This window comes from Canis lupus, chromosome 1 (genome assembly GCF_048164855.1).
Source record: "Canis lupus baileyi chromosome 1, mCanLup2.hap1, whole genome shotgun sequence".
Classification (NCBI taxonomy): Eukaryota; Metazoa; Chordata; class Mammalia; order Carnivora; family Canidae; genus Canis; species Canis lupus.
In genome coordinates, this window is record NC_132838.1 from 76,091,894 (window position 1) to 76,163,982 (window position 72,089).

The following is a 72,089-nucleotide window of genomic DNA, read 5'->3' on the forward strand; positions in this document are numbered from 1 at the left end:
TTTATGGTAGGGACAGAATGGCATAGAATCAAAGTCAGGATGAAGCAGGACCCCCCCCCTTTTTCTGCAGTGGAAGGGGGCACATATCACCAGCGGTTGGCATCCCAGTCAGTGAGGAGGACACACATCCATCAAAGATAGCCCTGGTTTCTATCCTTCATTCTCTTCTATCAAACATAGCAGTTCCAGGTATCAAACTCAGGAGAATTCCACACACCAACACCCACAAGCTGTGACCAGGTTATTTCTTCCAACGCTTGCGGTTTGACAAGACACATGTTTACTCAGCAAAATCATTAACTTCCCCCCTTATTTAAGACCACTGCTGGAAAGGGATACCAAGGCAAGAAGGGATAAGACACTATTCTTGCCCTCCAGAAGCAAAGCAGACGGAAACTAATTCATGATTATAACAAGATGTAAAAGAAAAACAAACAAACAAAAAAAAGACAATGCCAAAAGTTGGCACAGGGTACATTGTACATACAGATGCAGGGGAGCTGGGCTGACCAGGGAGCCTCTCAGGGCTAAAAAGAGGGGCAGGGATTTCCCAGTTGAACAGGGAGGGGTGTCAGCAGAGCACTGCAAGCAAACAGAACTTCCCGAAAGAGGGTATGTGCTCGGGATAGAGAAGATGAGGAGCAAGGGCTGGAGAGTAGGCAGTTGGCCCCAGATCACATGACCTCCATGAATGCTAAACATTGGGGAGAAATCGACCAGAATTTACACTATCCAATTGTTAAAGTACTCTCGACTAGCCCTGTCGAGGGTGGACAAAATGGAAAGAGATTTGTGTGTGGTTGTGATGCCACTTAGAAGGGTAGCATGATAATCATGGTGCAAACCAGCACAGGGCAGAAGTACCAATACTGGTTGGAGGCCCTCTCAGCGTGGAACTAGCGTTGAGTCAGGGTGAGGTAAGAGTTGCTCTGGCTGTGAATATTCCCGTTCTCTCCTCTGAAAGGTAGGATAATGATAGTATATCTTGGGGTTGAGAGAATTAAATGAATTAATATATGTTAGGGGGAGAAAGTATTTGTTTTTAAAAACTGTGCTGTCTTAGTTTGTTCAGGCTGCTGTAAACTCCATGAACTGGGTGGCTTATAAGTAAAAATTTATTTCCCATAGTTCTGCTGCCTGAAACTGTAAGACTGTGGCACTAAAAGACCTGGTGTCTGGTGAAGACACACTTCCTCATGGACAGCCATCTACATATTGTGTCCTCAAGGGCAGAAGGTGCAAGGGGCTCTCTGGAGTCTCTTTTATAAGGGCACTGATCCCGTTCCTGAGGGCTCTGCCCTCATAGCTTAATCACCTCAAAGTCCCCACCACCTAATACTGTCACATTGGACATTAGATTTCCCAAACAGGAATTTTTGTGGGGTTAGTGGGGACACCTTAAGACCCTAGCAAGTGCCTAGCATGCAGTGTGAACATAATAGTAGTAGCTCATGGTGCTAGGTGAGGGGGTTAAAGAGAGTGACTAGTCAACATATCTAGCTTGACAGCTCAACCTAGAAGTGATTCCCTTTATAGAGACAGGAAGTTCAGAACTAGAGTTAGAGCAAGGAAGACCATGAGTTCATTTTGAGGCCCATTGGATGAAATTAGGGTGATTCTCCACCCCTAGATGAAGATGGGGAGGAAGCTCCAGGCATGCGTGCATCTGGAGGCTAGAAGGGGCCATCGTGCATTTGGGGGCTGTTAGCACAGTGATGAGCCAGTCAGCGGCATGAATGAGACCAGCTTATAAGAGAAACCTAGGAAGCCCCAGTGTTTATGGAGCTGGGAGGTTGGAGCAATCAGAGGATCTTCATCCTCAGGGAGAGAATGAGGAGCAGCACCAGGAGAGGGGAGAGTCTGGGGAAGCCAAGGGAAAAGAGAACTACATCAGCAGCAGCAAAGACAAATTCACTGGATTTGCCAACCAAGAAGTCACCGGTGACCGGGAGTGGGGATGGGAGGCAGGTGGTGTTATGAGTGGGAGCTTAGAAGGGGAGCAAATGAGGGAAGAGTGGACGTTCCTTCCCCTGGCAGAGAGCAGAGCGGGGAGGAGAGACAGGCTCAGGGGAAGCAAGATTAGACAGGGAGATTTTTTTATTAAAAAAATTTTTTTAAAGATTTTATTTATTTATTCACGAGAGACACACAGAGAGACAGAGGCATTGGCAGTGAGAGAAGCAGGTTCCCTGTGGGGAGTCCGATCCAGGATTCAATCCCAGGACCCCGGGATCATGCTGGTGAGCCAAAGGCAGCTGCTCAACCACTGAGCCCCCCAGGCATCCCCCAAAAAGATTTCATTGTAAAATATAACATGTAGAAAAACACACAAAATCAGATAGACAACGTATTATAAAGTGCCGTCCACATCAAGAAACAGGACATTGCCATCCCTCAGCTCAGATGCCCCAATCCCACACATCTGTCACAACTGCCCCTCTCCCTTGGGGGGACGATGATTCTAACTTTATAGGAATTACTCCCCTGCTTTGCTTTATGTCTAAACTCATAATTATGAATCCACAAGCACTGCTTTTGCCTGTTTTTAAACTTTATATAAACAAAATTACAAGAAAATTTTGCTTATTTTAAAACATTTATATGGAATTGGGCAAGATGAATCATTTTGTGTCTGACTTCTTTTGCTCATTTTAGTATTTCTGAGACTTAGCCATGGTGTTTTGTGTAACTAGAGCTCATCCCATTTCATTGATATACAGTATTCTCCATAAACATTACACAATTTATCTCTTTTACTCTTGGTGGACATTTATGTCATTAAGCTTGGAGCTTTTAGGAGCTTCTACAAACAAACGCAGCTCTAAACACTCTCAGACATGTCCCCTGATGTGTATGTAACAGACTTGTTTAGCATTATATTTAGGAGTAGAATTGCTAGGTCATTGGGAATGAGTATATATAGTGTTAATCAACCTGGTTTCCTAAGTAGTTTTTACCAATTTACACTTCCATCCACAGAGTGTGAGTTCTTTTTACTCCAGAGCCTCACTAATATTTATCTGGCTTTTTAATTCCAATGATTCTGGTAGATGTATACTAAGTAGTGTAACACTGAGGTTTCATTTTACTTTTCCTTTGTTATTGGCCACTAGATACCAACTTTATGGAATGCTTGCTCAAGTCTCTCACCTGTTTTCTCTACTGGATTTTGTCTTTTTTTCTACTGATTTGAAAGAGTTCTTTTTATGTTCCAAAGACAAGCGCTTTTTCAGTTATATGGTTTCCAAATGACTTCTATACTTCTTAAGTTGTCTTTCACCCTTCAATATTTGGATGCACAAAAGTTAATTACATTGTGGTCCCAATTATTTATTAAGTGTTTCTGTTTTATATATCCTGTTTAAGACAACTTTTTCTGTCTTGCAAGATCATAAAGATGCCCTTCCATATTTTTCCAAAAACTTGTTGTTGACTTCCACATTGAGGACTCTGGTTGTCCTGAAATTAGATCTTATTTATAACATAAGGTAGGAATCAAGTTTTCATTTTTCTACACAGGCATCCAATTATTTCAGCATCACTTAAAAAACAATCTTTTCCCCACGTGACAAATACCACATTTATCAAGCGTCCATATTTACAGTATGTCTTTTTAGAATAGGGCAACTAAAAGATTTTTCCAAACTCAAAGATGGGCAAAGGATCCAGAGGAGAGACAGAGTGGAAAATTGACAGCAAGAGAGATCAGATAAAGCTCAGACTTTCTAACGGTGAAAATCGAGGCAATTTTTAAAGAATACTCTTACTAAAGGGTGTTCTTTAGATACATTGCTGAGGTTTCGTCCTGCCTATGAGTCAGCATGATTTTAGGACCTGTGGCCTTCAGAGTCACAGAGCCCATGTTCACTCTGAAGTTAGCTGGGTAGTACCCACTTACAAGAGTCTCAACACAGAATTGGATGGGAAATGTGCGTCTACTCTGCACACACACACACACACACACACACACACACACACACAAATTGACCTACTCCTTGAATAGCCTGGTGAGCCTGTCCAGTTTGAAGAACTTGTTAAATGGAGAGGAAAATTTGGGAGGTCATCTAAGTAGAAGAATGTTTGACACAGATAATTTGAATAGAGAAGTTCTGAGGTTGGAAGTAATTATGCAAAGTAAAGAGGAAGAGCACTGTTTCTCTCTTAACCTCTGAGGGAGGTCCACATGAATCACACCAGGTGATTAAGTAGGTTTCCACTAACTCAGGACAAGCTTGGCCAGAACTATTGAGGTGCTTTTTTCCCCTGCAAGTGAATTAAAACACAGAAAACACATGACAATAATTGCCTTTGTGAAGGAAGTTTAAAAAACCTCTCTCTCCCTTCCTCAAATCAGATGATATCTGACTTGTTTCTAACAACCTAGATGGCTAGAACCCAAGGCACTTCCATGATGCCTCAGTGGGGAAGGATTTAGGGATCTAGTTTTGTCCTTTATTCCACAGTCCCTTACTTTCCTTATCTTTTTTTACAGTCTCTTAAATTTTAAATGAAGTGAATTTTAAATGAAGACATTTTAAATGTCTCATTTCATCCAGACATTGTTGATATTGATGAGAAGCCGGCCCTGGATGCTAGCTGAACTGTCATTTGTCAAATTGGAAAAAATCAGAAGTGGGACTATTTGGAATTTTACATAGAACAGATTATTGTGAGTAGGAGCCCTGAGTCTCTATCATGCTACAGAAGTTTGGAATTTTGTCTTCACATGGCAGGTTTAGGCAGAGTACAGGATGATTTTCGCTCACAGCCAGGATCTGGATTTGGAGGCATCTAATTCTACTCCACATGTGAGCTAAAAGTATTTGACCCAGAAGCTGCTCATAGCCTTGGCATGCCTTATTGTTCTTTCTTTTTCCTGGAAAGGAAAAAAAGAGTTAAAAAAGAAAATTTAAAAGATGGTATGCATGAGTTGTGTCTTCTTGAAGTAAATAAAGATGAAGGTTTCTTAAGAAAAAGCTATGCGTCACACAATTAAAGAGCCTCCTGTGGCCGGGATCCCTGGGTGGCGCAGCGGTTTGCCGCCTGCCTTTGGCCCAGGGCGCGATCCTGGAGACCCGGGATCGAATCCCACATCAGGCTCCCGGTGCATGGAGCCTGCTTCTCCCTCTGCCTATGTCTCTGCCTCTCTCTCTTTCTCTCTCTGTGACTATCATAAATAAATAAAAATTAAAAAAAATAAAAATAAAAAAAATAAAAAAAAAAGAGCCTCCTGTGGGTATTTAGGAGCAAAGTAGATGATGACCACTGGGAATCAGGGAAATGTACCTGAAGACTTCTCAATGTTCCTTTCAATCTCCTTGTTCTGTAAATTAAAAGCTTTGTTTGCTTTATCCTCCAAGAACCAAAAACTCTTTGACATAAAGCATGACATTTATTGATTCAACAAAAATTTATTGGCAGTGCCAGGCATTATGCAAAAAGCCATAAACAGCTACCATTTGGTTAAAATTAGTTAACAGTGGCAAATCAGCACAACATAGTTTGTAAAAAGCGCTATTCATGACATGAGAAAGTGGTCTCACTAGATTGGGAGAGATGGGGAATATTTCCCAAATGTTCCCAAAGAACACTTACAGAATTTCTTTCATTCATTCATTCAACATTATACATATATATATAAATATTTATTTATTTATCTGTGAGAGGGCACATGTGCAGGGAGGGAGAGGTAGGGGAGGGGAAAGAGAAACTCAAACAGACTCTCTGCTGAGTGTGGATTCCGGCTCAAACTCACAACCCTGAAATCATGACCTGAGCCAAAATCAAGAGTCAGACACCTAACTGACTGAGCCATCCAGGAGCCCCTCCACAAATATATATTGAGCACCTACTCAGTGGATGCTAGGAAGAAGGAAATACCCAGTAGGACACAAATAATTCCCTAAGCTATATGTCAGAAAAACATTTTTTTTTCCATGTTACTCTTTGTCAAAAAGTCAAGGCCCTGATTGGTAAGGTATGAGATGCATGTGCAGGGAGACAGAAAAAGTGGTAGAGAGCCAGACAGGAATAGAGGCCAGTTCTAATTCAACTCAGGGGTCTTCACTGGTTTCAAAACCTTGATCCCAAAAATCTAAGATCAATGATAAGTTTAGGTTTAAAACTGTTTCTATACTCTGAAGACTGAGGAACATTCTAGAATAAACTATCCGGCCATATTCCAAGAAGTTGTAAGCAAAGTAATGGTATAAACTCCTCCATGAAACATGGTCAGAAAACAACTCCTTAATGTGAGGCAAGGCTTTTTGCACCACGAGAACATGTCATAGTTAAAAAGCATCCATGACAGGCATCTAGTTATGGACTATCTAGTTGCCTTATTCCCTCCACCTGCTCAACTTTGGGAGCGTAGCTGTTCCCCAATGGGTCCTACTTCCCTGTCAGTGTCCCTCCCTTTGAATTATATCACTTCTTACAATTTTTCTAGCTTTTAAAGAATTTTTATTTTTCTAATTCAAATTACTGTATCCGGGTTTCTTCTCCACATGAGACCATTGGTTTAGAAACATTTGCAAGGAGGAAGTGGGTTAAAGAGGTCAAATTTGGGCAGTCAGGAAGGTTTGAAACAGAAATAACTGAAGACCAGAGTCATACAGATAGAGCAGATGAGAGCAAAGGTATGGGTACATGGTCTATTGGATCCAGCAAGGAAGGGAAAGAGAGACAAAGACACACACAAAACCAACAAGTGACATTTCCAGGAGCCAGCAAAATTAAGCTTCCCGTTGATCCACATGGCTACTTCTTCATTCCCCTGCAAAGCATGAGGTCTTGAGGTTAGAGAAGTGGGAAGAAAGAAGTAGGCAGGGAAGAATTTAAAAAGCACAGCTGAAAAAAGAGGTGGTCTGTAATGGTCCAAGAACTGACTGTACTGTATGTGATTTTGACTTTGGCTAGAGACAACAAGGAGCCCCTTCTTATGGGGAAAATGGAGAGGGGAGAAAGGGATGAGCTTTTGAGAAAAACCACACTGGAGTGGGGTGGGGGGGATAACCACAGATGCTAAGGTTAAAAGTGACATACTGAATCACAATGAGGAGGACAAAACATAGGTTCCTCATAGGGTGAAGAGTTGAGGCTTCAGAGCCAGACTGCCAGGTCTACCATTAAGGCAGGTTACCTAACTCCCATATCTATTTCCTTATCCAAAAAATATGTCCTAATACCCTACCTCTCCTGTGGGGAGATTAGTGGAAAACTCTAGCACCTAGCCAATGTTCAAGTATCGGCAACTATCAATCAAACCATTTAGTTGGGGATGCTATTTTGGTGCAGAGGCCAAACTACTCTTTGAAATCCAAGTGTGAAGTCTGTGAATCTACTGATAGGAAACTATTAAAGACGCCAAGAGGCAACTTGGAATTGTTTCAATGTCAGCCAAAAGTAAACCTCAAGTCCCTTGGGTCCCTACCAGACCTAGAGACCTTGGCTCCCAGCATCTGTGTCTCTTCAAAAGGACTTTATAAAGTTCTTTGGTTTATTCTGATTGATTTCTTATTTAGTCAAATGCATCTCTTAAAAATTTTTTCTAGACTCTAAGTTCATTCCATGTGTTTCTAATTAATTTACATTCAGTCAGTGCTCTTTGGAAAGATGTGCTTGATAACCAAAGTGATTTTGGGAATCGCCAAAAAAGCAACATTTTTCCAAATGTACATAAACTCGGATGCCAGGGATCCCTGGGTGTCTCAGTGGTTTGGCACCTGCTTTCAGCCCAGGGCGTGATCCTGGAGTCCCAGGATCGAGTCCCACATCAGGCTCCTTGCATGGAACCTGCTTCTCCCTCTGCCTGTGTATCTGCCTCTCTCTCTGTCTCTCTGTGTCTCTCATGAATAAATGAATAAAATATTTTCTAAAAAAAAATTTCAAATGCCTACGGCACGCTGATGTATTCTCTTTAATGCCTCACTATACTGTTCTGGCATGAGACAGTCTGATTCAAGGTAAGACTAATACTTAGGAAGTGACCATGATTTCCCAAAATAGCATGAGAGTAAGGCAGGCCCAAGAAACCAAGACTTCATCCTGGAGGTGATTCAGACTTAGGCATCAAATGCATTTTCATAAAAAAAGAGATCTATTATCATTTTGATCCCTTTAGACAGACTGGAGATTTGCCTACTAAAAACAAATCAGAGAAGGAAATGAGAATAAGAAGAATTTTAGTTTTAATTAATAGATTCAAAGGGATTTTATCCTTGTTTACTTTTTCCTCAACTGTGGGAAGATGTTGCTATTAAGAAGATTTCTGTTTCGATCTTAAAAATGTATTATGAACAACTATATGCCAACAAATTAGACAATCTGGAAGAAATGGATACATCCCTGGAAACCTACAAATTACCAAAACTGAAACAGGAAGAAATAGAAAACCTGTTCAGGCCAATAATCTTGGAGGAAATTGAAGCAGTCATCACAAACCTCCCAAGACACAAAAGTCCAGGGCCAGATGGCTTCCCAGGGGAATTCTATCAAACGTTTATAGAAGAAACCATACCTATTCTACTAAAGCTGTTTCAAAGGATAGAAAGGGAGGGAATACTTCCAAACTCGTTTTATGAGGCCAGAAATACCTTGATCCCAAAACAAGACAAAGATCCCCCAAAAAGGAGAATTACAGACCAATATCCCTGATGAACATGGATGCAAAAATTCTCACCAAGATACTAGCTAATAGGATCCAACAGTACATTAAGAGGATTATTCACCATGCCAAGTGGGATTCATGCCTGGGATACAAGGCTGATTCAACATTTGTAAAACAATCAACCTGTTACATCACATCAATAAAAGAAAAGACAAAAACCATATGATCCTCTCAATAGATGCAGAGAAATCATTTGACAAAATACAGCATCCATTCCTGTTTAAAACTCTTCGAAGTATAGGGATAGAGGAAACATTCTTCAATATCATAAGCGGCATTTATGAAAAGTCCATAGTGAACATCATTATCAATGGGGAAAAATGAGACCCTTTCCCCTAAGATCAGGAACACGACAAGGATGTCCTCTCTCACCATTGCTATTCAACATAGTACTAGAAGTCCTAGTCTCAGCAATCAGACAACAAAAAGAAATAAAAGGCATTCACATCAGCAAAGAAGTCAAACTCTCCCTCTTTGCAGATGACATGATACTGCATATAGAAAACTCAAAGACTCTACCCCAAGATTGCTAGAACTCATACAGCAAGTCAGCAACGTGGTAGGATACAAAATCAATACACAGAAATCAGTTGTATTTCTGTACACTAACAATGAGACTTAAGAAAGAGAAACTAAGGAATCAATCCCATTTATAATTGCACCCAAAACTAAAAGATACCTAGGAATAAACACAACCAAAGAGGTAAAGAATAGGAGAAGATATTTGCAAATGACATATCATATAAAAGGCTAGTATCCAAAATCTATAAAGGACTTATCAAATTCAACACCCAAGAAACAAAAATTTCAGTCATGAAATGAGCAGAAGACACGAACAGACACTTCCCCAAAGAAGACCTACACATGGCCAACAAGCACATGAGAAAATGCTCCACATCACTTGCCATCCGGAAATACAAATCAAAACCACAGTGAGATACAACCTCTTACCAATGAGAATGGCAAAAATTAACAAGAGAGGAAACAACAAATGTTGGAGAGGATGTGCAGAAGGGGGAACTCTCTTACACTGTTGGTGGGAATACAAACTGGTACAGCCACTCTGGAAAACAGTGTGGAGGTTCCTCAAGAAGTTAAAAAATAGAGCTACCCTACGACCCAGGAATTGCACTATTGGGCATTTACCCCAAAGATACAGATGTAGTGAAATGCCAGGATACCTGCACCTCAATGTTCATAGCAGCAATGTCCACAATAGCCAAACTGTGGAAGGAGCCACAATATCCTTTGACAGATGAATGGATAAAGAAGATGTGGTTTATATATACAATGGAATATTACTCAGTCATCAGAAAGGATGAATACCTACCATTTACATAGACGTGAGTGGAACTGGAGGGTACTATGCTGAGTGAAATAAGTCAATCGGAGAAACAATTATCATACAGTTTCACTCATATGTGGAAATTAAGAAATAGTGAAAGGGACCATAAGAGAAAGAAGGGAAACTAAGTGGGAAAAATTAGAGAGGGAGACAAACCATGAGAGATTCCTAACTCTGGGAAACAAGCAAAGCATTGCAGAAGGGGAGGAGGGGTAGGCGATGAGGTAACTGGGTGATGGGCACTAAAGAGGGCACTTGATGGGATGAGCACCAGGTGTCATACTACATGTTGGCAAATTGAACTTAAATAAGATATATTTTTTTAAAAGTATATTTCTGTTTCCCCATGACTAAAGGGATTGCATCTTTGGAATTTCAGACATGGCTAAGTTAATTCTAATTAATCTGTAAAAGCATTACAAAGTGTAGGAGTTGAACTTTTTAAGTCTTTATCATGACTATAGTAAAATAATTAATTGTGTAACTTACGGTTGACAGGTTCTCTTCTAAACTCCCTGAGAGCAGGGATAATATATGCAGTTAAAGCGACCAGCATTACCTAGCCCATAGTAGCTTGACCAAAAAATATTTGTTAGAGGACTGAATGAGAATGCCTAAGACCCAAGAAACTGTATGTCACATTAACGGTTGAGAAGAAAGGCTGATATGGAACTGGAAAGGGAGAAGTCTGGGTGGTAGGAGGAAATTAGCAACATGTGATATCATAGAAGCCAGGGACAAGAGTTGTTTTAAGGGTGAAGTGGCCCATTGTGTATGATGAAAACTGGATGGAAGGACATCATCAATGGCTCCACCCTCATGACTTAAGCACCTCCCGAAGGCCCCATCTCCTAATACCATCGTCTTTGGGGGTTAGAATTTCAAGATGATGAATTATAGGGGCACACATACATTGACCATAGCAACCCATGAGTTCAGACAAAAGACTGATTTTTAACAGGAGGAAAAATGATGCTTATCCATTAATGCTTGGTTTCATGGCAATAAAAAAATGATAAATATGCAAATATCAGAGAAGCAAAGGAAGGAAGTATTGAGTATGGTTGTGGGGAGAAGGGAGTGCAGAGTCCTGTGTCTGGCCCAGGAAGTAAGGAGTCCAGGTATTGTCATATTATTGCTCTAAGGATAGCTTGTCCAGCTGAAATCAGACATTATCAAATACAAATTATCAATATAAATATCAAAAGCTAAAAATAAGAGTGAAAGGCAAACCAGCAGGAGAAGGTCAGTGATATCTTGGAGTGCAAAATTCTACATTTATGTGACTTTTAGTTAGCTCCAGGCTCAGGAAACTCTGGACGTGAAAAAAAATTAAAAATATGCATAAGTGCATTTGCAGACATTTAACTCCACTCTTCTGGTGATGACTTGGTTAGGATGGAGGAGAACACCCCACCACTACCAAGGCATGTTTCCCTGTTTGTATTAGTAAGCTATCTGTAGAGGTGATATTCAAGGCTATGTGAATATCCAGTTGCCCAACACATTTCACCCAATGGTGTTAGCTTCCCTTCCTTGAATCAGTTATCACCTAGGGAGCTGCAAAATGAGGGTTTTCATTGCTTCATTGTTCCTACCCTGACATTCTTCTGAAAAGAATACACCTCCTATTTTTTTTTTAAGAATACACTTACCTTTTTGATCATCTTTCTCTCTCTGGACTAACATTCTCTTTCTTTTATTACATATTTTATAATCAATTCCCAACATTTTTTTATTTCTTGCAACATTTTATGATGAGGATTTTTAAACATAAAAGGAAATTGAAAGACTTGCATAGCAAACACCTCTATATCCACCATCTGTGCTTCATAATTAATGTTTTACCATACTCAAGTTTCTCACATATTTGTTCATCTACACTCCCCTCTACACACCCATCAGTCCGGCTCATTGTTTGATACAAATAAGTTGCAGGCATTATTCATGCTTTTGGCTTTTTAGTGCTCAACTTGTCCCAAACTTGGCCAGTGATCTCAGAATGCTTTTTGACAAGGACTGAATTTACTTATTAGATGCAACTATCCTAAACAATATATGAAGTAGACATTTATGGTATATAAAATTGAGGCCGTGTTTTAGCAAATTGATCCTTTTTTTTTTAAAGATTTTATTTATGTATTCATGAGAGACACAGAGACAAAGAGAGAGAGGCAGAGACACAAGCAGGCTCCATGGAGGGAGCTTGACGTGGGACTCAATCCCGGGTCTCCAGGATCAGGCGCTGAGCTGAAGGCGGCGCTAAGCCAGGGAGCCACCCAGGCTGCCCCATATTAATGCTTTTAACCACAGCCAGAATCAGAAGTGGGGCCACACCTTGGCCTTCAAGGCACCTATATTTAGTGTTAGTGGACTGGCGTCACCAAGTGAACATTTCAAGCAGCAGCCATTAGTGTCTGGCCTGCATTGAGCATGTTTGGTCTGGTCCCACAATAACATTGGAGGCTAATCTGCATCTCGTCTTCTAAACATAAGCCAAGATTCTAATGAATTCTGATGCAAAAAATGACCAGTTTTAGAAAATCATATGACATCCACCTCGATTAAGCAGGAAGCTTAAGCTTCACTCATTAAATGCTTATTTCAAGAATCTCTATGAACACGATACCAAAGCCTTTATTCCTGGGCATTATTTGTTATCCTCCACTAGTAGACTTGCTGGATGATAAGATGGACAGACCCGGAAGTAAAACCCAAATATCCAAGTGCAAATAAGAAGGAAAGGTATGTAATCTCCCAGATGTATGATGGTCACTCCTAACTATGAGATCCACCAGGTGGACCTGAGAGGGAGAGAGAAAGTCCCATCCCACAGACGAAAAGGAAGTAGAACTGCTTGTTTGAAATGGAGGTGAAAGATGCAAAATAACCCTCCCTACACTAAGTTAATATATACAAGTAGAGAAAACACTTGGTATCTGTTCCAAATACCTCCAAATAAAATTTACATATATGGCACTGAAATTAAGATAGTTAATAGAACTTGACACTGGACTTTGTTGGGGTTTTTTTCTTGTTCTTTAGAGTGTTAATAAAGATGCATATGCACTATCACAAATTAATTTTAATATTTTAATAACAAAATTTCAATATAACTAGTTCCCTTTTAGTATTATGTATTTAATTTTATGTATTTTGTCCAAGAGGACAAAACTCAAAGATCAAAACACAGTTTGTAACTAAATGCATATGACTTTCACAAAATCATAAAATGAAAGACATGAAGGAATATGAGTGTATGGCTGTGTTTGTTATTCTATCCACCTCAGTCAAATCCATTGATCTGCCAGATGGGTTTATTTGTTCTGAGCTCCACCCATATTTTATGTCCTACTTTCTAAATATCTTTTCACTGCATGTTTTGCATATTTTTTATTTTTGTTTGGTTTCTTCTGAAGGCATCTATTTTGTTTTAGTGGTTCCTTTTACAAGCTTAAGATTATAAGACATCACAAAAATAACATATTTTGTAACTACTATTATTTTCATTCCTCCTCTTCCACCACTTGATCTTAGCTGAATATATATTTTAGCATTTACCTTTCTATCTTAAACACTGCAGCTTATAATCTCATTCAGCTTCTAGAAATCAAAAGATAAAGTCATCATACTCCCCTTCCTCTAATTTTTCTCATTGGGCATAGAACCCTGCCTTTCCTTACACTCCTATACTTGGGGGTTCCATTTGCCCCTGGCTCAAAAAGGTCACAAAAGGAGAATGTTATCTGTGTTTTGTGGTCCTGCCTTCTTGCACCCAACTCAAAACTGCCTTCAGAGCATTCAGAGGTGACAAAGATTTGTGCCAGAGAAGTGGGACCATGAACCACAGGCTGACCAGGTGGTTTCCTTTCACCCTACTGCTGCTCCTTCATTCAATCCATTACCCCACACAGGCCAGCAACAAAAACAGGAACCGCTCAGGGTGGAACAGTCCGGCTAGTGTCCACAAACTGCATTAAAGATTCCCTAAACCTGAGACCTGAGGGAGAAAGCCACGTGCAATATGCAAAGAGCAAAGGCTTCTGGGATACCGCCTTTGAAAACACAATCCTTCTAAGGCAAAGCCCGTACAAATGAGAGGAAATGTGATAGAGAAAATGGCCTTAAAATGTTTGATATTTGTAGTTTTTAAATGTACGAAATAAATAAATAAGGGGGAGCTACATTCCCAAACAATGCAAACTCACCAAACAGATATTGACATTTCCATGCCAAATTTCAATAGAGTACAAAGTGACTATAAATGCCCAAAAGCAAGTGAGTAAGTAGCAAACTCAACCATAAAATTAATCTAAAAGTCAAATCACAAAAGTCAATTAATATATGTGGCACTAGGTAAGTAATGAATGCTATATTTCTATATAGTGGCAAATACAGCCTCAAGAAATTAAATCTCGATGTGAACCCAGAAATGATGATGGAACACAGCCTTTTATCATAATGCAGCACCAATTAATATAGATAATTTGTCAATATTCCTGAAACTAGCCATCCTAAGATTTAAATGAGCCACTTCCTTTTATCTACTCAAGTTGCATTTTGGAATTTTAAGTCACTGTTTGAAGCAGTTGCTCCAATCTAGTCCCAATCCATGTCCATGGAAATGGATACAGAAATATTAAATGGATCACTTGAAGCTTAAAAAAGAAAGAAGTGTATTTCTGACATCTTAATTTAGGCACCTAATGCTTAGAATATTGGAACATATAGTAATCTTCTTGGAGGAGTAGAGAAAGCAGTCCTATACCATTTTGTCTCTACTCAGAGGTAGAGACACTATTTCAGCTGCACTATAATAAGCTTAACTGTCCCCTGGACTATCTTTCCATTGCAAAACAGTTACCAAGCACTACTGTGCCTGCCATTGTGTTATGCATGTGGTATTCAGAAGAGAAGAGGGGACAGAGAATCTGGCTTCTCAGCTTAGAGTCTAGGGGTATAATCTAGATTTATACAGATTTACACAGTTCCAAGTTTTTGAAGTGACATCATATTCCCATTTTTTCCACAAGCCTTGAGACTTGGGCATCCATAGCAACTTTTAAGGCATCACTTCTCAGAATGTACCTCACTGACTGCTTCTAGAAATATTGCTTTATTTTTTTAGTATTTTTAATTTATTTTAGAGATAGAGCGCACGTACAAGCAGGGGAGGAAGCAAGTAGGCTCCCCAAGGAGCAGGGAGCATGATGCGGGGCTCTATCCCAGGACCCTGAGACCATAATCTGAGCCAAAGGTAGATGCTTAACCGACTGAGCCACCCAGGCACCCCTAGGTAGATTGCTTGAAAGATGTTCAGAATGTGGAGATAGGTAGGTAGAAGGACAGATAGATGCATACATACATACATACATACATACATAGACAGGCAGACAGACACACATACACACATAATACAATAAACAACTCTGATCACCAATCTAAATCTCTTCTGGTGCTATAAAGCCTTCCAGCCAAGGTATATTAGCAAACACTAAAACAAACTTGCTGTGAAGTGTCAAGCTCTAGAATCAGGTAAATATCTCCATAGCGGCTCCTCAGAGTCCTTTTTGATATCATATTTGCCTGATAGGCCATTCCCATCTGTCATTAAACATCATCTATGTCCCATCAAGGCCAAGATGCAAGTCTCTCCAGGGGTGAAGGTGTCCATTCTTGCTCCAGGCTCACGGCCATCAATGCCTCCTTGTCAAGGTCAGTTATGCAGTCAGAGCACACCAGGCCAGAGCAGCTTCCATAAAGAAGCTCGAAGAAAGTCTCCTCTAGCACAATGATGTTCAGCTTGCAGCAGAGAAACCACAACCACAAAAACTGAGAAATGGATGCCACACAGTGCATCCAGGGCCATCATGGGAGGGAGAGACCAATATGTGGAGCAGACACAGTTGCAAGAGAAAGCGCCAGACTAATCATGGACACAAGACGTGTTCAGAAAAGCAGGAGTGCCCACTTAGGCAAATAAAAGAGAACATCTACTTAAAACTAGTCTGTGAGGGGGAGGCCCACTATTTTGTTTGAGAAAAAAACACCAAAGCCTAGGTATAGTTAGAAAATGGCCACAAGAAATTTCAAGAATCCTTCACAATGATACACAATGATACAGTAGTTTCTGGTGTACATATAGTGATTCTGCAAGGTTCTATATTGTGCTATGCTCACGGATGTAGCTACCACCTGCCCCCATAAAATGCTATTATCATACCATCGACTTATGCTGTATCTTTTATGCCTGTGACTTCTTCACTCCATGACTAGAGCCTGTATCTCCCACTACTCTTCACAATTTTGCCCATCTCGCCACCCTGCTCCCCTCTGGCAACTGGCAGTTTGTTCACTCTATTTATGGGTCTGATTTGCTTCTAATTTGTTTACTTATTTGTGGGGTTTTTTGATTCCACACATAAGTGAAATCATACTGTATTTGTCTTTCTCTATCTGATTTATTTCACTCCACATAACACCCTCTAGGTCATTCCACATTCGAAATGGCACGATCTCATCCTTTTTATGGCTGTGTAATATTCCATTTGCTGTACAGATAGACCCCATCTTCCTTATCTATCCATCTATCGATGAACACTTAGGCTGCTTCCATGTCTAGCTATTATACATAATGCTGCAATAAACATAGGGGTGCATATATCTTTTTGAGTTAGTGTTTTTGTTTTCTTCAGATAAATATCCAGAAGTCAAATTAATGGATCTTATGGTAGTAGTTTGCTTTTTAATTTTTTGAGGAACTTCTATACTGTCTTCCAGAGTGGCTACACCAACTTACATAACCGTCAACAATGCATAAGGATTCCTTTTTCTCCACTTCCTTGTCAACACTTGTTATTCCTTGTCTTTTTTATTCTAGCCACTCTGACTGGTCTTTTAATATCCTGAGGTCATATCAGATATTCTTGATGGAAGCAGAATTTAATCTGTAGGTGTACCACTACCTTTTAGACACTCCTGAGGCCAAAGTGTCCTGGCCCAATGTTCAAACTCTATAGGCACAATACAGTTTGGGTTGGACAGTCTGAGTTCACATCCCATCTCGGCTACTGTGGTTATATAACCTAAGTCACGTAAATGGCTTATCTTGGCCTTAGTCTCTTCATCTATAAAAATGGAGATCACAGGACTTTAAAGAGATTAACCCTGTGCCTTGTGCTAACTACATATTATATCAACCCAGGTACAAATAAAAACAAAAACAAAAAGTAGCAAGAGAGAAGCTTATTTCCTTCAGCTAAAAGTCAGGAAGGAGGTAGTACAGGACTGGAGTGGAAGCACTACTCAAGGTTATCAAGGACCCAAGTACCCGCAACTCACCACGCTGACATCCTCATGGTGGGGCTCTTGTGTTCATGGCCCAACTGGAACCATCCACCACAAGGTAGCAGGATGTAGGGCAAAATGAAACGGACAACGGGCATCTGCCGTCATCTCTGAAGGAACATTCTGAGCTGCCCCACTCTGGTACCACATGTATTTATATTTCAACTGGCCAGAATCTAGTTATAAGTGGAAATGTAGCCTGTCTTCTGGGTGGCTTCATGTTCGACTATAATTCTATTAAAGGGAAAGAGCACAAATAGATGGCGTTGAGGGGATGATTTCCAGAATGTTTTAGAAGTTGAAACTGAATGAACGGAATAAATTAATCATTTTTAAAAACCTTCTGTCCAACTGTACTCCCCACGACACCCACTGTCGATCTGCAGGTGCTCAAACAGCACGGAATGTGCAGGATCAAAGTCCAGGCACAAGGGACTCCAGGCTCAAGGATCTGCTCTTGAGAATCTCAAGCCAGGACGAGTACACCCAGCAAATAACAGTAACTATGGAAATTAAGTGATGTGCCGTCAGCTGCCTAGAATTACTCATACACAACCCCACAACGTGGCCACCCACTCAGTGGAGTGACCAGCTTGCATTTAGAACACAATATTGGTTGTAGTTCAGTGCCCTAAGGTATGTAGTAATCTGTACTAACGGATCTACTTAATCTGAAATGCTGAGAAACAAGGAGCTAAGAAGTACTTATGGACACCCATTCAGACTTATGACTCCAATTTGAAAAGAAGCGATAAAACAAAGCCAAGAGACGTCTTAAGGGTTATTTTTCCAACACCGACCAACACCCACAACAGCCCCATTATTCCTGTTGGCAATCCTCAAATGGGAGATATCGTTCCTGAAATTTTTTCTTTAATTTTGTTTATTTATTTATGAGAGACAGAGAGAGAGAGGCAGAGACACAGGCAGAGGGAGAAGCAGGCTCCTCGCAGGGACCCTAATGCGGGACTCAATCCCAGGACCCCAGGATCATAACCTGAGCCAAAGGCAGCCTCTCAGCCACTGAGCCACCCAAGTGCCCCTTCCTGAAAATGTTAAAAAGCCAAGACAAACACTCTACTGGGGGTAAAACAATCTCACCAAATGTCACAAAATCCATCCGGAGGTGCCTCTGTCGCCACTTACACCTTCTCTACCCCATCCCCAAACACACACACACACACACACGCACACACACACACTTTCTCTTTCATTAACTTTAAAAACGCAAGCCCCATCCTTGTGTTCCCCAACTTCCAGCTTCTGCCACCAGGTGGCAGGAATAATCAAGAATTAGCAGGAATATACCAAGGAGGTTGCCCTGGCTCCTCTCGAAACCAGAAAATGTCAGGTTTCTGGAAGGGATCAGAGCAGCAAATCGAAACTGTTAGACTGAGGCTGAGAAGATGTGACCTACCCAGCATCACACAAGAAATGGGGACCCTGAAGACCAGCACCCTCACCCATCTGTGTCCTATATTTCCACCACCTCACGCTGAGTTTTATTTTTAATTTTTGGTTAAGGAAATTTTCAGCATCCATGAAAGTGAGAATAATAAAATGAGTCCCGAAGTGCCTACCAGCCGGCTTCTGCAATTAGCAACACTCTGTCATCTTTCCATACCACATACAGTGCCCCCGACTATATTTTTTACCAAATACTCGCATGTACTACATTGCAATACCAGTTAATGCAACTTTAAAATCACTGTGGTTCATTCATTCAACAAATAACTGCTAGTGTCTGCTACGTGTGGGGAATTGTGCAAAAGTAAGATACACAGCTGTAACCAAAAGGGCAGTATGGCAACAAGGCTTTCATGCATAAATCACGTTGTGTGCTGGAAATTAGGTTTTTTTTTTTTTTTAAGAATTTACTTATTTGAGAGAGGGAGTGTGCAAGAGAGAGCACAAGCAGGGGGAGTAGCAGAGGCAGAGGGAGAAGCAGGCTCCCTGCAGATCCCAGGACCCCGGATCATGACCTGAGCTGAAGTCAGACGCTTAACCAAGTGAACTAGATAGAGAATTAACCCAAGTTGGAACTGTATTATTTTTATAGATCCTTGAGGCCAGCCTGGGATCTAAAGTTAAAATCAAAGCCACAGACTTGTTTTTCTTTCAAAGACAAGGTCACAGCCAACAGGCCTCACAGAGGACATTTCCTGGAAAGTTACAGGGACTTACCTAACACAGTTTATCTATCTTGTTGCCTTACTCAAAATGAAGTACCTGAGGAAGGAAAGTTGGGATGAGATGGGAGAAAGACTGGACTGCCTCAAAAAGGTAAAAGAGAAATGAGCCAGGTGTCTGTCACATCTCAAAATAACTGCTCCGGGGTGAGGACACTCCTCCAAGAACACAGCTTACTCACGTCCTTAAAGTCAAATCAAGACAGCCTGACAAAAGAAGGCATTTTTCTTATTCTCATTACTACCAGAGTTTGCTTTAAACCAAACAAAACACATTTTAGCATCTCAAAAATCTAACATCTAAGAAGAATACTCTCTGGCCTACATTATGCTTCATTTATAAATTGGAAGCCTGTGTTAACATGATATACCCTAGTCTCAGCTATGCTTATTATAAAGTCACATGACTTAGATGGGGGCACCTGGTCCTCCTTTCTCTCTTTCTCAAGTTAGACCACACCATTCCTTCTCTCAGAACAGAACAAAACAGAAATCATGTTTCATTATGAGTCCAAGATTCACTGCCTGTCTTTATTCAGCTGATCCATCTGAATACCTTATCTTTGTCGCCCCATTCCTCAAAAGTCTTCTAGGTAATATTTATTGACAGATCATTTGGGTTTTTTGTTCTAAGATTGTATTTTTTGCAATCTGTACATTTTTCATAGAATGATGAAGACTTTGATGAAAACCAGAACACATCAGGAAACAACAATTCACTGAGGTGTAGAGTTTCAAAAAGCAGAGAACACGAAAACGCCAAGCAGGTACTCCAGTGATGGTTGAGTGAATCTATTACCACGTAACTGCTGTGCAACAGAGTCTGAGCTATGGGGACAGAAAGCATGCGCTCAGCTGACACTCAGAGGAATGAATTAAATGGTAATTAGAATGTGTAAGGCAGGGTCATGGAGAAGCCACACATGCTCAAAGAAAGAGATGTTGTGTTTATCAACCTGTCCTCAGAGTTTTCTACTGTGGAGGGTACAGAGGCTTTCTCCGACACTTTGCTAGTACAGATTCCAAGCCCATTCTAAAGCAAAAAACACTGTTTAAACCAAGGCATCTCAATATTAAATAAAGTAAGTGAGGCAGATGAGGAAGGTTCTAAGATCTGTTTCCAAAAACTGTCCATCAAGCCCTTGCGTTCCCCAGGGACACCTCAGTTTACAGCAGACTGTGGCACTCTACACAAGGCCACTCTCCTTTTTTTTTAATATGTTGAATTCTGGGTAGTATTTCATTTGAAGAATGGCTTCTGCTGCTAAAAATCAAGCCAATTATCCATGTAGATCATCTTTCTTTTTTTGGTAATTCTGGGTACCTACTATCAAGCCATTTATTGGAGGGAGTTATTCTCATGATTAAAAAAAATGACTTGCTTGAAGTAGAAAATGTGGGAAATTATTGTAGCAGAATTTGGAAGGTAAAAAATATTACCTTTATAATTCCAGGGGGAAAAAGTCAACGCCTAGCAACTTAAAATATGGTCTTTCAAGGCAAATATACATGTACATGTCACCTATATTAGGATTATGCTACTCATATTATTACTGTCTATTTTACTTAATATATTGTAAAAAAAAAGTATCCCTTTCACTAATTATTCAACAAAAGAAAACAATACTTCTGTCCATACAACACCCACACATAGAAGTTTATAGTCCTTTATTCATAACTGCCAAAACTTGGAAGTAGCCACAACGTTGTTCAGCAGGTGAATAGAGAAATGAACTGTGGCTCATTCAGACAATGGAATATTCTTCAGCACCAAAAAGACATGAACTTTGAACCATGAATAGACATGGGAGCACATGTATTAGTAATTAAAGAAGCAGTCTGAAATGGTTACATACTGTATGATTCCAAGTATATGACAAAGGAAAAGGCAAAACGGTGGAGACAGTAAAAAGACCAGTGGTTACTGAGAGGGAAGCACATGTGGGCAAAGCACAGAGGATTTGGGGCAGTGAAACTACTCTATATGATACTATTATAGTGGATACATGTCATTATGCATTTGTCCAGATACATAAAATGTACAACAGTAAGAGTGGATCCTAATGTATCAATAGACTTTGGGCACTAATGTGTCACTGTAAGTTCATCAATTACAGCAAATGTACCACTCTAGCAGGAGACAGTGATAATGGGGGGAGGCTATGGATGCATGGGAGCAGCTGGTACATGGGAAATTTCTACTTTCCCCTCAATTTTGCTAGGAACCTGAAACTGCACTTTTAAAAAATGAAGTCTTTTTTTAATTGTTTCACAAAATAATCAAAAACAAAAAAATAAGATACTTTACAATTATAAACAAGAATATAAAGAGTGAAGAGGAGCTAACAGATTTGGCATCAATGGTCTTTGGGTGACCTTGGTGGCAGCCATCTCAGTAGAAGTCTGACCACAGTGGGCTGAGTGAATATGATGTGATGGTCACTAAAAGTAAAGTAATAATTTCAAGTGGTTTGGCTGTGAAGGGAAAGAGGGAGAGTAGATGGCCCATAACTATGGGGTCATGAAAATTTTGTTGTGGCTAATGTCATTTTTGGTTTGCTTTAAAGATGGGGATGGGGACAGCCACATGTAGAAGAATGAAACTGGACCAATCTCTTACAACATGCACAAAGATAAACTCAAAATGATCAAAATATCTAAATGTGAGACAAGAATTCGTCAAAATCCTGGAGGATAACTTAGGCAATAGCCTTTTTGAACTTGGCCACAGCAACTTCTTGCTAGACACATCTATGAAGGCAAGGGAAACGAAACAAAAATGAACTATTGGGACTTCATCAAGATAAAAAGCTTCTGCACAGCAAAAGAAACAGTCAACAGAACTAAAAGATGACCTACAGAATGGAAGCAGATATTAGCAAATGACATATCAGATAAAGGGCTAGTATCCAAGATCTATAAAGAACTTATCAAACTCAACACCCAAGAAACAAACAATCCAGTCATGAAATGGGCAGAAGACAGAATAGATATTTCTCCAAAGAAGGCCTACACATGGCCAATAAGCACATGAGGAAATGCTTCACATCACATGCCATGAGGGAAATCAAATCAAAACCACAGTGAGATACTACTTTACACCAGTGCAAATGGCTAAAATTAACAAGACAAGAAACAACAAATGTTGGAGAGGATGTGGAGAAAGGGGAACCCTCTTCAACTGTTGGTGGGAATGCAAACTGGTACAGCCACTCTGGAAAACAGTGTGGAGGTTCCTCAGGAAGTTAAAACTACTCTATGACCCAGTGAATCGCTGGGACACCTGCACCCCATTGTTCTCAACAGCAATGTCCAGAATAGCTGAATTGTGGAAGGAATCATGATATCTTCCAACCGATGAATACATAAAGAAGATGTGGTATATATATACTATGGAATACTACTCAGCCATCAGAATACCTACCATTTGCTTTGACTTGGATGGAACTGGAGGGTACTATGCTGAGTGAAATCAGTCAATCAGAGAAGGACAATCATCATATGGTTTCACTCATATGTGAATGTAAGAAATAGTGAAAGGGATTATAAGGGAAAGAAGGGAAATTGAGTGGGAAAAATTAGAGCGTGAGACAAATCATGAGAGACTCCTAACTCGGGGAAACAAACAAAGGGTTGCAGAAGGGAAAGTGGGTGGAGGAATGGGGTAATGGGCATCACTGGGTGATGGGCACTGAGGGGGGCACTTGATAGGATGAGCACTGGGTGTTATACTACATGTTGTCAAATTGAATTTAAATTTTAAAAAATGAAAAAAATAAAAATAAAGAAAATAATGATGGGAACGGGAGCTCACTTTGTCAGCACATATATTAAAATTGGAACAATAGAAAATTAACATGGCCTCTGCACAAGGATGACATGCAAATCTGTGAACTATTCCATACTTTTAACACCAAAAAAAAACCTAAATCAATTTAAAAATGGGAAGACATGAACAGACATTTCTTCAAAGAAGACATCCAGATGGCCAGCAGACCCATGAAAAGATGCTCAACATCAATCATCATAAGGGAAATGCAAATCAAAACCACAAGGAGATATTACTGCACACCTGTCAGAATGGCTAAAGTCAAAACAGGAAATGACAAGCGTTGGCAAGAATTAGGACAAAAAGGAACCCTTGTGCCCTGTTGGTAGGAACACAAAGTGGTGCAGCCACTGCAGAAAAGAATATGGAGGTTCCTCAAAACTTTAAAATAGAACTACCTGGTGGTCCAGTTACTGCACTACTGGGTATTTATCCAAAGAATACAAAGGGATGCATACACCCCTGTGTTTATTGCAGCATCATCTATAATAGTCAAACTATGGAAGCAACCCAAGTGTCCATCGATGTAGGTGAATGGATAAAGAAGAGGTGATAAGTGTATCATATATATATGTGTGTGTGTGTGTATCACTATATATTTATATGCATAAATATTATTCAGCCATAAAAAAGAATGAAATCTTGTCATTTGCAACAACATGGATGGCTCTAGAGACTATAATGCCAACTGAAGGAAGTCAGTCAGGGAAAGACAAATACCGTATGATCTCACTCAAATGTGGAATTTAAGAAACAAAATAAATGAACAAAGAAAAAAAGAGATAAGCCAAAAAAATAGACTTAATATGGAGATATGGCTACCAGAGGGGAGGTGAGTGGGGGACAAGTGAAATAGGTGAAGGGGATTAAGAGTACACTTATCATGTAGAGAACTATTGAAGACTATATTGTACACCTCAATATAATATAAAACTGCATGTTAATTATATTAAAATTTAAAATCATAAAGAAGTCTGTAGCAATCTAATAGTAAAAATAAACAAATAAATTAAGATGGGAACAGGTTGGGCGGGTGAACAGTTAATGCCAAACATTCCATTGACAGTAAGTAACTTGAAATTTCACTGAAAAAAAAATAATCATGATTATTTAAACCAAATATTTGTCAAACTTTAACTACTGGCTAAGCAAGGTGTTAGGTGGGAATGAAAGAAATTAGGCTCATGCCTACACTTGTCCTCAGCAGCTGCAGCTTGGACTTCACTGGTTGGTTTCTATTATTCTCCACCTTCCTAATTCCTGAGGTCCAGCCCAGAAAATGAAGGTAGTCTAAGTGAAACATATAATGGAGTTTGACATCAAAGGACTGTATGATCCTTGGAATCCTTTCAGATTGGATATACGCTTATGACTTTTTAAAAAATTTTTATTTATTTATTTGTTTGTTTGTTTGTTTGTTTTAGAGAGCAGGTATGGCTAGAGGGAGAGAGAATCCTAAGCATGCTCCACACCCAGCACGGAGTCCAATGCAGGGCTCAGTCTCATAACCCTGAGATCATGACCTGAGCCAAAATCAAGAGTCGGACACTTAACCATCTGAGCTGAGGTGCCCCACTTATGACTTATTTCTGAGTTCGCACAGTACAGAGAATCAATGGCTACCTGAGATATGACAGAAAACAGAAGCTGAGATTTGACATTATCCCTTTTAGAACCTGTTCAAAATTGCTCCACATCTGCAAACTGCCTTGCCACCTGTCTTTGCCAAATGGAGGGAGGCAGGCAATCCTCTATGCTATCCTGAGAGCAGAATGGGTCATGGATCTTGAAAAGCTCAAATGGTATCTTCAAAGATATCCAGGTATATACTTCACTCCATTCCTTAGAGCAAGGGTTAGTTGAGAAAGGGCACTACTTCCAAACTTTAGCCCATTGATAGGAGGACGCTAGATCCCAAAGGAATGTTTATCAGCCCTTGAAGATACTGGACTAGTGCTCACATCTGCAGACCAAGCCTTGGGCTGCCAGGAAAATAAACTAACGTTGATCTCCGCCCTGTGGAAACGACGTCTGGCAAAGTATAAAAGGAGACTTAGGCAGCCTCTGATATTAACTTCATTGAGCTCATGCCCGAAAACAGCAGGGGTTGAAGGATTAGAGCAGAGACAGAAGCAAGAGGCAGAGATATGAGCCTATTCCCTAAATAAAAAGAGGAAATACTACAGCTGTTTTGGAGAAAAGAGAGAGAGAAGTGTGATCCTGTATTTTTCGTGATAAAAGGGAAAACGTCTGCACAGCTAGGTAATAAGAGTTATCTTCTTGCATAATAATTTTAAAAGAACTGTTGTCGATCCTTTGCCAAAATTCTGAGCAAAGATTAGGGGTTGTTATGCCCCGGATCCTCATTATTCCATCTCTCTTGTAATGCTTGATTTCAAGATGAAGAGCAGATCACCACTGAGAAGGATTCTTCAAGAAACAAAGAAATTAAGGAGGATGATCCAGAGACACATCAACAAAGCTCTTGCTTTAAATCAGAGAAATAACCACATTGATCTATTTGGTTTTCTCATTTTGTTTCATCCACATATATTTTTTTTTATTTTAAATTATTTATTAGTATTGTCACCACCACCAATTCCTCTTCCCTACCACCCACCCAACACCATTTTCAGAAATTTAATGGATCTCTATGTAATCACTGTGGTAAATTCAAACTACTGATGTCCTGAGAACCCAATATCCTGGCCAGTCATCTAATTAAAGGCATACATTACCAACTAATTGCTCCAGCCCATGCAAAAGTGGTTAATTCATCTTCTCAATGTCAATCAATAAGCAATTGATTTCTCAAAACCCAATCCATATTAAGTCCATTGAATTCACTCTTTTGTTGTTGTATCCTGAAGGTATTCCTAGTCCTTATTGCCCCATGAGGTAAGAGAGGCAAATTATTTTCTTTATTTCTTGGACCAGGAAGATAAAGCTCAGAGAAGTGACTTACTCAAAGTTAGTCAGCTAGAGAGGAACAAAACTACCTTCACAATTTCAGCTTCTGATTCGTAATCCAGGATTGCCTGGGACTCTGTCTTAACACTCAAGTATTTGTCAAGTTTCCGAATGTCCATTTAAATTTCATTTCAATGTCTAAGTCTCTGAGGAACTTTGTTTTTATGCATCAGAAGATATCTCTGGAGTTGGTGAGAATTGGGATCAAAAGCTCTTGTCACATATGCACCATCAAAAATATTTACCACCTCAGAAACCTGAGCTTACTTCCATCTTTCATTTTACTTTATGGATCTCTGACCCCAGGGGCTCAGAAATTCTCCTGGGTGGTCTGAGGCATCAGACTTTGCTAATGTTAATGGGATGGAAGCAATCATCAGGAGGTTGGGAGTCATCTAGCCAAGATAACCAAATGGCTGAAGCCTCTATTTTGAGCTACTTTATTTTATGCGGTGTGAGATTGCTATTTGGGACCACATATATTCCTTGCAATTAAAGAATCTGATGAATCCAAACTAAAGTACATGAATGCACCCAATTAAATGTTGCCTTCCTCCATGGCCACTGTGAAACTCTATCAGAAACTAAGGAGGAAGCATCATCCACCTTTCCTAAATTCAACCATGAAAACTTAGTGTCTACTGAACTGGTATTCCTTTAATATCTTCTAGATCAGTGTTTCCACTGCTCAGTACATGTATTCATACATTAAAGTTTTCATGAAATAAGACTCATCGTTACTATGTGTGATATGCTCTGATACATCCTCTTCTTTCTTATTAAAGATGGGTGTCCTGCAGTGTTCTTCATAACCCACAGATGGGTCCCCCCGCCCAGGGGTAGAATACTGTTCCAGAGAAGCAACACACAGTCCCACTTCATTTAACTAGTAATTCAACATATGCTGGTCAAGCAGCCGAATGTCCAAGATCCTAGTGGTATTGGGCTCACATCTAATCTCCAGAAAGTTAGCCAGTTGAGGTTTCATCGCAAAATATGATCAAGGAAGACAGTAGGAGTGAAGCACAGAGGAATGCCTCTGTCCTTGTCTGAGGAGATGCAAGAAGGTGTTGTAGGAGTGAGGGGCTTGGGCCGTGCCCTGAAGCAGGCAGTGGGTGCTGATACTTAGCATAGCTGCTGCAAGGTGGAGAAGTGAGGGTGTTAACAAGTAGAGGGGAGGTCCCAGCTCAGGGATGAGTCCTTTGTGATCCTGGAGATAAGGAATCTCCTTTAGGGACCAGAAGTGACCTAGAAGTGGTCTCAAATTAGCAATGATTAAATGTGTGAATAAATTCCTTCCTCCAGTGGGAGAAGAAGAGGTCTCCATTATAAGGGGCATAGAGGAAAGAGGTGAGTGCAGGGAAGCCAGATTTCAGGGCAGGTGTGGAGGGAACCAGGAGGACCCCAGGAGAAGTAGAGGACAGTCGTCATGTGTATGGCCCTGAGGCCCCTCCAAACTCACTCACTGATGGACACCATCCTCCGCAGCAGAAGTGATCAGATGCACATATTGCTCACTTACTACCCACGACCCCCTAACAAAGCTCTGAACAGAAACAAAGGCATGCCAATAATGCCAGAACTTTCTGGAAAGCTATATTACAACCTGCTGGTTAATAGCTCTGAAATTCACAAAATCCTTCTTTACATTTCAAGCACCCAGTGAAGTGTGTCAGTCTCCCACTAAAACATACGGTGAGCCAGGACAGGGAATGACCAACTTACTCAAACTTTGTGAGACCAGATGGCATGAGAGTTTCTAAAATCAGATTTCATAACTGTGTCCTAAAAGCTATCAGAGGCCCTCCTAGTCCAGTGAGAAACATTCTTGTCTCGTGATTTTTTATCAGCGTCTGGTTAGTTATCCATCTTCCCTGCTCTGTTTCCAGAAGCATGTTTTCTGCATTTCTGTAAGTCCTCAGGGCTTGTCATATCCATGCAGCAAAGGTCGGCCCAAGCCATGGTTGATTGTAGTCTAAAATGAGATCAGTATCCCCCTTCTGTCTTGTAGGACATACACCTCATCAATTTGTTCGTTGCTTGTTTAATTTACAAAGCCTCACCTAGCTCAGTATGTCCGTTTGTTTCTTGTTTTCTGCCAGTCTTTTTTCTTTTGTGTTGTTACAGATATCTGGAAAGGAAATATGATACGGTTTGTGATTTTTTTTTAAGATTTTATTTATTTATTCATGAGAGACAGAGAGAGAGACAGAGACAGAGACAGAGACACAGGCAGAGGGAGAAGCGGGCTCCATGCAGGGAGCCCAACATGGGACTCGATCCCAGGACTCCAGGATCACCCCCTGGGTTATCAGGCTATAATAGTTACATCTCTCCAGAGGCTGGAGAACTCAGACTCGGGATTTGAACCAGGAAATGCAACCCTGAGATCTGGGGGCATGATTCTATCAAGGGATCCTCTGCTCACAACTGCCTTGGCTCCCAAAGAAGGTGGATCATAGGCCACGTGTGAGAAGCTTCCAAGGAAATAGTCATCCTCTGGGTGTTTATGCTGACCTTCGCATTCATTTTCTAGTAAGATCTATCTCTTCATCTTTCTGCATAGGTTTACTGGAGGCCTGTCTTTTGGGGAATAGGGTTACAATTTCTTCTTGGGCTCTTAATCCTGAGGACTGATCCTGGATTTATGGCTTTTGATTGGTTGGGCCAACAAGTTGAGGTAAGTTGGGTTCAAATGAATATCTTGCCGATAAGTGCTTTTAGTATCCTCAAGACATGTCAGAAATAGGTTCAGCTTGACACAGCTGGCACCTCTAGGGTGGGATGAAAGGGACAATTGGGATAGGAGAGTGATGTCATGGATGATATGGGGAGAGACAACACTAATATTGATAATTAAACAGATTAACATATTCTACACAAACAAAAATATAGGTCAACTAATGCAGATGAATAAATCTATTTCTGACATGTCTTGAGGATTATATCCAAATTGACACAGTGGGCTCCTTCTTGAGCATCCCAGAGTCATACTGAATGTCACAAAGGAAAGGAAATCCATATGTAGTTATAGCTCAAAAATATACTTCCATGCCATCTACTGGAGCGGGGAAGGCTATGAGAATTTACCTTCCACAACTCACCAGCAAGTTTGCTGGGCTCCTCCTTGGTGGACTGTAACCACCAATTCCATGGTTGTAATGATTGTCGGCTCTTCCTTTCTTTAAATCAGACCTTCTTGGATATAGTAACACTGGTGATGAATTTGTCTTCGGTACACCTATGCAGACCACTTACTGGCATTTAAGGTAAAGCCAAATCCCTTTTCAAAGTAGTTACTTCCTTTCCAGTACCTTCTGGATCTTTGTAGACATTCTGATAAAACCTGACCAGAAACCAGATACACACCCAACATGTCCTAGGTGGATACCACAGCACTTTTTCCACTTACCTGATTTTATCTGAAGTCCATAGATTACAAACGTTTTTGCTTTGTGACTATAGCACTGAGAGAAACATCTAGAGGAAGTCAGAAATATACAAATACTTTTGAGGGGGCTCCTAGCATTGCCTGAGATACTACTAAAAAAGACATACGGGGTAATAGTATCTGTGACATCAGGGAAAGGAACATTTGGTACCTGGCCATGATCAGGCACATGGCCACTGATGGCTTCTAGGCCCAGGATCAGTGACAACTCTGTGCTCAGGAACCCCCTCAGTCTCCCAAAAGGAGGCAGCTAGCCACCACATTGACCTCTGTTCTTTTAGAGCCATTTCCATGCCAAACCTTTTGTGTCTTTCCTTCAGCACAGCATACCTGGAGGCTGGCCCTTCTCCCAACCAAAGGAGGGACATTCTCCAGGGAAAGGCACCCTGGCCTCCCTGCACTCCTACAAGCCCAGGAAGCACAGTTTCCCCTGTCAAGACCCTACAAATACTTGCTGAGTCCCAAGGGTAAATTTGGCTTTTTCTACAGCATTCTTAGCAGTGTTATTATTTCTATACTTCTAAATTGTTTTCTCACTTAGGGATTCTGAGTTTACCTCCAAACTACCCAGCTTCAGTTAGGCCAAATTTTATGCTGAATCTTTCTTTTTAATTGTTGATTTTTTTTAAGCTGCTGATTTGATGCTTTGGTGCTGAGATAACTAAGCCATCTCCAAAAGGCCAAAGGTTTGGAAATGTGCTGCTATCAAGAATTGAACCTACACCTGGGAAAAAGAAAAGTCACTGGGAAAGCCTAATTTGCTACTCTTTAGACTTTTCCTGCCCACCCACCCACCCACCACCTCCTCTTCCCCAGAGCAGTGGCCTCCATCCTTTCTGCCAAAGCAGAATCCCTGTGGGAACATTCAAGATATAAGCCCTTTTAATTCGCCGAAGCTTTCAGGAAGGTTCTGCTTGTCCATTAAAGCCAATAAAAGCACATAAGTGACTGAGCTCTGAGTAATGGCACAAAATGTCTTTTAATATATATTATTAATAGATATTTCTAAATTAGATCCTGTACGAATTGTCCTTGGTCATTCTATGCGTCTGGTGGCAGCTTGTCCCTGGCCATTTAGCTGGAGAACAGAGGGGAAGGGGTACATAGGGGCAGGAGTGCGGAGGGACCCAGCCCACAGCTCTGTGTGTTCTCTACAGGGTAGAAACCGTTCACTGTGAAAACAAGCTGCATTGAAGGCACCCAAAAACATCAGGGAAACAGGATCCAAAATAAGACAATTGTGGTATCACCGAAGTAAACTAGCTTCCAAAGTTCCTTTTTTTAGAGATTAAAAAAAATCTATAAATAGGATAATTTTTTAAAAAGCTAAACTAATGCGTGCTTACTAATGGAAGGCAGTGTGTGTAAGCACCTATCGTGCTGTATCTGATCGCTGTATCCTTTATAAATAAGGATCTGAGAGGCTACTCCCACTCAATTTTGACCAGAATATTCTGCTAATGAAGATGTTTAATGTCAGAACTTCAAGAATATCTGCCAGTGGCCTTCAGTTTCTTGATCTACTTATTACAAATCCTCCCAAAATGCATTCCTTCTCTGAGTAACTACAGTAAGAAAAGCTCATCTTCTCAGAGAAACCAAAAAAAAGTCAAGTTTCCTATGAAATATATTCAAATTTATCCAGAGCAAATTCAAATAATAGATTATAGATAGGGAAACTGCCTGATTGTCATTAATCAAAGAAGAGTTTCCAGTATTTTGATGATGTTTCAGCAGGGCAAAGGAAGCAGGAGAGAGGCCTGATCTGAAATGTACTAATACTACCAAGGCCAACATCAACCATGATTGCTTTCATCTCACCCCCAGGTCCTGCCCATTGTGGTTTTCCTCAGCACTGTAAAGCCCATGCTCTACTACCTTGGATTGATGCAGTGGATCATTAGAAAGGTACTGGGACTTGAAGCGATTGGGTGACATGATAGGTGTACAGCTGGTTATCTGGGGGACAAAGTCTTAAACGCCTTTTATCTAGGTTTTCCCAACATGCTTTTATGTTCATACCAAGATCCTCCACTGCCTCCTCTTCCACCCCAAGTTATTAGAGCCAAGCCAAAAAATCCATATAGCCATAGAGCATGTAGCCATAGAGAAAATTTTATCTCCGGGACTTTTAACGGGGCTTTGACCTGCTGGCTATCTTCAGGAAACCTTAGTAATTACTTCTTTGACATCTGTGGGGAGAACAGCACCCTTCCTTCATCCTGGCTGTGTTTCCCTGTGACTTACACGGAGTCCCTGCTTACCCTCAGGATGTTGCAAAAGTGGAGACGCCTGCTCTAATTGTTGCTAGAGGATCAAAGCAAGAAGGGGAAGCTGCTTTGTGTTTCTGAGGGAGTTTGATAAGCACACACAATTTTAAAAAAAGAAAAAAAGGTCTGAAAAGTTAAACCTGCCACCCCAGCATCTGTCAGTTCTACTAGACTTGTGTTAAATCAGAACCTGAGGAAATGTGTAAGTTAGTGCAAATGCACACACAAACCAGGTGGTGCATACAGAGATTGGGCACAGCCATAGCCCTCCCTTGATCCTTGTAAATACATAAATGAGAGGGAAGGAGGGACAAAGGGGAAGGAGAGAGAGGGAGTCAGAGAGGCAGAGAGAAAGAATAGCAGCTGAATTCAGAATTTCAGCAACAGTGTAATTTCCTTTTTTTTAAGATTTATTTTTATTTATTTATGATAGACACAGAGAGAAAGAGAGAGAGAGGCAGAGACACAGGCAGAGGGAGAAGCAGGCTCCATGCCGGAAGCCCGACACGGGACTCGATCCCGGGACTCCAGGATCGCGCCCTGGGCCAAAGGCAGGCGCAAAACCCCTGAGCCACTCAGGGATCCCCAACAGTGTAATTTTCTGATTGTTGACTTGAACATTCAGCAGTACTGGGCTCATGTCTAAGCAGAAAGGAAGGACAGAATGCAACAGGATGTCCCCATTCTGAAGCAGGCACCACAGTCTCTAGCGGAAGGGCTAGTGTAGAAGTGGGACCATAAACCATGTTCATTTGAGAGTTTAGCACAAAAGGCCAAACCTCAACTACATCCCACTACTTACTAGCTGGGTGATCTTAGACACCCAGGTGTTCTGTGCCTTGGATTCCTTTGCTATAAAATGGCTATGATTACAGGACCTCTCACAAAGGGTTGTTGTGATCATTAAATTCATTGCCTGAATCAAGAGCTTAAAACAGTGCTTGGAATGCAGCAAAGCTTGTCATGACTGTTAGCAATTATTATAATTTATTACTCTTATACAACATTTTGATAGACAATTGTTTGTATGATGAAAGTATGAATTCAGAGGATATACAGTGACTCAGCCCTACCATTCACACAGGAGGATTTGATGGGTCCACATTAGGCTAAATAACATACGCTCACATTATGCACCAGTGCTGGCCTGCCAACAATTATTGAAAGTATTTTCCTTGAAAGATTTTCATCCCTACTTTGAGGTGTCACATATACAAACAGATCTTCACTGAGTTTGTTCCTTTTCCGCTTTTAGGTTAGATGGATAATGTTAGTTACTATGGGATCATCTCCTATTGAATCTGTAGTGGCTGCTGGCAATATATTCATTAGACAGTAAGCTGTAATCTCTAAAAACAAAACAAAACTCCTATTTAAAATGGAGTTCAATTCTTCCTAGAATGTACAATTAAAAATATAACAGCATTATTGTTTTTTTAGTGTTGGGGAGGGGTGTCAAAATAAGGAACCCCCACCACTGACAATGTCCAGATTCCATAGAGAGAGAAAGGGTGCATGAGAGAGATCCCTCCCAAGTGTCTCAGTGTCCTAGTGTCACATTTGGGTTCTTGAAAGTTTATGGAGAGGAGGCAAGATGCAATCATTTTATCTAAGTGCCATATAGATTCTGTACAGATCCTCAACCAATCTTTTCTGAGTTGATTGATTTATTAGGTCTCAGACCTACCCTTCAGAAGCTACCAGGTCACCCTCTCAAATGGAGTTCACCACTTATCTTGAAGCTGCACAGATGTAACAGGCAGCCTCACTTTCTGTGGTATAATGCTTGTGGTAAGGAAAAAGACCAGAAAGACTTTTCACCAACAAACCTGTGGCTGTATAAATAGTTGCGCTTATTCTCAATGTGTCTGAATTGGCCAACAGTCTGTCTTAGATGGGCCTGAAGGAAAATGCCGATGAGCAAAAGCATTTTCATCTTTCTGATCCATCACATGGGTAAGTGCTTGGCCTGAAGGCCATTTAAGCAAGGAAATATGATGCCAAGGCATGTCATTCAAAAGAGTAGCATTCCTATGGGGTGGATAAATAAGAAATGGTAACCATCCTCATCACTCAGAATATGTAGCTTCAGGCAAAACAGAATCACACACCCAGGAAAGAACATGTGAATGTTTGCCAGCACAGCAGCCCAAGGTAATCAGATCTGAAGCAAAATTCAAGTCACCAAGAGAAACACATAGCTCCAAATCCAAGGCTTACAACTGCTCCAGGCAGTCTGAGTCTTATTGGTAAGCCCGGCTGCTAGCCTGGAGGATAGTCTTTAGGGATGAGCCCATACTTCCTTCCCTAGGAGTTGAAATTATTATAATTATCATCATAAAATCTCTCAGGACTAATTATTAGAACACCATCTTGACTTGATTACTCCTATCCGCAGGGTAAGAGGGCTCATGTACTGAGTTTCTAGTTAGTCCATGAAGTGAAGCTCAACATATTCCATCCTATAGAACAATAACAAATAATGAAGGGAAAACTGTAAAATTGCACACATGCTTCTGTGGTGCTCAACTGAATACTTACTATGCTAAAAGTACAGCTCTTATTTATGTAGAGCCCCACGTCCCAGGCCACCAGTCCTCCTTAATGGGATTCAGGCCCTTACAAATACACTCTCTCTAATTCATTTCCACCTAAGGGGAAGAATGGGGTGTCTGATTCCCAAATAGAAAAGCACCTGTGGGCACCTGTCCTTGTTATTGCTGGTATGTTTTTAGGCATCTCTATTTCCCTCTGGTGTAAGCAAAGAGGTTTATGGTCTGTCAGGATGAAGCTGGAAGATGTGAAGTCACCAGTTCACAAGGCTAGGGCTCAGTTACTTGGGGAATAGTGTTCCAACCTTAGAAAAGTGTACCTGGCCAGCAGACTCTGATTTTAGGTTAGTAGAGACCTTATATGAATTGGCCTTGTACACTCTGCAAACATTACACATGACTCAATATGCACCCTGATGTAGAGTTCAATGATCCAGACATCAATGATGTGAGTTCCCAAATGAATATGCATCAGAACCACAACTGAAGGCTTTTTCAAACATGATTGCTGGTCCCATTCAGTTTCTGAATCAGTAAGTCTGAGAATTTGCACATCTAGCAAGTTCCCAGGTAATGCTGAGCTGTCTGTGATTCACACTTAGAAATACTGCTTTACATCTGACTCTTGGTTTTGGCTTAGGTCATGATCTCAGGATGTTAGGATTGAGCCCCAAGTCAGGCTCTGGGCTTTTGTGGAGTCTGTTTGAGATTCTCTCTCCCTCTCCACCTCCCACTTGTGCTTTCTCTCTCTCTTTTTCTGGAATAAATAAATGAATCCTTAAAAAAAAAAAAAAGAAATACTGCTTTAGAAAATAGAATCAGGGGCACCTGGGTGGCTCAATCAGTTGGGTCCAACTGTTGGTTTCAGCTCAGGTCTTTATCTCAGGATCATGAGTTTGAGCCCCAGACTGGGCTCCATTTAAAAATAAAAGAGAGAAAAAAATTTTAAAAAAAAATAAAAGAGAGAGAGAGAGTATCTTTAGTAGATTGGCACACCCTCTTATGATTTAAAAGAGAGCATTGAAACTTGGCCTTGCTTTGTTTCTAGACAAGAGTCTCCACTGCTGGTCCGACCATACTCACCACACATCACCAAGTCTGAACTCCACACAGTCATGACAGCTGGGTTCTCTACCATTGCTAGAAGCTTTTTAGGTGCATACACTTCTTATGCAGTAAGAATGTTTCAAGGTAAATTTTGAAAAATTCAACCTCTTTCTTTGCTACTCTTATCTCTGTCTTTGCTTGATCACTGCTGTTGGATTAGGAGGCCAAAGAGTGTCCTTTTGCTGTATAGTTGGCCATTCTTCCTCTGGCCTTAGAAAGGAGTGACCCTGAGGACCTTTGTGGCTTCACTTTCAAAATCTGCTACCTAAATATGAATTACATTCAACTGTGGCATAATGAAATCACATATTGAGGTGATTTTGGCCAAAATTCTAACAATGTAAAATAATAACAAAAACCATTATTACTGTCACTAGTAAAGGCAGTCTAGACCGGGGGTCAGCAAAGTGTGGCTTATGGGCCAAGCTAGATTGCTCCTTTTTTTTTTTTTTTTTTTTTTGGTAACTAAAGTTTTACTGAAAACCAGCTGCTTCTATTCATTCTTCTATGGTAGCTTTCATGCTACAGAGTTGAGTAGTTGTGGCCTGAAAAAGCAAAAAATGTTTACTCTCTGGCCTTTCACAGAGAAAGTTTTATGACCAGTGGCTTAGAACAGTGGTTCTCAAACCTTACTGCACATTAGAATCATCCAGGAACATTTAAAAACCCCAATGTCCAGGCCCATGCCACAGAGTAATTAAACCAGAAGCTCTTGGGGTGAGACCCAGGTATCAATGATTTTTTAAAGTACTCCTCCTGTACATTCTTACGTGCAACCCAGTTGGAGAGCTGCTGGTGTGTGGCACAGGGCCGCAGAGCATTATAACCAGTGCTCGTGCCCCAAGCACAGAGCTTGTAAGCCCCAGAGAGAAGCAGCCCCCAGTGCAGACATGGAAAAATGAAGAGGTGTGGCCCCAGGTGAGAAGGAGCTCTTACTAGAGAGGGGAGTTTCATCCATCCACCTCATCCAGTCCTCGGAGAGCAACCAATAGGAAGAGGGAAGAGCAAAAGTGGAAGAGGGGGTGCCGGGAGGCTCAGCCAGTTAAACATCTGCCTTCACCTCAGGTCATGATCTCAGAGTCCTGGGATGGAGCCCGCATCCAACTCCCTGCTCTACGAGGAGCCTGCTTCTCCCTCTCCCTCCGCCTGCTTGTGCTCTCTGTCCTTCTCTCTGCTAAATAAATAAATAAATAAATAAATAAATAAATAAATAAATAAACAAATAAATAAAATATCTAAAAAGGGGGAGGAGCTGAAAGAGTTCTCAGGAATAGCAGTGTGGATCTGCAGATGGTCCACTCAGCCACCGCTCTAAGAGTGCTGCCTGTGAAAATGTGCTGGCTGGACTGGGGGTGGGGAGGGAAGTGCAGATTCCGGCATTCTGAAAATATAGGGAAGAGAATTCAGAAACAAAATAAGCATGTGGGGACGAAAGGCAAAAGAGTTTAAGTAGGTTCACAGTGAGGGAAACAGAAATCACTTACAGATTAAAGGGACTCTGGATAAATGAATATTATATAAAGGCACCACAGAATTCAGAAGACTGAAAGGAAGACAGAGAGGGGTGTACCTGTGCCTGCACCCCAGACACTTCCCTTGTCTAAAGCTAAACTGATGATCTAATGAAATACCTGCTTCCGGGACTATTTAAACATTCATCAGATCCACAGGGAGGGAGAGGAATCTTCTTTGGAAGTTTTTACCAGGATTCATTCTCTTCTGAAATGATTAGATTTTGGTTTTGGGCTTCTCACCAAAGGATGTGGTCAATTAGCACAAATTCCTCCCTTCATCCTCTGACTCTCAAGGTGATGCTGACATGGCTCACTGAGTGCTCCCAAGCCTCCAAAAATACACTATTGTGAGGCAGGCTCCGTTCTGCCCTTCTCTCCCCTTGTAAAGCTTTTGGGCTGTTCATTCTGAGCACAACAGAAAAGCTACACTTCAGCTGGCCCTTCTCCCAAAATCACAGGTTTCACCCTCCCACCTTTTAACTGCTTCAGTGATGTCCGCACCTGCATCGTTGGCTGTGGCTAAACTCTTCTGGCCTGAGACAGAAACACCTAAAATAACCCTCAAGAATGCCATGAAAATGGAAACTGGGTAAGTGGGATACCTCATTCCTACAAACTGGAGAGGTGGGATGGGGGTGTCCAAATTCAAAGCACAGACAAAAGTTGATCATTGGAGAGCCCATGATCTTAAAATGAATGTAATTTCCCAGTGACTATCAGGCTTCATTAGACTTCCCAAAAAAAAAAAAAAAATCCTTCTTCAATACTTGAAAAGCTTCCTAAATACTTGAATGTCAATACATTTCCTTAACCGTTGAATTTAGATATTTCATTTTAAATGTGGTGTAGTGTTTTTTGAGCACTGATTTAAGACCGTTGGAAAGCAATGGGACAACCATTTCTGGAAGTTTCTTATATAATAGGAAGTATGAAGGTATGATATAGATATCTTTAGCCCCTCTTCAGTTCATTTTTTTGCCCTGTGCAAAAGAAAGGAAAAAGGTTGAAAAGGATAAAGGGGTTCAAGATAGTCAAAATAATCAAATTCAATAACAGAATCCATCAATGAACATGTTGCTGGGATTCATCCCCTGTTTCTATGTAGGTATAGTCAGTGAAAAGCAACTTGTCAAAGAATACATGTATGGAATAGGTGTGATTCCACTTGTAAAGTTAAGCAAGTGTGTAAACCTATGCAACATATTATTTTAGATATACACTCACATGGGAAAAGGAAAAAGAAAGGGAATGATAAGCAACTTCTAGGGAGCCAGGTACTTCTGAGATTAAAGAGAAGAGGATGAGATTAAGGAAGAGGGGGTACTCAAAGGTGATGGTGACATTCCATTTCTTCAGGCCTTCTTTGATGTATTAGTCCTTATACCATGAATATTTTATAAATATTTTCTGGTAACTACCTTAATATAATTTTTAAAGCCTATAATATCTTTATCTTTTACCAAGTTTTTAATTATAACCCTCCCCCAATTAACAGAGTAGTATAACCATAAGATACCCATATGACAATCACCTACACTCAGCAATTGTAAGCAATTATAAATGATGTCACAGAATATAGGTGAGTATTTTGACCAAGGCATGAGCCTGAGAGTTTGTGTCTCCAATCAAATGAACTCTGATTATGCCATTTCTACACCTGTGATGTCCATCCACTGACAACACCTTGGTAATTCTGGAATTGCTATTTTTTGATAAAGTGATTCAAGGAACCTCCTAGAAGCTGCAAGAAAGAGAGTATCCTCATCCATCTCCCTGGTGGCAAATATAGCTGTGAATCTGATTGCCTTCCTGGCCCTGTTGTCTTTTGTGAATGCAGCCCTGTCCTGGTTTGAAAACATGTTTGACTACCCACAACTGAGTTTTGAGGTATAATTCTATCATATCTCTCCTCCGTTTTGTTTCTACCTATCTTTGTTTAAAAATCAATAGGCTTGGGGATCCCTGGGTGGCTCAGCAGTGTAGCACCTGCCTTCGGCCCAGGTGTGATCATGGAGTCGCAGGATTGAGTTCCACATCAGGCTCCCTGCATGGAGCTTGCTTCTCCCTCTGCCTGTGTCTCTGCCTCTCTCTCTCTCTCTCTCTCTCCCTCTCTCTCTCTCTCTCTCTCATTCTGTGTGTGTGTGTCTCTCTTGAATAAATAAATAAAATCTTAAAAATAAAATAAAAAATAGGCTTGTAAATTGCCTTCCCAAACCACCTGTAGTATACTCTTACGCAATGCACACACTCATCATGTAACCCCCATTTTCCCACCACTGCCCCTCCCCATCTCCTATCACCACCTGGAGAGAATGATTGACCTCATGCCAGGAATCCAGGGGACTTCAAATTACTCAATGCCAATCCTGACTCCTAATGGAAAGAGATAAGCAAAACAATGTGAAGAAATATCTATGCTTAAAGAAGACATAAAAGAGGTGAGAAAATCTTGTCACAAGGATGAGGCAGAGGAACAAGAAGCAAATCACCACTCTAATAAGGAATCTGTTTTTGAGTTTTGTAGATTGTATGCTCCTATGTCTTCATGCCCCCTTTCCTTCATGATGGGAGTGGAATGGCAAGACAGCTCATGGTCACCAAACTCATAGGCTATAAGACATTTTTCAATGAATTTGTCACTTATAAACAGCTCTCAAAATCGATCAGTTTAAGGAAGGGGCTGGACCCTAATTTGTGAATGGTGTGCAGCAATATATGTCGGTAAGTAAATACATTGATTTCTCAATACACTTCTTTCTCACAATTCTACATTGGTCAGATAGTCACTGGTGCTTGTGCATAGTGGGCCAGGCACTTGGGTATACATCAGAGAAAAACACAAACCAAAAATCCCTGATCTCATGGAGCCCATACTGAACACAGCACCTCATAACTTTCAATTATGTTGAATTAATCCATGCGTGTGTGTCTGTGTGATGTATACACATCTAGTCCTTACTACTATGATCATTTACTTTTGAGACCTGTGGATCCAAACCTAGAGTCATATGACTAGGGACAAGAATCAATAAAAAAATATTTGCCACATACCTTCTGTGTGCAATGCACTTACACACTGAGGCCACAACATGGAACAAGTGATGAGGTTTCTGCCCTCATGGGCTCATAGTCTAATAATGTCGAGGGTCTCTTCCTTCCAGCCTTAGAAAGTCTATGAACTCTGAGAAACTGCCCAAGTGCAAAATACTGCCTGGACATCCTAAGGAAATAGTGAGACACAGTTGCTACTCTTCAAGTGGATGAGGGAAGAGAAGAGCTTGGGTTGTGGTCTGAATTTTTGAGACAAGCATCCTATAACTATGTCAGAACTTCAGGTCAGTAGGTTCCAGGGAAATGTTCATGTTTACTTGACCTCAGATGGGACAAGGGAATGTGGGTGAAGCCATTACTTAGGTCATATTTTACAGCTGAGTCTCCAGATTTTACTTTCCCAAAAAACAGAATTGTCCCACTCATGAAAATCTTAGGGAAATGGTGAACATTTCTGACCAGCACCATTACTCATTGAAATAAGCCATTTGTAATTAATGTTCAAGGAACACCTGGGTGGCTCAGCAGTTTAGCACTTGCCTTCGGTCCAGGGCATGATCCTGCAGTCCCAGGATAGAGTCCCATGTCAGGTTCCCTGCATGGAGCCTGCTTCTCTCTCTGCCTGTGTCTCTGCCTCTCTCTCTCTCTCTCTCTCTCTCTCATGAATAAATAAATAAAGTCATTAAAAAAATAAAGTATGTATCTGGCTATAAAAGGAAAGGGGAGGAAAAGCATGCTGCCCACAGTTCTTTTTTTTAAGATTTATATTTATTTATTTATTCATGAGAGACACAGAGAGAGAGGCAGAGACATAGGCAGAGGAAGAAGTAGGCTCCCTGCAGGACTTGATCCGAAGACCCTGGGACCACAACCTGACCCGAAGGCAAACACTCAACCACTGAGCCACCAAGGTGCCCCAGCATGCTTCCCAAGGTTCTAATTGAGATTGCCTACCAGTAAACAACACTATCATCTCACCGAGTTCCCTAAACACAAAATATGCAAATTTGTCCCCACATATTACACAAATATAACAGCATACTCCATGAAGTACTGATTTGCATTTTATGGTCAGGGTCATTTGACCCACACATCTGATACAGCGGGTCTGTAGGTCTCCTGTTTCTCAAATGTTTATTCTTTAACTGGCCAGACAGTAGAGCTTGGCCAAATGTCTTCATTGTTTGGATGCCACCATAAACCGGTTTGCTCTCCTGCCAAAAGTAAACAATGGGCTAAATTAAGTGAATTGCTTTCCATCCCCAACTGCCAGTTGTCAGGAGAAAGTCGTTTTTTTAATGAGCAAAGCAAACTCACAATCCTAGCAGTGCTGAGCAGGTTTGTAAACAGTTATTACGAGAATAGAGAGAGAACAGTAGGAATGATTTCAGTTGGGGGTGAGCCCAACCAGAGGCAGATCCACAGAGGATATTTGAAGACAGGAGCCCAATAGCTTTTGCTACTGTTGAGTCATAATGGCAAAAGCATTTTGTTTTTCCCATTTTCCTATTTACAGGCAACAAAATGGGGATGAGTACCTGCAATTTTTGTTTACCAACCAACAAGTGGTGGGGGAAAGGCATCACATGACCAAAGCATAATATCTAGGTCTGAGGCAAAGCCCAGTGTTATCCAGGTCAGAATATGTATGTAGCATGTTGTCCACAGGACATGAGCTCCTCCTTACTCCATCATCTTTTCTTTCTTAACATAAAAGTAATACTGTGCATGTTTGTTTGTTTACACTTAATTTATACACACCCTGGTATAGAACTCAAAAGGCGCAAAAAGGCAAGAGGGACAAGTAAGTCATCCTCCCTATTTTTCTGTTGCTCAGCTCTTCTCCTTGTACCATAGTATGCTTTTACTCTTGCTCTTTGCACTTAATAACATATCTTGGATGCCATTCCCTATCAGTGTCTATGAGAGTATTCTATAGTCTGAACACACCATTTTTAATTTTAACAGTCTCTTGTTGATGGACACTTACCAATTATCTGCTATTGGAAGCAGTGCTACAATCACTGTCCCTGTATATCCAGCATTGTTGCTCAGGCTCTGGGAGAACCAAACGATGTATTGATTCCCCAGTGCAATGCAGCTCTTTCCATCATTCATGTATGGGAAAAGGCAGAGCAGTAGCATTTTAGCCTCCTGTTCCTCTTATTATAAAACTGTACATGGAACCTGCTCTGGAGTGGAGTGGTGCCTCAGATCTGATGGAGTATGCTCAACATAGTTTCAGTTGCCCAAGACCAACTGCAGTTCAGAAGTAGATGCTCCTCCTTCTGATGTGTCATCTAACAGTACATCAGAACACCTACATTATTCGTCTCCCTTTATCACATCACATAAGCATTTTATCATTTCATATCACCACAACAATAAGGCACTCTGCATTGTACAAAATGACTAGAAGGAAGAATTCACCACAAAAGAAGACCAGAAGCAATACTCTCTGCCACAGAATTGCTGGACGTGGATTTAAATACAATGTCAAGATACAATTCAGAAGTCCAATTATAAAGTTACTGGTGACTCTAAAGAAGCATAAAGGACTCTAGAAACTCCTACTATAGAATTGAGATCTAATCATATGAGAATTAAAAATAGATTAAATGAGATGCAATCAAAATTGTATACTCTAACAGCTAGAGTTAATGAGGTGGAAGGGTGTGTGACATAGAGGACAAGTTGATGGAAAGGAAGGAAGCAGAGGGAAAAAATGAGAAAAATAATTAAGAACTCATGAGGAAAGACTTAGGGAAATAAATGATAGCTTGAGAAGGAAGAATATTTATATTATTGGGATTCCAGAAGAGGCTGACAGAGAGACAGAGGACCACAACATATATTTGAACAAATCATAGCTGAGAAATTCCCTAATCTGGGGAAAGAAGCAGGCATTCAGATCTAACAGATAGAGAGGACCCTCCACAAAATGAATAAAAACCATTCAACACCTCGACATTTTATAGTGAAACTTGCAAATTTTAAAAATAAAGAGAAAATTCTTAAAGCAGCTCAAGACAAGAGATTCTTCACTTATATGGAAAGAAATATCAGATTAATAGCAGACCCCTCCACAGAGACCCAGCAGGCCAGAAAGGTCTGGCATGATATATACATGATATTAAATAAGAAGAATATGCAGCCAAGAAGACTTACTTTAGCCAGCAAAGCTGTCATTCAGAATAGACGGAGAGATAAAGAGCTTCCAGGAGAGGCAGAAAATGAAAGAATATGTGACCTCAAAACCAGCTCTGCAAGAAATATTAAGGGGGACCCAGTAAAAAGAAAGAGGGAGCCCAAAGAAACAATCCCCCAAAACAGGCATTTAGAATATATAATACAATGACACTAAATTCATATCTTTCAATAGTTACTCTGACCATGAATGGGCTTAATGATCCCATCAAAAGATGCAGGGTATCAGACTAGATAAAAAAGCAAGACCCGGGCAGCCCCAGTGGCTTAGCAGTTTAGTGCCATCTTCGGTCCGGGGTGTGATCCTGAAGACCCAAGATTGAGTCCCATGTCGGGCTCCCTGCATGGAGCCTGCTTCTTCTTCTGCCTGTGTCTCTGCCTCTCTCTCTCTCTCTCTCTCTCTCTCTCTCTCTCTGTGTGTGTGTGTGTGTGTGTGTGTGTGTCTCGTGAATAAATAAATAAAATCTTTAAAAAATAAAAAGCAAGACCCATCTATATGCTGTCTACAAGACTCATTTTAGACCTAAGGACACCTCCAACCTGAAAATGAAGGGATGGGGAACCATTTACCATTCAAATGGTCCTCAAAAGAAACCTGGGGGAGCAATTCTCATATCAGATGAATTAGAGTTTATCTCACAAGATGGTAGTAAGAGATAAAGAGGGACACTACATCATACTTAAAGGGTCTATCCAACAAGAGGACCTAATAATCATGAATATTTATACCCCAGTGTGGGAGCCACCAAGTATACCAATCAATTAATAACCAAAGTAAATAGATACTTAGATAATAATACACTAATAGTAGGAGACTTCAACATGGCACTTTCAGCAAATGACAGATCTTCTAATTAGAACATCACCAAAGAAACAAGGGCCTTGAATGATACACTGGACCAAAAAGATTTCACAGATATATTCAGAACATTCCATCCAAATGCAACTGAATACACATTCTTCCCAAGCGCACGTGGAACTTTCTCCAGAATAGACCACATACTGGGTCACAAATCAGGTCTCATCAATACCAAAAGATTGGGATTGTCCCCTGCATATTTTCAGAACACAATACTTTGAAACTAGAATTCAATCCCAAGAAGAAATTTGGAAGAAACTCAAACACGTGGAGGTTAAAGAGCATCCTAGTAAAAGATGACTGAATCAACCAGGAAATTAGAGAAGAATTAAAAGCATTCATGGGGGATCCCTGGGTGGCGCAGCAGTTTGGCGCCTGCCTTTGGCCCAGGGCGCGATCCCGGAGACCCGGGATCGAATCCCACATCGGGCTCCTGGTGCATGGAGCCTGCTTCTCCCTCTGCCTGTGTCTCTGCCTCCCTCTCTCTCTCTCTGTAACTATCATAAATAAAAAAAAAATTATAAAAGCATTCATGGAAACTAATGAAAATGAAAATACAACCACTCAAAATCCTTGGCATATAACAAAAGCAGTCCTAAGAGGGAAATACATTGTAATACAAGCCTCCCTCAAAAATTGGAAAAAACTCAAATACACAAGCTAACCTCACACCTAAAGGAACTGGAGAAACAACAGCAAATAAATCCTAAACCAAGCAGAAGAAGATAATATAAAGATTAGAGCAGAACTCAGTGAAATAGAAATCAGAAGATCTGTAGAAGAGATCAACAAAACAAGGAGCTGGTTCTTTGAAAGAATTAATATGATAGATAAACCCCTAGCTAGACTTATTAAAAAGAAAAGAGAAGACTTGTATTAATAAAATCACAAACAAAAGAGGAGGGATCACAACCAGTATCAAGGAAATACAAACCATTTTAAAAACATTTATCAGCAGCCATATGTCAACAAATTAGGCAATCTGGAAGAAATGGATGCATTTCTGGAAACTCACAAATTACCAAAACTGAAACAGGAAGAAATAGAAAATTTGAACGGGCCGGTAACCAGAGAAGAAATTGAAGCCCTCATCCAAAACCTCCCAAGACACAAAAGTCCCAGCCAGATGGCTTCCCAGGGGAATTCTACCAAATATTTAAAGAAGGAATAATACCTATTCTACCAAAGTTGTTTCAAAGGATACAAAGGGAGAGAATACTTCCAAACTCATTTTATGAGGCCACCATTACCTGGAAATCAAAACCAGAGAAAGACCTAACCAAAAAGTAGAATTATAGACTAATATCACTGATGAATGTAGATGCAAAAATTCTCACCAAGATACTAGCCAATAATATCTAACAGTATATTAAGAGGATTATCCAACATGACCAAGTGGAATTTATCCTGGGATGCAAGGGTGGTTCAATATTTGTAAAACAATCAATGTGATAGATCACATCAATAAGAGAAAAGACAAGAACCATATGATCCTCTCAATAGATGCAGAGAAAGCATTTGACAAAAAAAATTGACAAAATTGACAAACATTTTGACATTCCTGATCAAAACTCTTCAGAGTGTAGAGATAGAAGAACATTCATCAATACCATAAGAGCCATCTATGAAAAGTCCACAGCAAATATCATTCGCAATGGGGAAAACTAAGAGACTTTCCCCTAAGATCAGGAACATGACCGAGATGTCCACTCTCACCACTGCTATTCAACATAGTACTAGAAGTCCTAGCTTTAGGAATCAGACAACAAAAAGAAATGAAATGCATTCAAATTGGCAAAGCAGAAGTCAAACTCTCCCTCTTTGCAGATGACATGATACTGTACATAGAAAACCCAAAAGACTCCACCCCAAGATTCCTAGAACTCATACAGCAAGTCGGCAATGTGGCAGGATATAAAATCAATACCGAGAAATCAGTGGCATTTCTGTACACTAACAATGAGACTGAAGAAAGAGAAACTAAGGAATCAATCCCATTTACAATTACCCTAAAACCATAACATACCTAAGAATAAACCTAACTAAGGGGATAATGAATCTATACTCTAAAAACTACAGAATACTTATGAAAGAGATCAAGGAAGACAGAAATAAAACATTCCTTGCTCATGGATTGGAAGAATAAATATTGTCAAAATATCTATGCTACCCAGAGTAATTTACAAATTCAACATAGTCTTTATGAAAATATCTTGGTCTTTCTTCACAGAGTTGGAACAAATAATCTTAAAATCTGTATGGAACCAGAAAAGACCTTGAATAGCCACAGGAATGTTGAAAAAGAAAACCAATGCCAGGGGCATCACAATGCCTGACTTCAAGCCATATTACAAAGCCGTGATCATCAAGACAGTGTGGTACTGGCACAAAAACAGACACACAGATCAATGGAACAGAAATAGATTACCCAGAAATGGAACCTTGACTCTATGATCAACTCATCTTTGACAAAGCAGGAAAGAATATCCACTGGAAAAAGGACAGTCTCTTCAATAAATGGTGTCCGGAAAATTGGACAATCATGTGAAGAAGGATGAAACTGGACCATTTTCTTACACCATACACAAAGATAAACTCAAAATGGTTGTAAGACCTAAATGTGAGACAAGAATCCATCAAATACTAGAGGAGAACACAGGCAACAACCTTTTTGAACTTGGCCACAACAATTTCTTACAAGACACATCTATGAAGGCAAGGGAAACAAAAGCAAAAATGAATTGTTGGGACATCATCAAGGTCAAATGCTTCTGTACAGCAAAGGAAACAGTCAACAAAAATAAAAGACAACCTACAGAATGGGAGAAGATATTTGCAAATGACATAGAGCTAGTTGCCAAGATCTATAAGAACTTATCAAACTCAACACCCAAGAAACAAACAATCCAGTCATGAAATGGGCAAGACATGAACAGACATTCCTCCAAAGAAGGCCTACACATGGCCAGCATGCATGAGAAAATGCTCCGCATCACTTGCCATCAGGGAAATACAAATCAAAACCACAATGAGATACCACCTCACACCAATGAAAATGGCGAAAATTAACAAGACAGGAAACAACAAATGTTGGAGAGGATTGGGAGGAAGGGGAACCCTCTCACACTGTTGGTGGGAATGCATACTGGTACAGCCACTTGTGAAAACTGTGTGGAAGTTCTTCAAGAAGTTAAAAATAGAGCTGCTGTAGGACTGGGGATTTACCCCAAAGATACTGATGTAGTGAAAGGCCAGGACACCTGCACCCCAATGTTCACAGCAGCAATGTCCACAATAGCCAAACTGTGGAAGGAACCATGATGTCTTTCAACAGATGAATGGATAAAGGAGATGTATTCTATGTATACAATGGAATATTACTCAGCCATCAGAGAAGACAAATACTCACCATTTTCTTCGATGTGGATGGAACTGGAGGGTATTATGTTGAGTGAAGTAAGACAATCAGAGGACAACCATCATAAGGTTCACTTATATGTGCAATATAAGGAATAATGAAAGGGATTTTAAGCGAAAGGAGGGGAGCTGAGTGAGAAAAATTAGAGAGGAAGACAAACCATTAGAGTTTCCTAACTCTGGGAAAGAAACTAAGGGTTGTGGAAGGAGAGGTGGGCAGGGGTATGGGGTTACTGGGTGACGGGCACTAAGGAGGGCACTTGATGGGATGAGCAGTGGGTGTTATACTATATTTGGCAAGTTGAATTTAAATTTTTAAAAATTCTCTCCAAGAAAATAAATAAATAAATATAACATACAAACAAAAGATAAAATAAAATAAAACCCTACATGGCCACATCTGTGTGTCCCCTTCCCACAGATCCTCAGAAACAGGAAAAAAGAATCTCAAGTGCCTTGTGCCAGATCCCTCCCCATGGTCCCTTAATAAGCCTGCCTGTTTTGAAGCCAATTGAACTAAATGAAAAACACTAGAGAGAACAAGGAATGAGGATGAGCTTTTCCAACAACAGCAGACTGCTCAAATACATGAAATATTTTTTTCCTGCCTGCTATAGGCACGCTGATTGCAAATGCCAACAAAGGCATTCTAAGAAACCAGAAAGAGAAGAGAGGACTTATAATCAACAAAAAATTTACCATGGGCACTTGAGTCTTGAATGTGAGCTTTAACAAACCCTGTTAGTTGGGGGATGAAAAGCACTGCTACTTTTGAATGCAGTGCTTTCCTGGTTTGTTCTTTACTTTTTCTTAAAGATTTTATTTATTCATGAGAGACACAGAGATAGAGAGAGGCAGAGACACAAGCAGAGGGAGAAGCAGGCTCCATGCAGGAAGCCCGACTCAGGACTTGATTCCGGGACACCAGGACCACACCGTAGGCCAAAGGCGGCGCTTAACCGCTGAGCCAGCCAGGTGCCCTGGTTTGTTCTTTAATTTTTTTTTAATTTTTATTTATTTATGATAGTCACAGAGAGAGAGAGAGAGAGAGGCAGAGACATAGGCAGAAGCAGGCTCCATGCACCGGGAGCCCGACATGGGATTCGATCCCATGGGCCAAAGGCAGGCGCCAAACCGCTGCGCCACCCAGGGATCCCCGCCCTGGTTTGTTCTTTAAACCAAATCATCGATGTTTTAGGATTTTGGAAAAGTAAATTATTGCTCAATTGTGTGGGTGCCTTTGCCAAATTGGGTGAGCTTCTGGTGAACAACAAAGTCCACTGAATCTTCTGGGTGTCCTGTGGTCAGCCCTTTAAACTGAGAGAGAATTATCTGGCCTGAGCAACACCTCTTGGTTGTCAGAACAGAACTAGATGGCTATGCTCACACTTCCACAAATTCACCCTCCATCTTTCTACTGCCCTGTAAACATGGGCACCTGATATTCCCAGGGGATGGTTAAAGCTGAGAACCAAAGAGAGGCAAGGACACACCACAGCCGGAATGAAAGGAACTCCTATTATATCTGTGAGTTTCCTCTTTTTTTTTTCTCTTTACTAAATTAATCCCTTTCCATTTAAGTATAATTTATGTACAATAAAGATCCTTTTTTGTGTATATACAAGTTTTGACAAATGTATCACCTGTGTAACCACAACCACAATGAACATATAGAACATTTCTATCATACCTGGAAAATTTCTCTCATGGCCACCTGCAGTCAACAGTACCCCGACCCACCCCCTCATTCCCAGACAGCCTGATCTTTCATTCACTATAGATTACATTTGCTTGTAAAATTTCCTACAAATGGACTCACTTAGTTTTCATGTTGTTGCATGCATTATTTTCCTTCTTACTACCGAGTAGTATTCTATTTCATAGATATTCATAATTTGCTTATCCTTTTGTCTGTTGAAGGACATTTGGGTTGTTTCTAGCTTGAAGCTATGATGAGTATAGCTGCCATAAATACTCATTTACAGTCTTCTTGTGGACATAAGTTTATACTTCTCCAGAGAAAATTCCAAAGAGCATTATTGCTGGGTAATGAAGGCTATGTCTATCAACTTGATAAGAAACTGCCGGTTTATAAACAGGCGTGTGTCAGTTCCCACCAACAATGTACAAGAAATCCAATTGTTCCACATCCTTGTCAACATTTGGTATTGTCTGACTTCTTAGCCATTTTAGTGGATGTGCAGTGTTATCTTACTGTTTTGTTTTGCATTTCTCTGGTGACTAATGATGTCAATCATATTCTTATGTGTTTGATATATATATATATATATATATATATAGTGAAAACTCTTTAGCCATTTTCTATTGGGTGCTTGTCCTATTATTATTAAATTATAACAGCTCTTTAGACATTCTAAATAAATCCTTTATCAAACAAATATAATGTGAGTATTTTCTGGGACCAATTTTATATCTTCAGTAGCTAGCACTAGGCCTGGTGCATTATAGCAGGTGGCCAGGTCATACTGAATATTAGAAATTATCATTGGGGGTGCCTACGAAGCTCAGTTGGTTAAGCAGCTGCCTTTAGCTCAGGTCATGATCCTGGGGTCCTGACCTGAGCCTGCTTCTCCCTCTGACCCCTCCCAGCTACTGTTCTCTCTCACTGACTCACTCTCTCAAATAAATAAAAATCTTTAATAAAAAATTTTTAGGGGATCCCTGGGTGGCGCAGCGGTTTGGAGCCTGCCTTTGGCCCAGGGCGCGATCCTGAAGACCCGGGATCGAATCCCACGTCAGGCTCCCGGTGCATGGAGCCTGCTTCTCCCTCTGCCTGTGTCTCTGCCTCTCTCTCTCTCTCTGTGACTATCATAAATAAATTTTAAAAAAAAATTTTTTTTTAAATTTTAAAAAGGGATTCTTGGCTGACTCAGTGGTTGAGCATTTGCCTTTGGCTCAAATCATGATCCTGGGGTCTAGGATTGAGTCCCACATCAGCCTCCCTAAGGGAAGCTTGTTTCTCCCTCTGCCTATGTCTCTGCCTCTCCATGTGTCTCTCATGAGTAAATAAATAAAATCTTTACCAAAAAAAAGTTTTCATTGGGCAGAAAGAAGCATTTGTAGAGGCTAAGATTACCAGTTCCAACTCTCTGTAGAAAGTCTCCGAATCTACACAGCCCTTTTCCCTTTCTCAAAATTCAAGCGGAGATAGAAAAAAAAAAAAGTCTCTGAAACAACAAGTGTTTGACATCATGCATTGCACATTTACTTGTCAATATTGATTCCATAGTCAGAAAAAGAAGCCTGGTTAGGATGTCAGATTTACTAAGCTAGTCACGCCATGTATTCTTCCAAGTGTTTATGCTTGTTTACAGATTCATTCTGAGACAATTGCCACTTATACTCTCTGTGGCTTTGCAAATATCGGTTCTCTAGAAATAGTGATTGGCAGACTCAGTAAGTGAAAATAATTTTCTTCAATAATGCATGTGACATAAACATACGTTTAATCTCCATCTTGTTCTGTAACATTATTTGTTTCAGGGGAAGAAAAGGCCCTGGGACAGTAGTAAATCCTTTGCAGTCTATTTTTTATCCCTGCTCTGCCATATAGTTTTCCTTTGTATACCCAAGCTAAACTCAGAAAGAATTTGTTCAAACGTACAGGTGCTTGTCTACCTAGGGATGACACTAGGTCTCACTTTGCATGACAATTCCGGTAGATTTTAATGGCCCCTGGAGAAGGATTCTGAGGCCTAGTGGATTTGGGAATGTGGGCCTCTGATTAGTGATTAATTAGTCTTCTATAGGCATAGAAGTAGACGGTGACGATGAGTTGAAAATGTTTGGATCTCTCCTTGAAATCCATTTGCCTTGCCATGCCCTCGATACACTGTGGTAAAACTTAGGACTTGCTTCTTCTGTAGAAAATGGAAGTCACTGGGCCTGTGGAAAAATGTCTTCCTTTCCTCTCCCACCAGAGAACTTCTCTGGATGTGAAGCTCTTCATTAAGCTCTTGAATCTTGATTTTTCCCAGCTAATTTGAAGGGAAAGAAAGAAGAAAGAAAAAGAAAGAAAGAAAGAAGAAAGAAAGAAAGAAAGAAAGAAAGAAAGAAAGAAAGAAAGAAAGAAAGAAAGAAAGAAAGAAAGAAAGAAAGAAAGAAAGAAAGAAAGAAAGAAAGAAAGAAAGAAAGAAAGAAAGAAAGAAAGAAAGAAAGAAAGAAAGAAAGAAAGAAAGAAAGAGAAAGAAGAAAGAAAGAAAGAAGAAAGAGAGAAAGAGAGAGAGAGAGAAAGAGAGAAAGAGAAAGAAAGATCAATGACCTGAGACCCCCAACCCTAGAACAATTCTGAGGCTGGAGATTTGGAATTCCCAAACAATGACCTCAATACTAATCTCCTACTTCCATGTGTCCCAGCGTTCGTGGCTCCTTCCAGAAAGCGTGATATCACGTCAGGGTCAGTGAGAGCTCTGATTGCAGGGACCATCGCCTGCTTCATGACAGCCTGTACTGCAGGTACCACATGCCATCCTTTGTGTCCTGTCTTCCAGAGCCCACAGAATGGCAGCTTTCAGGGGGGCCGTGCCTCCAACCTGCAGATGCAGCATATGCTACTGTCGGAAGCTGAGAGGCAGAGCTGCTGCTGAGCATATTGTAAAGTGAAATGTGTGGAACATGGTTGAGAAGCTAGGAACAGGAGGGCACAGTAATGTCGTAAATTAATAAAATAGATGACACTACTTCACTTCCAGGACTACTCTCCAGCACCCCTGTAGACATCAACTGCCATTACATTTTAGAGAATGCCTTCAACTCCAGTTCACCTACGAACACAGCAGATGTGGTATCTTGTTGTCAATCTCTATTGAACAGGTATTATATTCTTGAGTCTAACTTCTTCATATCTATTATTAATAAACAAATTAGACCTATAGAGCCCATCCACTTATTTTTATAACTTTATAACTCTTTTTAAATATAAGAACCTGTGGGACACCTGGGTGGCTCAGTTGGTTGAGTGTCCGATTCTTGATTTCAGCTCAGCTGGTGATCCCAGGGTGCTAAAATGGAAACCCGCCTCAGGCTCAGAGCTCAGGGGGAGCCTGCTTGTCCTTCTCCCTCTGTTTCTCCCCCACTCACACTCACTCACACACACTCACTCTCAACTAAATAAATCTTTTAAAAAATAAATGACTTGTGCAACAATTTATTTTGATTTAGATCACCTTTCATTTTGACTTTTCTCAGCTGAGACTAGGAACTATAATACTAGCTAGTGCTATGCAAGCATTTCTTATGCCCTCAGCTTTGTGATAGGCACTTTGTATGAATTATGTCATTTAACCCTGTTTTTTTTTTTTTTTTTCAATAAAAACAGGCCTTAAGAAGTCTTTACCACTATCCAAGGGATCCCTAGGTGGCTCAGCGGTTTGGCGCCTGCCTTTGGTCCAGGGCGCGATCCTGAGTCCCAGATCGAGTCCCACATCGGGCTCCTGGCATGGAACCTGCTTCTCCCTCCTCCTGTGTCTCTGCCTCTCTCTCTCTCTGTCTATCATGAATAAATAAATAAATAAATCTTTAAAAAAAAAAAAAAAAAGAAGGCTTTACCACTCCAAAAAAAAAAATGAATGCAAGCACAATAAAGATGCAAACTTTAGGTCTTTCTGTCTACAGAGTCCATGCCCTTAACTAGTACCCAAGCACTAATTCATTGTTACTGCCTCTCTTTCAAGGGCATCAAGCAGTGCAGGCTGTCCTGAAAACATGGTGATAGCGATAGTGATGGGCATGAGGTGCCACCAGTGACCCATCTGGCCACTCCCACTCTGTACAGTTTCTCTCTGCAAAATCAATACCCCTACCCCATTTGCCCTTCTTAATGAGCAAATGTTTTATAAGGATTGATTCTTGGTTTATTCTGGAAGAAATAGGGGGAGTCCTTGAGCCCAGACAGGATTCAAGAATCAAAACTAATTCTTTGATGCCTCTGTCCTTAACCCACCTTAACTTGAATGTGACAGAGAAAATTGGCTTCCTGCCCAATGCTATGTTTAACGTGTCTTCTGCTTACCCACTTTTTCTGTTCTATGGCCCAACTAACTGCTTTATTTCACTTTTCACCAGCACTATTGTCAATGGTCCTGGTTCATCATCCCAGGAAGAAACCACAGCTTGTCTTCTTTAAGGGGCTGCTGTAAATTGATGACCCCATGAACACTGAACTGCAGTTGGATCCCTAATGCATTTTGAGTGCAGCTGCTTCTCCAATGGAACTGTAGGTATAGATGCTGAATTTTCTGCTTTGTGGGGGGAAAAACTATTCTTCATAGATTGATACTTTCATTGTGGAATGAGCTTTAATTGGAAAAAAGGAAAACAGGAGTGAACCTTTCAGATCTCCAGCATCGTCCTCCTCTCCTTCCTTCCTTCCCTTCCGCGAACCCTTCCCCACTGAGAACTACTATGGTATCTCATGATGAGCACAATGTCAATGGTTATGGATGAATTATTCTGTCCCAGGGAAGGATAGCGAGCATTTTGAAAAAAAAAAAAACATGATATGCATGATGAATGCATGATGCATGATAACCATGTCTCCCTTCAAAGAGTCAACCTATCCCGTAACAGAAAGCCTACTCATGTGTAAATTTGGTTATGTTCCTGGTGACATTACTGGAAAATAGCACTACTTTTCAATCGAAATGTCCCTTAAGAACAATTGGAGGAAGAAAACTAAGTCCTGGTTGAGATTTGAAGCCTTCCACTGACACTTCCATTGACCAGGAAAGCAGCAGCACCAAAGCTGCTTCCTGGGTATCAAATAAGAAACTTCCTCAATGGGTTCTGAGATTTAATGTGTGTCAGAAGAAAATTCCTGAGACAATGGCAGGGTGCTCTTAAATGAAATGCTCATCGCCAATTCTCTTAATAATACAAAGACCACATTGTGTGAGGAAACAAGAACACCAATGACCGAGTCAAAAGGTGATTCTCCAGAAAGAGATACGTGAAAAGGGTTTTGGAATACTTGAATTTATTTTAGCTATGGTTTCTTTCTTGCTCGTGCACAATTTTTTGAAATGTATATATAAGTAGCTGGAGTGTGTGTGTGTGTGTGTGTGTGTGTGTGTGGCAGTATAGGTGAACAATGATATTAAATGCCCAAAGGACTCTATCTCTAAAGTATAATATACTAGGATATTCTTAACTACTGATCATTTGAATCAAATTTTTCTTAAAATTTAAATGCCCCTTCAGTATTCAGATTTTACTTTAGGAAAATACATTTACATGTCTTTTCCTTCTGTTCTCTATGTTCTTTGTGGCAATATTTAAAAATAAAGTCTTCATTTATGTCAGGGGTTCCAGTTATTTATATATTGGCTCTCTTTGGTTTACTGTGACTATTATCTTTCTAACTCCTTTTTATCTTGTCATTTCTTTGCATTTTTCTATTTTGCTTGATTCCTGAGACTCTCAAAGAGAATTTCTTTCCTCTTTCTAATGTGCTTCTATGGCCAACTAATTTTCAAATTCTGTCTGTTGCCATTACTGTTTTTTGGATGCTTATAGCTCTTCTCTGAGGTCTCTTATTTCAAGGAAAATGATAATTACTGTCCTGTTTTTAAAGTTTTCTTCTTTTTTCAGTTGCAGAAAGTAATATCCATTTGTAATAAAAAGTGACAAACACACACCTTCCTTCAAACATATATAAATATGTAGAGGATTTGTTGCTTCTATGGAACTAGAAATAGTCCACTTAAATATCTTGTTCAACTTCTTTTCATCTGGCAATATACCTTGGACATTCCTACCAAATCATTTTAAATAGTTCTAGCTCTATCCTTCCCTTCCTACTTCTGTGTGAGTGTACAATTCCACATAAATGAGGTAATATATATGCTGGGAGAAGGAGGGAATCAAACATCTTACATTCTTTCTTCTTGCTTCCTTCCTCTTCCTTGTCCCTGACCCACCACATACACATAACCCAGGCAAAATAACTTGACATTTACTTTCTATACTTTTTGTTCCTGTTCAGGTCCTGTTTTACAAATATATCTTATTGAAGATTGGTATGGTTGTTTTACCATACTGGGATATTCTGGGATCACTCACATTTCTCTGCAGTTTACTTTTCTTCAATAATATTACTTTCTGTGGGATGCCTGGGTGGCTCAGTGGCTGATCATCTGCCTTCAGCTCAGGTCGTGATCCCAGAGTTCCAGGATCAAGTCCCACATCAGGCATCCCATGGGGAGCCTTCTTCTCCCTCTACCTATGTCTATGCCTCTCTCTCTCTATGTCTCTCATGAATAAATGAATATAATAATAATAATAATAATAATACTTTGTGGATATTCAGGTCCACTGGCAAAACTTTAACTATTTTTGTCAAAGGCTTCATAATATTCCATGACATATTATGTATATGTATTAACCATTCCTCTAAGGACAAGCATCCACTTTTGGGGGTTTGGTTTTGGTTTTGGCTACTTGGAACAATATCTGCCCACTTACTTCACATACTATTAGCTTTAGTCTATAGCAGTGCTAGCTGATAAAATATAATGCAAGTCACATGTGATTTAAAATTTTCTAGTCACCACGTTAAAAATGTAAAAGGAAACTGATAAGATTAAATTTAATAATATAGTTCACCCAATATACCCATGATATTATCATTTCAATGAATTATTTCATATTCTTTTTATTGAACTAATCATTTAAAATCTAGTATATATTTTATACTTAGAGCACATCTGAAGACACATTTTCACTGGCAATACTTGATCTATATTTAGATTTCATAAAATTTAGTTGAAAAGTAAATTCACATGCCTAAATTGTTCCAAACACACTTAAGAACTTTCCAATAATTCAAATGAGCATCAGTTTTTTAAAGTAAAATTTTAGTTCCTCAGTTCCACATATGAAATAGTTCCATAGTTCAATTAGTAGCTACCATATTGGACAGGGCAAGTCTGTATGGTGGTTTCCTAGGTGGACTGACGGGAGTATGTATATTTGGTATTAATATACATTGTCAGATTGCTTCTTGGAGAAATATGTTGTCTTAATTTTTACCTGCATTGTGATCTAATCTTTCTAATGTGTTTTATTCATCTACCTTTGTGTGTATATATGATATTTCTTTTCAAATGCAACCCTGTTCACATAAATCCCATGCAGATTTCTTTTTTAATATTTTCCATCCTTGAGCTGAGGAGGGCATATTATTCTTGAGCCACATGAGAAAGAAGAGTAAGGGCACAGACCAGACAAATGAGCTGATGATAACTTTGGGCTTAATGTGTCCAGAAATCTTACCAATCCCCTGTAAATGTTGAATGGGCTCTGGACTGGCAGAAAGTTCCCCTCCTCCCAGTGAAACCACTTATTGGAGTTTTGGATACATGGTGATGTCTCCACTCATCTTTAGCATACATAAAAGCTGGAAAGCTGCTTGTTCCCCTCAGTTCACCCTACACCCACCTACCTGTAGTCTTCTAAGGTGGCCAAGATAGGTAGGGTATCTATGTGCTTCCTATATGTCTGAGGTCCCTCAGTGCTGACAGAACATTGCTGTGAATCTATGCACCCTAAGCCTGTTTCAAGACAAGGCTGTGACAACTATTTTTTTTTAATTTTTTTCTTATTTATTTATGATAGTCACACAGAGAGATAGAGAGAGACAGAGAAACAGGCAGAGAGAGAAGCAGGCTCCATGCACTGGGAGCCCGACGTGGGATCCGATCCCGGGTCTCCAGGATCGCGCCCTGGGCCAAATGCAGGCGCTAAACCGCTGCGCCACCCAGGGATCCCTGTGACAACTATTTTTAAGAATCCTACACTCTGTCTAGGCAGCCCAGGAATACTGAAGCCACCATACTTCTCTCTGTTCCTGTCTTCACATCAGTACAGTTTTCACTAGTCTGAGAGACCTTTTTTAAACACTGTATCATGAGTTTAGATATGACTATTTCCTAATTTTAATGAAGATGGAAGCTTCCTTTATTGCTTATTATTCTGTTCATTGTTTTCCACTGGCTTGCAAAAGGAAAGGGGGCCAGAAATGGCATTTCTGTCACCAATACAGAAGCTATGGCTATACTCAAATTCTCTGACCCTGCAGAGGCCTTATAGTCTCAGCAAGAGCAGACTGTAGTCATGGGGTATGGGGAATGTTCTCTGATTTTTCTTCATTAAGCTGGTAAAATCAGCACCCCCAAGCAGTTAGATCTGAGTGAGAAAGTGTCTGTTAACTATACAGATTACCAACATGCATTCATTTTGCAAGTGGTCCCAAATAATTGCTTTAATATTTCTGAGGCTTAATTAGGCTGGTAGGCCACTGTGAAGAGCTTAAGGTGTGCTCTTGCCCATGAGGCTGACTTCCAATTACAGAACATTTCCCAAATCAGGCATGCTTGTAAAGAAGGTATTGAAGGACACAGCATGCCAGGAAACATTAAACTACCCTAGGTGTACTGGAGGCAGGGATGGGGAGGCAATCATTCACATGTTAAACAGGCAGGAGCACAGAAATTAAGAAAGAAACTTCTGGTACAGGTGCACTATATGGTGTTAATGAACCAGTCCTGAGACTGGTCCTGAGAAAAGCAACTTTTTACAACCTGTTACTTAATTTTAAAAATTGTTTTAAGCTCAAGCAGGAAGGAAAGTATACACTTACCTATTCTCTTTCAGGATCTAAAGACAGCATAAGCTTAAGATCATTACATTTTCTTTTATATTACAAAGGCGATGTGATTGACCTCTGGAGATAGAGTGAGTAATTTCAACCCCGGTCCTTAGTGGACTACTTGGCATTTTCATTTCAGGGGATTCTAGAAAGTAAACAATGAATCTGCATCAAGCCAGCCCCTCTCACCTGTTATGCCTTTTGCAAAATGGGAGGACAAGTTTCTGATAGTAGGGATGCAGCCTATAATTATGCAACTGAGAACAGTATTTATTTATTTTTTTTTTAAGATTTTATTTATTTATTCATGATAGTCACACAGGGAGAGACAGAGAGGCAGAGACACAGGCAGAGGGAGAAGCAGGCTCCGCGCAGGGACCCCGACGTGAAACTCGATCCCAGGTCTCCAGGATCGTGCCCCGGGCCAAAGGCAGGCGCCAAACCACTGCGCCACCCAGGGATCCCTATTTATTTTTGAGAAAAGCATTTAAATGACAACCTTGAAATGTAGTCCTCTGGCAACTGAGAAGCAACCAGTTTGCCATGAGAAACCAGGATCAGAGAAAAACTGATATCTTGTGAGCTATATTAATATGCAGAACCAGGTCTACATCCTCCATGTGCTGGGCATGCTTCCAGTAATTTCCATAAGATAAGAGAATTGTAGAACCCTAGGTCATTCAGAAAAGCTTCCATCTCCTCTAGCTACTCCCACCCCAGTCACATAGAGCCACCAAACCCATAGATCTATGGCTAAAAGCAGAGTTGGGGACAGTATTCCCTGGTCTAATCTAAACCCCTTCATCTGTAGAGTATCTACCTCATTCCATAATTGTTTGCCCTTTATGTCTGTCTGACTACTAGACTACTAATTGCTATGTATCTCTAGTACCTCACACCTGGCATCTCATAGACATTCAGTAAATATTTGCTCATTCAATGAATAAATGAATATTGCACAATTGCTCACCTTCACATAAGCAGAGATAGTTAATTGGATCACCATTAAAAACTTTTTAAAATCCCATCAAAAAATGCATACTCCTAATAAAAGTTGCAAGTGATATGCAAGTGTATAACTGAGAAATTGGAACTCTTCCTCCCACCTCTATCTGTTCCCCATAGTTGGCCAAAGGTAACACATTGGTGTCACTGCTAATTTTTCTCTTTACATGATAAACTATATTAAGTTATAACAAACTGAAGTGGATGGGTCTTCTTTCAAGCCCAATGCCTGACTCACTTTCACATTCCCTTTCTTGGCAACATAGGCATATGGATTTACCTTCCTGATACTCTACAAGGTCAGTATGCAATTTAGTAGTGTTTTCCATGTTAAAGCTAAATGGAATCATTAAGAGCATCCTAATACCCAATATAAATAGGTGTATTTTAGGTAACCAGATTCCTTCTGCTTAAATGTACAATTATTCTGCTATTGGATTTGGAAAAGCTCTTACAGAAAATGGAAAACAAGCTGGTTGCTCCTTCTGTTGAGGGTGGAAGTATGTTTCAGCAGCTAGGAGTCCACCTCTGGAGGTGAGCTGCCAGGGTTCAAACTCTGGCCCCAGGCACTAGTTCCATTACCTTAGAAATTTATAAAAACCTCTCTATGTCTCATTTTCCCCTTCTGTAAAATGCAAATAAGCCTATTTCTGGGATTGGGCAAGGTGGCTGAAGAGTAGGGTTCCTCATCTAAGCTAGTCCCACAAACTTACCTAGATAACTTTCAAAACATCCTGAACACCTACAGATTCGACCTGAGATACAAAGAGAGAACAGCTGAAATGCTACAGAGAATAAAGTTTTCACTTCTATCAAGGTACGAAGGTGAAAAAAAACCTAAAAAGAAATAAAGTGGGGCAGGGGAACCATGAAGAGCAGGGCTAAAGCAGAGTGGTGAAAGCCTCCAGGACACAAAAGGCCAGCCCTGGAGAAGCAGGAACTTTAAAAATCTGCGCCTGAGTTTTCCCTGACAGGTAAGTGCTTAGCAGGGAAATCAGTCAGAATTGCAGGAGGGGCAGTGAAGCATCAAGATTCCCGGAGTCACTATAAGAGGAGGGATACCCGGGGGAAAGCTCACCACAAATCTGGGTCCAATATTGGTAAAGGGCTGGAGCGCAGCAGCATTCCGGGGCATTTGGGGGAAGAACATTGGTTACACAGGCCAGCTCCAGAGCTGCTTTTACACTAGAGCCCGGCAACAGACAGAGGTGGCTGTCCTCTGTTCCCTTCAGGGGAGGCGATCCCTGGGATCATGGGTCTAGTGGTTCAGTGCCCTCCATCCGAGGGCACCAAGGCAGAAAATCCGGCTTACCTCTGATCCCCCTGGATCAGGCAGAAGTGGGTAGGGCACAGGTAGCAAGGGCTCTCCTGCCATGGGGCACCCCGCAATCTGTGCAGATCAGTGCAACCGTGCCTGCTCCCAGGAGCATCTAGGCCGGTGTGGACTGGGAGATTGTGGTTGGGTACTTGAGAGATTGACTCCAGAGCCAGTAGTCTGGCCGCCACCATTTTTTTCCCCTCTTGGTTTCACCTTGTGCCTGAGAAAGGCAGGGCCTCTAGGGAACAAAGGTCTCACAGGATAAACAGCTCACACTGAGCCCAGCACCCGGCAAGGGGTGGGGCATCTCCACACAGGCACCCACATCTGAGAATCAGCACAGCAGACCCCTCCCGCAGAAGAACAAAGAGGAGCAAGGGAAAGGCAAGTTTACTGAAAAAACAGCACTGGAAAGCTCCAGGACTTAGAGAAAATAGCATAAAGAACTAGAGGGGCCTTTTTTTTTTTTTCATTATAACTCATTTTTATATCTGACTAAAAATTTCCAATATTTTTTCTCTTTCCCACCTTTACTACAATATATTACCAACTCTATGTTTTTAAGTTTTTTGCTTTTTGACTTCCATATTTCTTTTTTTTTTCCGATATATTTTTTTATTAGAGTTTGACTTGCCAACATACAGTGGAACACCCAGTGTTCATCCATCAAGTGCCCCCCTCAGTGCCTGTCACCCAATCACCCCATCCCCCTGCCCACCTCCCCCTCCACTATTCCTTGTTTGTTTCCAAGAGATAGGAGTCTCTCATGTACTTTGACTTCCATATTTCTATAATTACATGTCTTAGATATATTTTTCATTTCTGGATTCCCTTCAACGTATTCAAATTAATTTTGGTAGATATACAAGATATGCATATTTGTTTTTGCTTTTTCTACTTCATTTTGTTTTACAATGGTGGAAATTAGTACCTTCTAACACACAACAAAAATACACCCAGAACCAAATGGGACACTGTGTTGGTTCATTCTGTGAGATTATATTCTTGCTTCCTTCCCATTCTGCCCCTCTCTTTTATCTTGTTTAGATTTTGTGGTCAATCTTGGGTCTTTATTTAAGAATTTCTGGTTTATATACATTTGGAATTGAGCACCTTCTAATATACAGAAGAAAATACACTCAGAACCAAGATGATCGTCCTCTAGGACCCAACAGGTAGACTACATTCTCTCTCCATTACAACTTCTTCATAACCACCATTTCCAGCCCTTTTATTCTCATTTCTTTTCTTTTTTCTTTCCTTCTTCTTTGTTTTTGGTTTTTAGTGCTTTATTTTTACTACTTTGTTTTAAAATTTGTTTTTCATTTTAGTGGTCCTTTTGTTTTATTTTGTTCTGTTCTTTTGCTTTTATTTTCTGGACAATGACCTCTTTGGAATCATCTAGGGTGTGTTTTACTTAGGTCATGGTTGATATTTTTGACTCCGCTGGCTCATATAGCCACTGTGTACTGGATAAAATGACTAGAAGGAATAATTCACCACAAAAGAAAGAACCAGAAGCAATATTATCTGCCAAGCAGAGTTACAGAATTTGGATTTAAATACAATGTCAGAAACTCAATTCAGAAGTACAATTATATAGGGAGCCCTGGGTGGCTCAGCAGTTTAGGGCCTGCCTTTGGCCTGAGGCATGATCCTGGAGTCCCAGGATCGACTCCCACATTGGGGTCCCTGCATGGAGCCTCCTTCTCCCTCTGCCTGTGTCTCTGCCTCTCTCTCTTTCTTTCTTTCTCTCTCTCTCTCTGTCTCTCATGAATAAATAAATTAAATCTTAAAAAAAAAAAGAAGTACAATTATAAAGCTACTGGTGGATCTGGAAAAAAAGCATAAAGGACTCTAGGGACTTCATTACTGCAGAATTGAGATCTCATCAGGCTGAAGATAAAAATACATTAAATGAGATGCAATCAAAACTGGATGCTCTAACTGCTAAAGTTAATGAGATGGAAAAGAGAGTGAGTGATATAATACACAAGTTGACACAAGGGAAGGAAGTTGAGAGGAAAAAAGAGAAAAAAAAATTAAGAACCCATGAGGAAAGACTTAGGGAAATGACAGCTTGAAAAGAAAGAATATTTATATTATTAGGATTCCAGAAAAGGCTGACAGAGAGACAGAGGACCACAACATATATTTGAACAGATCATAGCTGAGAAATTCCCTAATCTGGGGAAAGAAGCAGGCATTCAGATCTAACAGATAGAGAGGACCCTCCACAAAATGAATAAAAACCATTCAACACCTCGACATTTTATAGTGAAACTTGCAAATTTTAAAGATAAAGAGAAAATTCTTAAAGCAGCTCAAGACAAGAGATTCTTCACTTATATGGGGAGAAATATCAGATTAATAGCAGACCCCTCCACAGAGACCCAGCAGGCCAGAAAGGTCTGGCATGATATATACATGATATTAAATAAGAAGAATATGCAGCCAAGAAGACTTACTTTAGCCAGCAAAGCTGTCATTCAGAATAGACGGAGAGATAAAGAGCTTCCAGGAGAGGCAGAAAATGAAAGAATATGTGACCTCAAAACCAGCTCTGCAAGAAATATTAAGGGGGACCCAGTAAAAAGAAAGAGGGAGCCCAAAGAAACAATCCCCCAAAACAGGCATTTAGAATATATAATACAATGACACTAAATTCATATCTTTCAATAGTTACTCTGACCATGAATGGGCTTAACGATCCCATCAAAAGATGCAGGGTATCAGACTGGATAAAAAAGCAAAACCCGGGCAGCCCCAGTGGCTTAGCAGTTTAGTGCCATCTTCGGTCCGGGGTGTGATCCTGAAGACCCAGGATTGAGTCCCATGTCGGGCTCCCTGCATGGAGCCTGCTTCTTCTTCTGCCTGTGTCTCTGCCTCTCTCTCTCTCTCTCTCTCTCTCTCTCTCTCTCTGTGTGTGTCTCTCGTGAATAAATAAATAAAATCTTTAAAAAATATAAAGCAAGACCCATCTATATGCTGTCTACAATAGACTCGTTTTAGACCTAAGGACACCTCCAACCTGAAAATGAAGGGATGGGGAACCATTTACCATTCAAATGGTCCTCAAAAGAAACCTGGGGGAGCAATTCTCATATCAGATGAATTAGAGTTTATCTCACAAGATGGTAGTAAGAGATAAAGAGGGACGCTACATCATACTTAAAGGGTCTATCCAACAAGAGGACCTAATAATCATGAATATTTATACCCCAGTGTGGGAGCCACCAAGTATACCAATCAATTAATAACCAAAGTAAATAGATACTTAGATAATAATACGCTAATAGTAGGAGCTTTGATGCAAAAATTCTCACCAAGAAACTAGCCAATAATATCTAACAGTATATTAAGAGGATTATTCAACATGACCAAGTGGAATTGCATCCTGAGATGCAAGGGTGGTTCAATATTTGTAAAACAATCAATGTGATAGATCACATCAATAAGAGAAAAGACAAGAACCATATATCCACTCAATAGATGTAGAGAAAGCATTTGAGAAAAAATAGCATCCATTTCTGATTAAAAATCTGCAAAGTGTAGAGATAGAGGGAACATTCCTCAATACAGTAAAAGCCATCTATGAAAATATTCTCAATGGGGAAAACTGAGAGCCTTTCCCCTAAGATCAGAAACACATCAGGGATGTCCACTCTCATCACTGTTATTCAACATAGTACTAGAAGTCCTAGCTTCAGCAATCAGACAACAAAAAGAAATAAAAGGCATTCATATTGGCAAAGAAGAAATCAAACTCTCCCTCTTTGCAGATAACATCATACTGTACATAGAAAACCCAAAGGACTCCACCCCAAGATTGCTAGAACTCATACAGCAATTCAGGAACATGGCAGGATACAAAATCAATGCACAGAAATCAGTAACATTTCTGTATACTAACAATGAGACTGAAGAAAGAGAAATTAAGGAATCAATCCCATTTACATTTGCCCCTCAAACCATACGATACCTAGGAATAAACCTAACCAAAGTGGTAATGAATCTATACCCTAAAAACTACAGAACACTTATGAAATAAAGTGAGGAAGATGGAAAGAAAAACATTCCATGTTCATGGATTGGAAGAATAAATATTGTGAAATCATCTATATTATCCAAAGCAATCTACACATTCAGTGTAATCCCTATCAAAATATCATGGACTGGGGATCCCTGAGTGGCTCAGTGGTTCACCATCTGCCTTTGGCCCAGGGCATAATCCTGGAGTCCTGGGATTGAGTTCCACATCAGGCTTCCTGCACAGAGCCTGCTTCTCCCTCTGCTTGTGTCTCTGCCTCTCTCTCTCTCTCTCTCTCATAAATAAATAAAATCTTTAAAAAATACCATGGACTTTCTTCAGAGAGTTGGAACAAATCATCTTAAGATTTGTATGAAGCTAGAAAAGACCCTGAATTACCAGAGAAATAATTGAAAAAGAAAACCAAGGCTGGGGTCATCACAATTCCTGAATTCAATCTGCATTACAAAGCTGTGATCATCAGGACAGTATGAAACTGGCACAAAACCAGACACATAGATCAATGGAACAGAACAGAGAACCCATAAGTGGGCCCTCAACCCTATGGTTAACTAATATTCGACAAAGCAGGCAAGACTATCCACTGGACAAAGGACAGTCTCTTCAATAAATGGTGCTGGGATAATTGGACAGCCACACACAGAAGAATGAAACTAAACCATTCTCTTACACCATACACAAAGATAAACTCAACATGGTTGAAAGATGTAATTGTGAGACAAGAATCCATCAAATCCTAGAGAAGAACACAGGCAACGCCCTTTTTGAACTTGGCCACAGCAACTTATTGCAAGATACATCTATGAAGGCAAGGGAAACAAAAACAAAAATGAACTATTGGGACTTCATCAAGGTTAAATGCTTCTGTACAGCAAAGGAAACAGTCAACAAAACTAAAATACAACCTACAGAATGGGAGAAGATATTTGCAAATGACATGTCAGATAAGGGGCTCGTATCCAAGACCTAGAAAGAACTTATCAAACTCAACACCCAAGAAGCAAACAATCCAGTCATGAAATGGGCAAAAGACATGAACAGACATTCCTCCAAAGAAGGCCTACACATGGCCAACAAGCACCTGAGAAAATGCTCTGCATCACTTGCCACCAGGGAAATGCAAATCAAAACCACAGTGAGATACCACCTCACACCAGTGAGAATGATGAAAATTAACAAGACAGGAAACCACAAATGTTGGAGAAGATGTGGATAAAGGAGAACTTTTAGCACTGTTGGTGGGAATTCAAGCTGGTACAGCAACTCTGTAAAACAGTGTGGAGGTTCCTCAAAAAGTTAAAAATAGAGCTACCCTACTAACCAGCAATTGCACTACTGGGGATTTACCCCAAAGATACAGATGCAGTGAAGTGCCAGGACATCTGCACCCCAATGTTTATAGCAGCAATTTCTACAATAGCCAAACTGCGGAAGAAGCCATGATGTCCTTTGACAGATGAATGGATAAAGAAGAATATGGAGGGTATTATGCTGAGTGAAATAAGTCAATTGGAGAAAGACAATCATCATATGGTTTCACTCATACAGGGAATATAAGAAATAGTGAAAGGGATTATAAGTGAAAGGAGTGGAACTGAGTGGGAAAAATTAGAGAGGGAGACAAACCTTAGAGACTCCTAACTCTGGGAAACAAACAAAGGGTTGTGGAAAGGGAGGTGGGTGGTGGTATGGGGTAACTGGGTGAAGGGCAGGGAGAGCACCTGATAGGATGAGCACTGGGTTATATTTTGGCAAATGAATTTTGGCAAATGAATTTAAATTTTAAAAATGTCCAAAAAAACCTTATTTCCTCCCACATGTTTTTGTGAAATAAATGAGTTAAATCATGTAAAGCACTTAAAAGAATATTTCACTTGGGGTGCCTGGGTGGCTTGGTCTGTTAAGTGTCTGCCTCTTGATTTTTGGCTCAGGTCATGATTTCTGAATCATGATATCAAATCCAGCATCAGGCTCCCTGCTCCGTGGGGAGTGTACTTGAGATTCTCTCTCCCTCTTCCTTTGCCCTTCTCCCCAGTTGGGTGCACTATCTCTCTCTCAATGAATAACATTGAAGAAGAAGAAGAAGAAGAAGAAGAAGAAGAAGAAGAAGAAGAAGAAGAAGAAGAAGAAGAAGAAGAAGAAGAAGAAAGGAGAAGGAGGAGAAGGAGAAGGAGAAGGAGAAGGAGGAGAAGGAGAAGAAAAAGAAGAAGGAGGAGGAGGAGGAGGAGGAGGAGGAGAACAAGAACAAGAAGAAGAAGGAGGAGGAGGAGTAGAGGAACAAGAACAAGAAGGAGAAGGAGAAGAAGAAGGAGGAGGAGGAGGAAAAGGAGAAAAAAGAGAAACGCTATAAAATATACTTTTTCTTCATTGAAATATAATTTACATACAGTAAATGTACAGACTCTAAGTGCATGGTTTGAGTTTTGACTAATAGATACACCCATGTAGCCATCATCCCAATTGGGATGGAGCATGTTTCCATCATTTCAGAAAGATCCCTGGTGCCCCTTCCTAGTCAATCTCACCGCCTACCCTCCCAGACAAACCTGAACTGATTTTCCTTTCTCCAGAGATGAGTTCAGATAAGCAGCTCAGATAGAACTTCATATAAATGGAATCACACAGCAAATGCCCCTTTGTCTCTCACTTCAGCATAAGGTATGTAGGTTTTACCTAGTGGATCACTCTGTCTTCATTGTTGAGTACTATTGTCTTGTATGAATGTACCACTATTTGTGTATCCACTCGACTCTTAATTTTTTTTTTTTTTAATTTTTTTATTTATTTATGATAGGCACACAGTGAGAGAGAGAGAGGCAGAGACACAGGCAGAGGGAGAAGCAGGCTCCATGCACCGGAAGCCTGACGTGGGATTTGATCCTGGGTCTCCAGGATCGCGCCCTGGGCCAAAGGCAGGCGCTAAACCGCTGCGCCACCCAGGGATCCCCACTCGACTCTTAATAGACATTTAGGTTATTTTCAGTTTTTGCAGAATATGTGTTTTTGAAAGAAATTTCTATTTGCCATACACTCTTAGGTGCTTTGGAAGACTTAAAATCAGGAAATATAAATGGGGATATAAAGAAGGCATTGTGTAGCCACATGGGGGTTTAATCCTTATCATCCTTATCTCCCTCATAATTTTGCTGACTTTATTTATATATTGTTTTTCACAGGGATCTTCAAGGTTATTGCCTTCAGGTCACTAACTAGAAGATCAGTGATGACTGAGCCTCCAAAGGGAATAACAGGGAAGCTAGGGCATCAAGAGGTCACTCTGGATTGAATAAAGTGTTGATCTGCTTGCTGCTACACACTACATAATGGCACTTTCACTGTACTGCATTTTGATAGAATTCACTCAGCTTTTCTAAATCTCCAATAAAAGTAAAAGTTACATTAGCATTTGACCTCATAGAACTATGGTGCAGGAGCATGAATTTAAAAATATATAAGAGGGGCACCTGGGTGGCTCAGTTTAGATTTGGACCCTTGATTTCAGTACAGGTCATGATATCATGGGTCCAGAGACGGAGCACCACATGGGGCTCTGTGCTCAGCAGGGAGTCTGCTTGAGATTCTCTCTCTCTATCTCTCCCTCTCCCTCTGCACATCCCCCCACTCACGTGCCAGCATGTGAGCACACATTCTCTCCCTCTCTTTCTTGCTGTCTTTAAAATAAATAAATAAATCAAATTTTTTTTTTACTATGTAAGGAATATAAAAACCACGTTATACTTTGGAAGTATTGTAGGAAACCTGATGAGCATGCAAGGTGAGCTCTGATCATACCATAACAGATTTTGGCTCCAGCACATTGCAAGGTACAGAAGCATCCATTAGCTGAAATTTTTGTTACTTGGGAGCTATAGTAAATTTAATCCCATTGATGGGAAAGGTTAATCAGCTCTTAAAAGCACTTGTGCAAAACAAAGACTCTAATTCTCATTAGAATTCACCCATCAAAATACAACTTGACCTTTCTAGAAGGACATCACAAACAGTTAAGGATTATTTGCTCCCTTTGACCATCCATTCATCAATGTCTGGCCATGGAAATGGGTTATTCATTCAGAAAGTGAGGGTTTCTCTGTCTACTTAAACCTAACAGAAGGAAACAATATGTTCTTGGGCACTCAGGAGAGATCCTCTTGTGGCAATCTGACTTGATTATTGTTTCCATAGCAACAGACTCCACAAAGTTCTCAAACAAGCACCATGTGCTCCCAGGAAGCTGCAGCTGGACACTCAAGAAAGTTCTTTCTCAAAAGCTACTGAAGTATTCAGAAAGAATTCAATCAAATTCTACCTGATATTGGCAGGGGGCTGGTCTTCTAGATGACCTGAAAAGAAAATTAATTTTTTAACCATTTTCTCCTTGTTCTTACTAGGAATACCAGGAATTTGCCTAGGGGGAATTTTATTCAGGTTAGAAGTTTTTACAAGTGTCTCTGCTCAGGTGCACAGCACACAGACACTGTCCAAACAGCAATAGCAAGGAATGGGGCAGAGATCTAGATAGCTATACAGCAACTGGTCAAAGCCCACATGGACCTGGAAAAACAAAGCAGAGATTCTGGTTCTGGTGGGTTCTGACATCAACCACTGTGGCTGAATTGGAAGAGGTACTCACAGGCATTCTTGCCTGTAACCCTTCTCATAACAGCTTTCATCAGATGCTTGATTGCAAATGTAATCATATTTGCTTTAGAGAAATATTCATAATCTTAAGAAAAAACAGAAACTTTATCCATATCAAAAAATACAAATACTAATAATCTGTAGTTATAGCCATTCAGTGTGTGTGTAGGTGTAATACTTTTAAAATGAGATCACTATTGTGATTTGAGGCCAGCTTTTCCTCCCTTAATATATAGTGAACACTTCTGCATGCTGTTAAATATTCCTATGTCATCATTTTTAAATGGCTGCAGAACATTCCATTATATGAGTGTACCATAATTTAATCTATCTCCTATGGCTGGTCATAGGGATGTTCCCCATTTTTCATGATTAGTAACACATTTGCAATAAACATTTTTGTAGTCAAATCTTGGCACAAATTCACAATGATTGCCATGCAAGACATTCAAAAATGCTACAGACACATAGAGATTTATCTCCCAACAGAATGCTTCCCATCTTATGCTAAGTCTTAAGGCAAAGCCAAATAATCAATCTTGGAATGGGCTATATATTTCCAGTACAAAGCTAGACTACCTGTAGTCAAAATCCCAGATTCTGCTAGCAATCGAGAAGGTAGTTGAAATATAAAAGAAAGCCTGGGTTTGTCAAGATTTCATACACTAAACACTGGTACCCGCTTTGTAGAAAAGCCCTTGGTAAATTACATACCAGGTTACCCTTATCTGATTAAAGATGAATTTTCTAGTCCCAAAGTTGGAACTGAAGGTCATTTCTCTATTTCCTCAGTGGGCTTTTATAATGCCAACATAGACTAATCGGGTATGAATAAACTGATAGTAAGTACGGATGCTAACTCCCAACAATCCTTAGACACCCCACACACATACATACACCCAGGAGTAAAGAAGTCCTAGTCTAAAAAGAATCAAAAAGTATGGTTCTCACCAGTATAGTTGGATATAGGGCATGCTGAGGGTGAGGGGGAAGGGTAAACACTGCATAGGTCCCTGAGGATCTGGATCTGTTCACCCAGTTAGGAGAGGACCAGCAATTTCACCAGCAAAAGCAGGATCCAGAATCATGTGTTTTATCTCCTCAGGCTGCCCAGGAGAGCAGCCATGGGTCCTCCATTGCTGGGAGAGGGGGTCAACTCCCCATACTCAGGATTCACAAATGGCAGCATACTATGCACACTGTTCTGTACCTGGCTCTTCTTCACTTAATAATATATTCTAGGGCTCTTTCTAAATCACTATCTACAGAGTTCATTCTTTTGTACATATCATATGGATTTACTACTATTTATTCAGTAGTCTTTTACTTATGTTGTATCCCATATTTTACAAGAAAAAAAAAGGTGTAATAAAGAGCATCTACCTGTGTCACTTTACACATGTGTGAGTGTACTTGTAAGAGAAATATCTAAAAATAGAATTGCTGAAACTTAGGGCACATACATTTAAAATTTTGTAAGACCAACAAATTGCCCTCCATGGAAATTAGACTGATTGATACTCACTTGCCAAACACAATGCAATATTGTATTAAACTTTTGGATTTTTTGCACAATGCAAAGAAAATGGCATCTCAGTGTTGTTTCAATTTACATTGCTCCTATTAAATGAGGCTGAGTATCTTTCTGAGTGTTTAAGAGCCATTTGCATTTCTTCGAGAAATAGTCTTTCCTTCATCTTTTTCTCTAGTTTTCTTTTCCTCAGATATTTGTAAATATTCTTTATCTATTAGGGAATATAACCCCTTGTCTATGGTATGAATTGCAAATATTTCTCTAATACTGTCATTTGTATTTTTATTTTTTGTGGTATTTTTTGCCACGCAAAACTATGTCCCAACATCACTTATTGAATGCTGGCTGTTTATATGTTCCCCATTTGTTTGAGATGCCACTTTTTATCACATAACAAAGCTCCGCATAGTGAGATATATGTGGACTTTCTGTTCAGTTCCATTGATCTATCTACTTCAGTGAGAATATCAACTGTTTGATCTAGAAAGGGATCAAAGTATCCTATCCCAAAAGATGTCACTTTGGTATTAGGATTGTTTTCAGCTGCAAGCAATTAGTTCTCTGTCTCCCCTTTCTCTCTAAAAGCAGAGCATTAATTACCATTTGTAAAGGAGTCTTTCTGTCCCGTACCAGGAAAGGAGCAAAACTCAATCACTGAAAATGGCTCTTGTCAGTGAGAAGGACACCAACTTGAGTCTGTGTGACAAATCTTGCTGAATAATTCTTTTCTTCCATTAGCTCCCTCATATATATACCTTCTACAGCTTACTTCCCCTGGAAGTACAATTTACTGCCAGTTTCCTTCCCACAATTTACTCCCCTCCTTTGTCTACTTACTTCACAATTGATTACTCTTTGTTAAAATGGTATAATCCCAGGTCAAACCACTTATTTGGGTTTTCACATCTTTCTTCTGAATCCCTTATATAAAGAGGAAATAAACTGTCTCTATCGTTAATCTATCTTTTATAAGTTTAATTCATGGGTTCCAGCCACATAACCTAAGAGGGTAAAGGAAAAGATGTTTTCCTCTCCTACAGTCTCTAAAATGGAGATTATAATAACTACACCAGAGAATTAGCCATAATAATTAAATGA

The 72,089-nt window shown here is 40.3% G+C and overlaps 1 non-coding gene and 1 pseudogene across 1 annotated transcript; both read left to right on the plus strand.

Moving 5' to 3' along the window:
• Nucleotides 1-1,736: 1,736 nt before the first annotated feature.
• Nucleotides 1,737-53,986, plus strand: LOC140605828 (solute carrier family 28 member 3-like; annotated as a pseudogene).
• On the plus strand, nt 23,356-23,458 carry LOC140608829 (U6 spliceosomal RNA). Its single transcript, XR_012010822.1, has one exon. It is a non-coding gene; the product is annotated as a U6 spliceosomal RNA (small nuclear RNA).
• Nucleotides 53,987-72,089: the final 18,103 nt, after the last annotated feature.